This window comes from Ovis canadensis, chromosome 11, assembly GCF_042477335.2.
Source record: "Ovis canadensis isolate MfBH-ARS-UI-01 breed Bighorn chromosome 11, ARS-UI_OviCan_v2, whole genome shotgun sequence".
Taxonomy (NCBI): domain Eukaryota; kingdom Metazoa; phylum Chordata; class Mammalia; order Artiodactyla; family Bovidae; genus Ovis; species Ovis canadensis.
Window position 1 is genome coordinate 40,273,132 of NC_091255.1, and position 72,089 is coordinate 40,345,220.

The window sequence follows — 72,089 nt, forward strand, 5'->3', positions numbered from 1 at the left end:
AGGAGAAGGGGATGACAGAGGACAAGACGGTTGGATGGCATCACCAACTCAATGGACATGAGTTTGTGTAAACTCCAGGAGTCGGTGATGGAAAGGGAGGCCTGGCAGTCAATGGGGTCACAAAAAGTCGAACACGATTGAGTGACTGAACTGAACTGAACTGAACTGTATAAGTTTTTGCATATTAAGGGAATGGCTATTCAGGGTGTTGTTCCAAATTGATGGTAAATAAACCTTAAAGATTTTGTAAGTCATACTTTGTTCAGAACAAAGCACAAGATAGTCATTCATGTAATAAATGCTTCTGCTGGTCCCTAGAGAAATGTAATAAAACTGAACCTTTTTTAAACAGAGTGTACATCCAGTTGTGTCCAACTCTTTGCAACCCCATGGACTATAAGCTACTCTGTCCATAGGATGTCCCAGGCAAGAATACTAGAGTCGGTTGCCATTTCTTTCTCCAGCGGATCTTCCCAACTCAAGGATCGAAGGTGCATCTCCTGCGTTGGCAGGCAGATTCTTTACCATCGCGCCACCTGAGAGGACTAGCTTGCAATAGTGTAGCCAAAACTGATCTTAGATATGGAAAAGCCCATCACGGTGTTCGAAGCAGAACGTTAGACTGTGTGGTCTCCTTTTGTACAAAGCAAATATGCTCAGGGTTTCTTCACTCTATGACCAAACCTAGTCTCCATTGCTCTTCATTGATTTCTCTGCTCAGAACTGTCTCATCACTAGCTCATTCCCACCTCATATCTCACTTGATTCCCAAGGCCATCCCAGATAAGTCTTTCAGGAAGCTTCCCTGAGCCTGCGCAGTTCCCACCGGGCAGCCCTCTGAACCTGGCCTTCACATGCAAGGCCTCTTTCCTGTCTGGGTCCACTATAAGGTTCTTCTTATGTCCTAAGATGGCTTCCTTTGATCCAGATACTCACCAAACATTCATTCGATGGGCTTCATAAGACTTTCCAAGAGGGCGAGAGTCATGTTATTTACAACTAAAATTTTGATTATTCAGTAAATATGTCAGCCTGCCTAATGGCTGAGTGAGTTGCATTCGAAACTCCACATGGTCTTTGATGAGGAATCACTTCATTTTTTCTAAGGCTCTGTGGCCTGCCTCAAATGCTCTCGTGAGTGTCATTGTGGGGGGGATTCCAGACTATCTGACCTCGTGTTGTATGGCCTCGTACACATGCTCTAAGCTCAGTATGTATTTTTTGAATAAACAACGGAAATGGGATGAGAAGACACGCATCACTTACACTCCCCTCCACACTCAGCAGCCTCAAACTCCTTGGCAACTTAAAGCAGCATCAGAATCTGCCAAGTTGGGAATTTCTGGCTAGCACCAGATCTCATACCAAACTTAGATGTCCATCAGGGGATGTCACGAATAGCTGTCATAGTTGTAAAAATGCCCGAGGATGCCACACACATCCCTCCCAAGGTCGTATAATCTGTTTAGCACCTATTGTAGGAGGAAGTTTTCCTTAAAAAACAAAATAAGACCAACAACAGCAACAATAAAAAACTTTAGCATCAATTAGTAGTTTCCAGGCAGCACTTGAAGTAAGGATCCCTGTTAAGGGGCCCTGACCTGGAAAGATATTTACTAGAAAGAAAACCTAAGGACTTCACTGGCAGTCTAGTGGTTAAGACTCCACACTTCCAATGCAAAAGGCCCAGGTTTGATCCCTGGTCAGGGAACTAACATCTGTTTGGTACAACAGGAAAAAAAAAAAAGTTAGGAGACAAGGGAAGACAAGGCTTGCATAGTTAGAAGCTCAGGTAGGCTGTATGAGCTCTGACCTACATGATATCCAAGGGAACTTGTAGGTTAGGATAATAAACTTTAGGAGATAGGCTAGTTTGGGTCATTAAGATGTTGACCAGGATTTAGAGTAATGAAAGAACATGTTAAACTACTCAGTTCCACTACTTGAGAGAGAGTTGATTTCATGAACCAGACCTAAAGGGCAAATAAACCAATGGACCACAGACGTAACAATGACCTTTGTGTGATGGGATTGGGATTGACAGTGATGCTATAATATCTTGATCTTCAATTTGGTCCCTTGAATTAGGATTGACAACAACAATCCCTTCATCTGGGATTGACAATGATACTATAACATCATGACTTTCCAGGAAGACCTAGAAATTAAAAAATTATGTTCTCGTCTTGGTTCTGAAACTTGAGGTCAAAGACTTCCCAAAAGTGAGGGTGTTTCTCTATTTGTAAGGTTGCTTCCCAGGATGAATGTTTATTGACAAAAAATGATCCTAGCTGAAAGGTTCCAAGTGGAGATAGAGGATTTTGATGGACACACAAGACTAGCCTCTCTCCCCGGAGCTGATCTCAGGACCTGCTGGCCTGGGGCTCCCTCCTTATCCCATGGACCACGAGCCTGATGACACTGGGCTTCTGTCCATTTTCCTTGCACATGCTCCCACCTCTGTAGGGTGGAGAAGGTCTACAGACCCTTGTTAGCATCTCAGCAAGATTTCCTGACTGTATGAACATGGAAAACAGAAAATGAAGTTTTCAAGACACCCACAAAATGGGCATCTTTACAGCATTTTCTGGGGAAGAATTTTCATTCCTTTAAGAATTCATGTCTATCACTGAAACCCTAATGTACTTTCTTTCCCACTGAATGGTTCCACTTTTCTGGGATGATATCTGCCAATAACTTCCCCATTAAGCTAAATCTAGGAGAGCCATTATCCAGAATTTTCTTGAATTTACTTATGGACCTTAGATTTGTAGGATTTTTTTGAAAAATAATTTTTAAAAAGTCCCAGTCAATTGGAAGTCAGTGTGTTCAGCTCAGTTGCTACAGTTGTTGAATGGTTTCAAGCCAGTCACTTGACTTCTTGGGGACTCAGTTTATACATTTGTAAAATGAGAGTGTTGACCCAAAATGCTTCTTCAGGTTTCCCAGCTCTGGCATTCAATGTTTCTATGTTTCCAGTATTTGTTGATGTTTTAAATAATGTTACTCCATTCCCAGAGGCCCCCAGATCTGCCATACCTCTCTCCAGATTCCTGCGCAGATAAATAGTCCCAGGTGGAATTCGTTTAGATTTATTATTATTATTTTAATAGCTACCATATATCCAGTGCTTACTATATGCAGAATATATATTATCTGACATAATCCATGTGTAACCCAAGTACTGGGCTTACCTTCCTCCATATTTTGGGAGAGGGGGATTTGTCTTAAAATGGTTTCTTGCTCCAACGGGCAGCTGCTTCTCTGGGTTGCATATTCCTCTTGGCTCCTCTCTGCTGCCTCTTGGACAACTCTCACTGCACTGCCAGCTGGTACCGGAAACTCTGAAACTGTTATCCTTCTTCAGGTGGTTCTGCTGCTGCTATGCTGGCATCAGGGGATTGGAAAACGTGGAGTGGTACTTCCCTTTCCTCTTGTATTTCTTAATTCCTCCAGCCAAACCATACAAATCTTATAGCAGATATAATGACAGCATTGGGAATAACTATTCTTATCCAACAGAGGAAACAATAACTTAGAGCGGGATATGAAATAGGATTGTGCCCAGAGCCCCAGATAAGACAACGAATGAAGAGAAGACAGATGGATGGGTGGATGGATGGATGGATGGGTGTATGGATAAGTGAATGGGTGTATGGGTGGATGGAAGGGTGGGGGGTGAATGGATGGGCAGGTGGATGGGAGGATGGGTAGAGGGATGGGTGGGTGGATGGGTGATGAAGGGGAGGTCTTTGCCGTATCCTTTGGGAAGTATCTTTCAGTTCATAATCTTGTTCTCTATCTTGAGAGCCTCCTTTCTTTCTCTCTGAGAGAAGTATATTCTTTTATTCTTATTTCAAATAGTCTCTACTTGCCTTTCAGAAAACCACATCTGCAGTCCACAAGCATTGATCTTAGCTTAGATTTCATCACCTTCCTCCTCCAGGCAAACAACATGTCACACTAACCCACAGCAATGTCTTTCCCAAATGTCTGAGTTACTAAGCAGAGAATCACATCACAGATGGTTTCATCCAAGCAATTCAGTTACAAGTCTCCGAAACATATCAGACAAATTCAGGGTGAGCTTTGACCTTTCAAGTTCCTTTCTGTTCAAAGCCTCTCCTCTCTTGTGAGGTCTAGGTAAGCCTTCTTCACTCTTCATATGGTTTTCTTAACTATAATAAGGCTGAAGATTTACACACAACTTCCAACACAAACAATTTTTTTAATAGGACATATGGTCTATAGGAAGTACTTTTTTTCCTAAATGCAGCATAATCTAAACAGATTTCTTGGGCCACCATAAAGATGTGGTACCTTTGTTACAATTAGTGAACCAATATCAATCTTCGATGTTTCGAAACATATATAAAACACATATTCTATGCAAATTTCTTTGGTTTTTAGTTAACATTCTTTTTCTGTTCCATGATTTCATCTAGGCACCCAAAATATCACATCGCATTTAGTTGTGTGTTGTCTTAGGTCCTCTTGGCTGTGACAGCTTCTCAAGATATTAATTGTTTTCGACAACCCTGACCGTTCAGTGAGTTTGGGTTAGGTATTCTGCAGAATGTTTGATCTTTTCCTCAGGATTAGGCAGAGATTTTAGCTATTTGGAAGGAAGACCACAGAGATAAAGTGCAATTCCATCACACTGTCAAAAGCCTACATAGTATCAATATATCGTCAATATTGATGCCAACTCTTATCACCTGGCTGAAGTAATATGTGTCAGGTAGAGTGGTTAATTCCAGTGAGATCTTACAAGTTGGCATGAACTGCCTGATAAATACTCTCCCATCCATGATGTGGGTCTCTTCTTGGTTGATTCAGAAACCTGATTATGCCAGGAGGATCTATTTATAGTAACCGATCACAAGACTAACATATAAAATCAGAACGCCATTTTATTAATCTCCCAAGATAAATAAGACTTGGACCAGAGTCCTTGCAGCTGCTTGGTTAGCAACTTTCTCTTCCTGTAGGCAAACCCACGTGGAAGTCAAATTACAACCAGCGGTTTGTTTGTTGAGCATGAAATCAGAAAAAGAGAAGCTGGTTGGGTGTTTGATGGAATCGAGTTAATATAGCCTCAGGTGTACATTTCCACAAAACGGAGAACCTGGCAACGGACCAAAATTCCTCCAGGTTCACTGGTCGAGTTTCTTTTTTTCCCCTGACAGCTCTTGTTTATCTCTAGGTCCCTCTTTTGTCTGAACTTCTGTGGCTGACCTGTACCTTTATCCAAGGACACTGTTCTTTAGTAAGAACATCAATTAACATGAACATGATTGCATATTATGCTGAGCTAAACACCATTCTTGCCTTCTCTGGTGGCTCAGATGGTAAAGCGTCTGCCTACAATGCAGGAGACCTGGGTTCAATCTCTGGGGAGGGAAGATCTCCTGGAGACGGAAATGGCAACCCACTCCAGTATTCTTGCCTGCAAAATCCCATGGATGGTGGAACCTGGTAGGCTACAGTCCATGGGGTCACAAAGAGTCGGACACGACTGAGCAACTTCACTTTCACTTTCAAACACTATTCTATCTTTTTCTTGTGACTTTTCATTTCTACTTGAGTCCTGTAAAATTCATTAAAAGTTAAATTCTAAAAGATAAAGCTTATTTCATTAAAATCTTAGAGAGGATGTCCCAAACAAGGACCACAGTATCTACACCTCTCTGAGTTGAAAGATAAAGCGGGATAACATATGTAAGCTTCTGGCACTTACTTGATAAGCATTAAAAAGTTCTTTCATTTCCTTCCCCTTGCTTAATGAAAACAGGTGTTGAAGAAAACACATCCATTTTTTCCTTGTGTATTCCCCACATGAGAATCGTTTTCGTAAGTTTTTTTGCTGGCCAGGAAAGCAAGGGTCCTGAAAGCATTTTTCAATCACAAGCCTGGATGGAGATTAAAAGACAAAACAAAACAAAAACATTAAGACTTTCAATGACCGATTCTCGTTCACAAGACCCTGGTAAATCAGAACCTGACTCCCCCAAATTAACATCAGCGTTAGGACATCATGCGTTCTGCCTTCCATCCGTTACAAGGGGATCCAAGCCAAGGATCTCGGGCTTTATCTTGGTGGTGAATTCAGAAACTGGGCTGCCAATTTTCTGTGTAAAACAAAAAAATTTTTTTTAACATTTTTTAACAAAATGATACAGGAATAGGGGGTGAAGGATGGAGAAAGTATGTGGGGAAGATTTATAAGTTTCAGAAAACTGATCGCTTATTTTGAGCAACTCAACAGAAGCATTGTTCTCAAAAGAACTTACAACATACAGTGAAAATGGTTTTAATAGGATGTGAGGTCAATTAACAAGCATATTCAGTAACTACGTTTAAAGATTCATTGGGAAGCTGTCAACCCATCTTTAATTAAGAATATACTCCAGATAGTGTAGTGGTAACATCTTGTGTTATAATTTCCCTAATACTGGCTGAGAACCAATTATGTACCAGTCTCCATGCTCCGGAGTGTCACGAATTAGGACTATATTGTAATTTTTGAATTTATTTTTTGATCTCTCAAAACCTGTTCATTGAGGCCTACTTATATGTTTGTTGAATTTAGTCTGAAAAAAAAGGGGCTGTCATTCCCACCAGCAACACATTTAAATTAAATGTACAATAATGATATACATGATAACACATCTCTTTTTACACCTCTTGATATTTACCATAAGAATTAACTGCCTGCTATGTGGAAAACAATCAGGTGATATCTCTAAATGTAATTTCATGTGATTCTCATGACCCTAATAGCTAGTGTTCGCTCTCATTTCCAGATGAGGAGACTGCTACAAAGTGGACTGTACATAAACATTTGAATGAATGTGGGTAAGTGGGCTTTAGGAACTTGTTCAAATTTGTATGTCCACCTGCATCCTTTGTAACACCTCACAATTCCTCTTAGTAACATATCTCCTCTCAGTCAAGACTTGTGGAGATCACAATTAAAGAAAAGATTAAGATTTGGGGACCTGGAGCAGATTCAGAAAGATGTTTTCAGAAAGACAAATGTTTTGGGAGGCTGCCAATCAAAAACAAAAGCCAAATCTCATTCATCGTATTCTTGGACCAACAGAGATGAATTTCAAACTGAACTTGTGTCATTTCCAAGCTGATGCAATTATTATTTACACCAAGAAAAGTGTTTTATTTCTTTTTCTAGGAAAGCATTTTGTTAAATGGAAAGAGCGCGGGACTTCCCTGGTGGTCCAGTGATTCAGAATCCATATGCCAATGGATGGATTATCAGGGGCCAATCCATCTGACACAGTTTGATCCCTGGTCCAGGAAGATCCCATATGCCTTGGGGCAGCTGAGCCCATGCATTGCAACTGCTGAAGCCCATACACCCTAGAGTCCGTGTTTGCAACAAGAGAAGCCACTGCAATGAGAAGCCTGTGCCCCACAACTGGAGAGCAGCCCCCACTCGCTGCAGCTAGAGAAAAGCCACGCGGCCGTGAGGACTCAGCACCGCCCCCCAAAGGGGTAAATGAATATTAAAAGAAAGAGAAAGAAAGCGAAAGACAGTCAGGAATCCTTGACTCAGTCAGAGAGCCCACTTGGCCTCGGTTTCCTCATCAATCAAAGATGGGCATCGGCCCAGATGACTTTTAGGGTCTAAGAGTTCAAGGTGCCTTGCCTCAATCACAGCCATTCTTTTCCCGTGACCCACTTTCCCAGCTGCGTGCTTGGGGAACAGATCGACAGCAGCAATCACAGAGTCAAATTCCCATTGAAAACACAAGTCTTGTTATTTTGGTACCAATTACAAGGTTATGGATCATGCTTAAAGGTGTTTAATATGCTGTAATGTTTAGACACACTTGGCTCCAACATTTATGGGAGCTGTTTGTAGCAACAAAGCGGCATGCTGTCACTCTGTAAGTATGCAAGGCTGCTATAAAAACAGTACAGATGGGCCGGAAAGAAAGAGTCTCCGACCAGCTACAGAGAAAGGCAGCAAGTGTTTTTGGCTGTGCTGAGGGTTTACCTATGATGAATCTCTCATCACCCGGGGCCTGCTTTCATAGGTGTACATTTTGTTGTTGCTTCTTGCTTTGTTTCAGTCACTGATGTAGACTGTTTGTAAAAATGGATATATATATATTTTATGAGACCACAGTTCCATGACTACTGTGCTCCTGTTTATCTCTTCTCACATGTCAAGGTGACAGGTGGCTACTTCTCAGGTGTTGGGAACATGTCCAGAGATGTCAGGTGATGCAGTGATAATAGGAGAGAGGGGTGATTGCCTTTAACCCCCCAGATCATAGTCCTGTTTGGGTCCTAGAGGGATTGTATTCCTGAGGCAAACTCAGCATATCTCCATTTTTAAAAATCTACTGAAATATGCTTTTAAAACAGAGAAGGAAGTGAAATGCGTAATCCGTTTAAGAACTAGATTCTTGGCTGAAACTGGGTTTTATAACTTGGGGTTGGGAGAGCTCCCACAAAGAAAACTTTCTTGGCACTCATTAGTTTTCAGGGACTGGCCATGCCAAAATAACCTTTTCCATGTTGAAAACAGGCAGCCATGTGCATGCTTCTATAATCTCTTTCGAAAAAAAGAAAAAAGAAAACAAAAAACCTCACAGACTTCATGGCAGAGCCTTGCACTGAAGGCATCATGTTGACAGAGGAGCAGCTGAACTTGAAGGAATTAGTTTAATAAACTGAAACATACAAAGTGGCAAAAAGTTGTAGGGTGGTTGGAGATGAGAAAGACTCAAGGAAGCAGAATAGTTTAAGAAAAGTCAGCCTTAACATACAGCTCTCAGCTGAACTCAGGTCTACATTCTGAGCACTCTGCAGGGGTGGTGCCTACCCTGGAGATGCAAAGCAAAAGAAGATATGATCCCCTATCCTTAAGAAGTTTACCTCCAGAGCAGACACCAGCAAACTATGGCCAGTGGGAGCAAACGGCCTCTTCAGAAGGTAAAGAATCTTCCCTCAATGCAGGAGATCTGGGTTCCATCCCTGGGTGGGAAGAGTTCCTGGAGGAGGAAATGGCAACCCACTCCTGTATTCTTGCCTGAAGAACTCCATGGACGGAGGAGCCTTGTGGGTTACAGTCCATGGGATCACAAAGAGTGGGACATAACTGAGTATCTAACACACACACACTGAACTAGAACTGGGCTTTACTATTTTAAAAGGTTGAAAAAAAAACTAAGGAAAATAAAATACAAGAGTTAAAATGAAAAAGAGCATGCCAAACCATCTGCGGCCCACAGACTAAGATATTTACTCTATGGCCTTTTACAGAGAAAGTCTCCACGGGGAAACTTTGAATTACAATCAAAACGACAAGGGCTAGGGTGGGAGTCAACATGCCGTTTGCCGAATCCAGCAGAGAGGTGTGTCACCCAGATTGGAGAAGTCAGTGGAGACTTCTTGAAGGAAGTGGCAGCTTCCTTGGTATTTATGTGTGTGTTGTGTTCAGTAGCTCAGTTGCGTCCAACTCTTTATGACCCCATGGACTGTAGCCCACTCAGGCTTCTCTGTCCATGGAATTTTTCAGGCAAGACTACTAGACTGGGTTTCCATGCCCTCCTCCAGGGGATCTTCCTGACTCTGGGATCGAACCTGTGTCTCCTGCATTGGCAGGTTGGTTCTTTACCACTAGTACCCTATAGAATGGCTAGAAACGGGATAAACAAAGACAGTGGAGTAGCGATTGAACATTCAAAGCAGAAGGAGCAGGGTGGTGTAGGAATGGAGAGCAGCTATGTTGTAGAAACTTGGGTGGACAGTGAGTTGTGAGAGATAATGCTGGTTACTCAGGTGTAGATGGGGGTCGCCCCCCTTCCCAGGCCCAGGTTGTTTCCCCTGTAAGTCCAGACTATTCTTTGGGGGCTTAAGCCAACTCTCTCACAGACTGGTAGCAATCAAGGGAGAACAAAAAAGGCAGAATAAAAGCTGATCTAGAGGAGGATCTGAGCAGGGTGCAGAGGCACTGGTCTCACCCCCCTGCGGCAGGTGTGTCCTCCAGGTGCTCAGCCATCACTCCGGCTGCAGTCCTGCCAAAGCCCTGCGTTCCCGTGGGCTTCATTTCCCACCACCTCTCAGTCTCAAAACCTCAGCTCTCCTCCTGGGAACGCAGGACCCTCTCCTTTTTAACCTCCCTGCCCTCACCACACACAGAGTTCTGATAAAACCTACTTCTGTGGACAAAGGCGTTCCCCACTGCATTGTTTGTCATTGGCCAGATGAGTCTTGTGGTCATGAGATGCTGTTGGAAAGACTGAGAAGGGAAACACACTTGGAAGATTTATTGCAAGTTCATGTTGCACTGTGGCTGACTTCAGTGTTCAAGAAAATGAGACTTTTTCCTATAATTCAACTGGGTATGTGACGCCGGCCCAGTCTGCCAGTTTGCGGTAGCCATTTCCAAGTAAGCTGAGGCCCTTCTGGACCTACGTGAGGTCACTGTATGAATTAACCGTGGTCAGCTTGGTATTTAACATGCTTGATTGAGATTCCTCCGCCTCCACGCTTCCTGGGGGAGATGATCTAAGTTCTGAAGGTTTCCAGAGTGTGAGAAAGGAGGCAAGCTGGTGGTCATCAGCATTCATGGGCCAGCCTCTGCCGACACATACAACCCTCGCTAAACTTTGGTTATTTCTTTCTATTCCTGTACATCCTCCACTACATTCTGAAACCCAGTCCAGGAAGCTTACCCTTTTCCTAACCGCACAGGCCTACCCTCAGCCAGTTTTGAGACATATTAAGGACACAAAACTGTCTAACGTCCTCCTGGGTCTCTCACAGGAGTGTCTCAGGTCCACTCTGCCTGGAGACATCTGATCATCATTATCTTTTTTGTTTTTATTTTTAAATTGAGGTACAATTTACATAACATAAATTTAGCCATTAACCATTTCAATCAGTGCAATTCGGTGGCATTTATGCCATGTACGAGTTTGTGCAGCCATCACCTTTGTCTAGGTTTAAGACATTTTCCTCGCTCCCAAAAGGAATCCCAGTACCTATGAGACAGTCACTCCCCATTCCCCCTCCCAATTCCCTTGTAACCCCTGCTCTTCAATCTGTCTCTGTGAATTAACCTTCCCTGGATGTTTCCTATAAATGGAATCATACATGTGATGCTTTGTGTCTGGGTTGTTCACTCAGCGTAGCGTATTAGAAGTTCATCTGCATTGTAGCAGGTTACCAGTAATTTACTCCTTTTTAATGGATGAACACCATGCAATTGTACAGATACATATTTCTGGACCTAAGAGAGGTCACTGTATGAATGAACCGAGGTCAATTCAGTATTTTGTTTGATTGCCATTTGGGTTGTTTCTGCCTTTTAGCCCCATATGTGTGCATTTGTTTGAGCACCAGTTTTCAAATCTTTGGGGTGTATACCCATGAGAGCGGGAATTGCTGGGTCATATGGTAACTCTGGGGCTTCTAGGATGGCACAGTGGTAAAGAATCCATCTGCTAATGCAGAAGATACAGGGAATGAGGGTTCGATCCCTGGGCTGGGAAGATCCCCTGGAGAAGGAAATGGCAATCTACCCAGTGTTCTTGCCTGGGAAATCCCATAGACAGAGGAGCCTGGTGGGTTGCAAGTACCACAGGATCACAAAGAATAGGACGCAACTGAGCACAGCACAGCATGGTAACTCCATGTTTGACTTTCTGAAGAGCTGCTCAACTGTTTTCCAGGACAGTTGTATCATATTTTATTCTACTATTGATTTTTCAGCCCTGGAGATACCCTGATGTAGAAGATTTCTCTTCTAACTTGCTGCCTTGTTGAACTGCACCCCAAACTGAAACATAATAGCCTTCTGTTTTGTGAATCCCACATATTCCTTTGCCCCACTGGCCTCACCAACCAGGAGCTCCGAGAGGCACAAGAAGGAGCAGAGTGTACAGTACAAGGACCCACGGGAATTTGAACTCCAGTCATGTTCTCAGCGCTTCTGTTCACATCAGCTGGTCAAACTTGATGTCTTTGGGTTGAAAACTCTAGGCTTAGATCATCGCTACTAAGGATGACTTAGCTCATACTTCTGTGTTCTCACTCACTTCTGCTGTGGGCACTCAGTCAGGGCCTTATTCTTCTAGCACTCAAAGCTTGTCTCCAAAAAAGCCCAACTCAAGACGTCTGCAAATAAGAAATACTAGTGAAGGTGTGGAGAAATCGGAGCCCTCCTACACTACCAGCGGAAATGTAAATTGGTGCAGCCACTGTGGAAAACAGTATGGAGCCTCCTTAAGAACTAAAAAGAGAGTTTCCATATGACCCAGAAATTCTACTCCTGGAAAAAAGCGAAAACTCTAATTTGAAAAGATGCCTGCACCCCAATGTTCATTTCAGCACTATTTACAATAATCAGGACATGGAAGCAACCTAAATGTCCATCAAAGACTGAATGAAAAGAGAAGATGTGGTATAAACAGGTATGGAATACTATTCAGCCATAAAAAGAACAAAATAATGCCATTTGCAACAACATGGAAGGACCAGGAGATTATCATACTAAGTGAGGTAAGTCAGAAAGAGACAAATACCATATATTACTTATATGTGGATCTAAAAAAGGATACAAATGAACTTTTTACAAAACAGAAATAGACTCACAGACATTAAAAAAAAAAGTATCATTTCCAAAGGGGGAAAGGGATGGGGGAGGGATGAATTAGGAGTTTGGGCTTAGCAGATACATATAACTATTTATAAAATAGATAAATAAGGACCTACTGTGTAGCAAAATATCTTGTAATAACCTATACTGGAAAAGAATCTGAAAAGGTATGTACGTATACATGTATACATGTAATATATATGTATATATTACATGTATACATATAAAAGTACATGTATAAAAGTACATACATACAGGCATAAAAGTACATGTATACATGTAATTAGGACTTTTTGTTTTCTCTTCCATATGAAATAATTTTTTCCTATACATTTGCCCTCATTTTATAATTTAGAAGCAAATTTCCAATGAACACTTCTGGGCAAAGCCATGGGAAATACAATAGTGTTGACCACTAGAAATTAAGACCATGAGCTCCCAGTCACTTATCAAGGCACATACTTTCTTGTTCGTTTGTTTTTGTTTTTTGCCCATGGAGCTGCGGAGATCTTATTTCCCCGACCCAGAATTGAACCCAGGTCCCAGCAGTGAAAGTGCTCAGTCCTAACCACTGGACTACCAGGGAGAACATCTTTTTCTACCACAGAGTTGAAGGGAGATAAGCAAGTCCAAGCCTTGTCTTCATGAGTCATATCTTTTGTAACTGATGATAAAAATTGTTATCTCATTTATCCGATATCATTGGGCAGGAAAGCATTGTGCATTAGTCAGCTTTCCAGACAATTAAGGCATGCTGCCTTGTACAAAAGGTTTTCTTTTTTAATTACAATTTTATAAAATATTTTAATGCACTACATAATTTTCAAATGCCCTTGACAGACTATATTAAACTTCATTTGACCTTTTATTGATGATTCATGTCACTCTTATGAATTACAATAATTGTTCTCTGCTGTAAATCAGGTTTGCTCTCAGGGGAAACTGGAAAGTATAAACCTGTTTATTCTTCAGTTAAATTAATACAGGCTGCTGTTGTTTTTAATTCCAGTTTCTGGATTGTTTTTAAAAATTATAATTTCTTTTTTGCTTTGAACTGGTCAAAACTGCATCTTCTTATTTTCATCCCATATCCATCCCAGTACCTTCAAAAATAGTCCATGAATCAAGAAAGAGCAGGAAGGTGGAACATTAATTGCGGAGATAGTCCAGAGATCTAGGAATGGTGCTTTTCTAATTTCTAGCTTCCATTTCAGGTCTGGAAAATGAGGTGATTAAAGTAGAAAGGCAATTCAGTGATATGCAAAGGGGCATAAGAGAGGTCTAAGATCAGGCTTCCTAAGTGCTCTGAAAAAAGACTGAGAGCTTTCCCTCCAGACGCTCTGACAGCTATTTTGGATACACTGAAGCTTTGCTAACCCATCACACGCCAGCCAGTTGAGGCTGCTGGACGTTTGTCATCTCAATAGTGAGTTGTCATTCTACTTCCAAGATGAATGGACACATTACGGAATAATGACTATAGCTAAAATGCAATGTGTTAATTGGCTCATGTGGGATTAGACGAGTTGAACTGAATTTCCGTAGCACAGGATCTACAAGCAGAATCTATCACTACCATTTCAGTGCCACCAGTTACTCTGGACACATCCTTTCCCCTCCGTCATACAGCCGGCTTGTGCTTTAAAATGTTGGTAACATTTTGAAAGGTTGGCAGATGTTTGCCCTGGTATTTCCATCTTTTACTCTCTCCTATTTCGAGTGAATCTGCCATTATATGCTTTTTCGCAGAGAAGGAATGTAAGAGAAGCAAGTGGACAAAGAGGAATTTCCTACACTAATAGTGTTTCAGAACACACATGTTCTGGGAATTCCCTGGCGGTCCAGTGGTTAGAACTCCACCCTTTTGCTGCCAAGTGCATGGGTTCTATCCTCTGGTCAGGGAACTAAGATCTCGCAAGCCTTACTTCAGTTCAATTCAGTTAGTTCAGTCGCTTAGTCGTGTCTGACTCTTTGCGACCCCATGAACTGCAGCACACCAGGCCTCCCCGTCCATCACCAACTCCCGGACTTCACTCAAACTCACCTCCACCGAGTCAGTGACTCCATCAGCCATCTCATCCTCTGTCGTCCCCTTCTCCTCCTGTGCCCAATCCCTCCCAGCATCAGAGTATTTTCCAATGAGTAAACTCTTTGTATCAGGTGGCCAAAGTACTGAAGTTTCAGCTTTAGCATCATTCCTTCCAAAGAAATCCCAGGGCTGATCTCCTTTAGAATGGACTGGTTGGATCTCCTTGCAGTCCAAGGGACTTTCAAGAGCCTTCTCCAGCACCACAGGTCAAAAGCACCAATTGTTCATCGCTCGGCTTTCTTCACAGTCTCTCACATCCATACATGACCACTGGAAAAACCATAGCCTTGACTAGACAGACCTTTGTTGGCAAAGTAATGTCTCTGCTTTTGAATATGCTATCTAGGTTAGTCATAACTTTCCTTCCAAGGAGTGTCTTTTAATTTCATGGCTGCAGTCACCATCTGCAGTGATTTTGGAGCCCCCAAAAATAAAGTCTGACACTGCTTCTGCTGTTTTCCTACCTACTTCCCGTGAAGTGATGGGACCAGATGCCATGATCTTCGTTTTCTGAATGTTGAGCTTTAAGCCGACTTTTTCACTCTCCTCTTTCACTTTCATCAAGAGGCATTTTAGTTCCTCTTCACTTTCTGCCGTAAGGGTTGTGTCATCTGCATATTTGAGGTTATTGATATTTCTCCCGGCAATCTTGATTCCAGCTTGTGCTTCTTCCAGCCCAGCATTTCTCATGATGTACTCTGCATAGAAGTTAAATAAGCAGGCTGACAGTATACAGCCTTGACGTACTCCTTTTCCTATTTGGAACCAGTCTGTTGTTCCATGTCCAGTTCTAACTGCTGCTTCCTGACCTGCATACAGATTTCTCAAGAGGCAGGTCAGGTGGTCTGGTATTTCCATCTCTTTCAGAATTTTCCACAGTTTGTGGTGATCCATACAGTCAAAGGATTTGGCATAGTCAATAAAGCAGAAATAGATGTTTTTCTGGAACTCTCTTGCTTTTTCCACGATCCAGCGGATGTTGGCAGTTTGATCGCTGGTTCCTCTGCCTTTTCTAAAACCAGCTTGAACATCTGGACGTTCATAGTTCACATATTGCTGAAGCCTGGCTTGGAGAATTTTGAGCATTACTTTACTAGTGTGTGAGATGAGTGCAATTGCGTGGTAGTTTGAACATTCTTTGGTATTGCCTTTCTTTGGGATTGGAATGAAAACTGACCTTTTCCAGTCCTGTGGCCACTGCTGAGCTTTCCAAATTTGCTGGCATATTGAGTGCAGCACTTTCACAGCATCATCTTCCAGGATTTGAAATAGCTCCACTGGAATTCCATCACCTCCACTAGCTTTGTTTGTAGTGATGCATTCTAAGGCCCACTTGACTTCACATTCCAGGATGTCTGGCTCTAGGTGAGTGATCACACCATCGTGATTATCTTGGTCATGAAGATCTTTTTTTGTACAGTTCTTCTGTATATTTTTGCCACCTCTTCTTAATATCTTCTGGTTTTGTTAGGTCCATACCATTTTTGTCCTTTATTGAGCCCATCTTTGCATGAAATGTTGCCTTGGTATCTCTAATTTTCTTGAAGAGATCTCTATTCTTTCCCATTCTGTTTTTTCCTCTATTTCTTTGCACTGATCGCTGAAGAAGGCTTTCTTTTCTCTTCTTGCTATTCTTTGGAACTCTGCATTCAGATGCTTATATCTTTCCTTTTCTGCTTTGCTTTTCACTTCTCTTCTTTTCACAGCTATTTGTAAGGCCTCCCCAGACAGCCATTTTGCTTTTTCGCATTTCTTTTCCATGGGGATGGTCTTGATCCCTGTCTCCTGAACAATGTCACAAACCTCTGTCCATAGTTCCTCAGGCACTCTGTCTATCAGATCTAGTCCCTTAAATCTATTTCTCACTTCCACAGTATAATCATAAGGGATCTGATTTAGGTCATACCTGAATGGTCTAGTGGTTTTCCCTACTTTCTTTAATTCAAGTCTGAATTTGGTAATAAGGAGTTCATGATCTGAGCCACAGTCAGCTCCTGGTCTTGTTTTTGTTGCCTGTATAGAGCTTCTCCATCTTTGGCTACAAAGAGTATAAACAATCTGACTTTGGTGTTGACCATCTGGTGATGTCCATGTGTAGAGTCTTCTCTTGTGTTGTTGGAAGAGGGTGTTTGCTATGACCAGTGCAGTGTGTTCTCTTGGCAAAACTCTATTAGCCTTTGCCCTGCTTCATTCCACATTCCAAGGCCAAATTTGCCTGTTACTCCAGGTGTTTCTTGACTTCCTACTTTTACATTCCAGTCCCCTATAATGAAAAGGACATCTTTTGGGGGTGTTAGTTCTAAAAGGTCTTGTAGGTCTTCATAAAACCGTTCAACTTCAGCTTCTTCAGCATTATTGGTTGGGGCATAGACTTGGATTACTGCGATATTGAATGGTTTGCCTTGGAAACAGAGATCATTCTGTCGTTTTGGGGATTGCATCCAAGTACTGCATTTTGGACTCTTTAGTTGACCATGATGGCTACTCCATTTCTTCTAAGGGATTCCTGCCCGCAGTAGTAGATATAATGGTCATCTGAGTTAAACTCACCCATTCCAGTGCAGCTAAACATTAAAGCAAAGAAATAAAAAAACCCACACATGTTCCTAAAGGAATATGAAGGATTTGTGATGGACAAAATCTTTAGGAGAGATTATACCCTTTCCTACTTTGTTTGTTTGTTGCTTTCAAATTAGAAAATGATGCCTTGGATTGTGAGGCGAGGCATGAAGAAAGGACACTGGGAGCGTCTACCCACAAGGTCATAGGGAAGTCCAAGTTAAAACTGGCCAATCTCAAGGGAGGAAGCAGAACATCAAATAGGTGTGTGGGATGCAGGGCCTGAGCAGGGTAGTCACAGGGTGGCACTGGGGTCTCAGGGGAGCATGAAGGCAGCTATGCTTAAAGAGGTCCCTGGTGACCTTAGACCTCAGGGTACACCTGGGATCAGAGTGTGTCTGCTCACCCCCAACCTGCACGGAGATGCCAGAGGAGGTGAAGGACCAGGGACAGGTGTGCTCCAGGCATCTGTTGATGGGGTCCAGCCCAGGAGCTGCTAATCTGTCAGGGAGCCATGGTGCCAAGACTGCAAACTTTAACTCATTTCCGTTCAGTTCAGTTCAGTTCAGTTCAGTTGCTCAGTCATGTCCAAGTTTTTGCAACCCCAGTGACTGCAGCACGCCAGGCTTCCCTGTCCATCACCAACTCCTGGAGCTTGCTCAAACTCATGTCCATCGAGTTGGTGGTACCATTCAACCATCTCATCCTCTGTCGTCCCCTTTTCCTCCTTCCTTCAATATCAATTAATCATTTAACTCATTTAATCCTCATTTTAGAAAGTGGAAAAGAGGTGCTGTATTGTGATCTCTATTTTATAGAAAAGGAAACTGCAACTTAGAGAAATTAAATGATTTATTGAAATATATGCAGCGATGGAGACAGGATTTGAGTCCAAACCTGCATTCGGAGACAATCCTCTTGAAGTAATTAGCAGCGCCTTAGATATTTTACTTTTGATCTTTAACTATACGGGATGTATTATTGCACACTTTAAATAAGTAGGGTGACAATATACAGCCTTGACATACTCCTTTTCCTATTTGGAATCAGTCTGTTGTTCCATATCCAATTCTAACTTTTGCTTCCTGATGCGCATATAGGTTTCTCAAGAGGCAGGTCAGGTGGTCTGGTATTCCCATCTCTTTCAGAATTTTCCACAGTTTATTGTGATCCACACAGTCAAAGGCTTTGGCATAGTCAATAAAGCAGAAATAGATGTTTTTTTTTCTGGACCTCTCTTGCTTTTTTCATGATCCAGCGGATGTTGGCATTTTGATCTCTGGTTCCTCTGCCTTTTCTCAAACGCGCTTAAACATCTGGAAGTTCATGGTTCATGTACTGCTGAGGCCTGGCTTGGAGAATTTTGAGCATTACTTTACTAGTGTGTGAGATGAGTGCAATTGTGTGGTAGTTTGAGCATTCTTTGGCATTGCCTTTCTTTGGGATTGGAATGAAAACTGACCTTTTCCAGTCCTGTGGCCACTGCTGAGTTTTCCAAATTTGCTGGCATATTGAGTGCAGCACTTTCACAGCATCATCTTCCAAGATTTGAAATAGCTCAACTGGAATTCCATCACCTCCACTAGCATTGTTCATAGTGATGCTTTCTAAGGCCCACTTAACTTCACATTCCCAGGCTGTCTGGCTCTAGGTGAGTGATCACACCATCATGATTATCTGGGTCGTGAAGCTCTTTCTTGTACAGTTCTTCTGCATATTCTTGCCACCTCTTCTGAGTATCTTCTGCTTCTGTTAAATCTTATTCTTATTTAACTTATATGCAGAGTACATAATCAGAAACACTGAGCTGGAAGAAGCACAAGCTGGAATCAAGATTGCCAGGAGAAATATCAATCACCTCAGATATGCAGATGACACCACCCTTATGGCAGAAAGTGAAGAGGAACTAAAAAGCCTCTTGATGAAAGTGAAAGAGGAGAGTGAAAAAGTTGGCCTAAAGCTCAACATTCCGAAAACGAAGGTCATGACATCTGGTCCCATCACTTCATGGGAAATAGATGGGGAAACAGTGGAAACAGTGTCAGACTTTATTTTTTGGGGCTCCAAAATCACTGCAGATGGTGATTACAGCTATGAAATTAAAAGACGCTTACTCCTTGGAAGGAAAGTTATGACCAACATAGATAGCATATTTAAAAGAAGAGATATTACTTTGCCGACTAAGGTCCATCTAGTCAAGGCTATGGTTTTTCCAGTAGTCATGTATGGATGTGAGAGTTGGACTGGGAAGAAAGCTAAGCACTGAAGAATTGGTGCTTTTGAACTGTGGTGTTGGAGAAGACTTTTGAGAGTCCCTTCGACTGCAAGGAGGTCCAACCTGTCCATTCTAAAAGAGATCAGTCCTGGGTGTTCTTTGGAAGGAATGATGCTGAGGCTGAAACTCCAATACTTTGGCCACCTCATGTGAAGAGTTGACTCATTGGAAAAGACCCTGATGCTGGGAGGGATTGGGGGCAGGAGGAGAAGGGGATGACAGAGGATGAGATGGCTGGATGGCATCACCGACTCGATGGACATGAGTTTGAGTGAACTCCGGGAGTTGGTGATGGACAAGGAGGCCTGGTGTGCTGTGATTCATGGGGTCAGAAAGAGTCAGACACGACTGAGGGACTGAACTGACTGACTGATTGCACACTTTAGCTTCTTTATTATTAATATATATGGCACAAATACAAATTGTCTACATAATCTAAGAAACATATTAAGTATCTTTCCTGAAAGAAAATAAAATTCATCTAATGCCACATTTCTCATTATTATATGAAACTACATGATAGTTTGGTTTTATGGTTTCTTAATTATTACTGTCTCCGCTAATAAATGTCTGCTTTATAATATCGTAAGTGGAGTCTTCCACCCTTTACAGCTGTAAACATCCAGTAAAGCTTTTCACATACATCACACACCAGACCACTTCTTACCCAACAGCAGAAGCACACGTGAGTTAATTAGGATTAGAGATGACTGTAATGTATAAACTTAATACAAAAGCAGCTTAAACAAGACAGCAATGTTGTTCTTTTTCACATAAAATTCCAGAGGTTTGTAATCCAGGGAAGGCAGCTCTGTTTCACAAAACCTTCTGGGGCCCAGATTCCTTTTCAGGTGACAGATAGATGGAGGAAAAAATTAAAAGACAAAGGTGCCAACTTGTTGTTTCCTAAAAAAGAATGAGATGGTTGGATGGCATCATCGACTCAATGGGCATGAGTTTGAGCAAACTCATGGAGATGGTGAAGGACAGGGAACTTGACATGCTGCAGGGGTTCATGGGGTCACAAAGAGTTGGACACAACTGAGCAACTGAACAACCACAAGACTCTTCAAGTATCGTCCTGTTGCCTAGAATTTGGCCACATGAACACGCTTTGCTGCAAGCTAACAGAGAAATATACTCTGTTCTGGGCAGTCATTGGCTTGGCTAGAAATTGTATCATTATGGAAAAAAAAAGAGAAAAACAGATGTTGGAGGTGAGCACACTGCCTCTGGTACATTCCGCCTCAAAACCTGGTCCCACCCCTGTGAGTCTGCTTCCCTAAGGAACTAGGGATCTGTGGCTTGAATCCTCAAAACTGATCCCAGAGGAGCTGCTCAGCTCTCAGCTGGTCTCAACATCTGTCTCTGACTTAGATATTGCTTAATTAACTGTGTATTGGGGAACAAGATATAAGGACTAGACTGTGTGGCCAAAGTGTGAACATTGTTGTTCAGTCATTCAGTCATGTCCAACTCTTTGAGATCCCATGGACTGCAGCACACCAGGCTCCTCCAGCATCTCCTGGAGTTTGCTCAAACTCATGTCCATTGGAGAAGGCAATGGCACCCCACTCCAGTACTCTTGCCTGGAAAATCCCATGGACGGAGGAGCCTGGTGGGCTGCAGTCCATGGGGTCGCTAAGACTTGGACACTACTGAGCGACTTCACTTTCACTTTTCACTTTCATGCATTGGAGAAGGAAATGGCAACCCACTCCAGTGTTCTTGCCTAGAGAATCCCAGGGACGGGGGAGCCTGGTGGGCTGCCGTCTCTGGGGTCGCACACAGTTGGACACTACTGAAGCGACTTAGCAGCAGCAGCAGCAGCATGTCCATTGAGTCGGTGATGCCATCCAATCATTTCATCCTCTGTCATCCCCTTCTTCCTTTTGCCTTCAATCTTTCCCAGCTTCAGGGTCTTTTTCCAGTGAGTCAGCTCTTCACATCGGGTGGCCAAAGTTTTGGAGCTTCAGCTTCAGCTTCAGCATCAGTGAATATTGTGTATATATACACAATATATATATATCTTGTATATATATATTATATATATCATTGTGTGTATGTCTATATACACATAATTTTTATTTCTATCTATATCATACGTTCATGAAATAGCTATATATAGCTTTGCATATAATATAGATAAATGCCTATATATTATACATCTATGTGATGTGTATATATTTATTTAACTTTCTGAGATTGTTAAATATATATTAATAACATAATACAAAAGTATATGAAACATAAGTGTCTACTTTAACGAATTATCATAAAACGAATACCCATATACCCATTATCCAGATAGGGAAATAGAACAGAGCCAGCCCCTAGGAGCTCCCACACATCCTCTTCCTCATAAGATCCCTTTCCTTCTTGAAGGTAATCATAAAGGTAACCAGGAATGTGACTCTTATGATAATAATTAGTGTTACATTTTGCAATAGAAAACTTGGACTCTAATCTCATTTCTGCCTCTAAATTGTTCTGCACCCTTCCAGGTATGTATGTATGTACTTGGAAATTTTCATTTTACATAATATATATTGAATATGTGTGTGTAATAAAAGTCTCCAACTTGTTTAAGATTATTTCTAGCTTTTAAATCTGCCTCTTGTATGTGGATAAATAATTGCTTGTTATTTGTTTTGTTTTTAATCCTCAAGTACTCTTCCTGGTAACCTTTAGAATCTTAAAAAAAAAAAAACACCTTTAAATAGTTAAAATGATAACTAAAATAGCTGCATTCCCATCAGAAATAATGTTTGGTCCACTGATAGAGTATAAACCTCATTTAATAATGTTGCTCGTAAGTGATGAATTTTTTTATGCTCAATGCTCCAGAAAGAGATTGTCTGACTTCTAAAGGTTTTTGGGGGGATCTTCTAACTTAATTAAATTCCTGGTGTCAAAGCTCCATTAAAATGGCCAGGCAGAAAAGGTGTCTGGTTTGTTGCACTAGATAATTAAATTGTGTCAAGAGAATAATTGTGTCAAGAGAATAATTGGCTCAGTGAAGTAGTGTCCACGCTTTTTATCTTCTTCCCCTGAAGAAACTAACTTTAATTGTCATCTTTTTAAAACAGCTTGGAATTTTCAACAGAGAACTTTCTGCATAGAAGGCTTTTTGGTTTTAAAAACCAGAGTCAGAATGCTACCAATAATAATGAATATGAGCTGATGTTTCTTTTAAAAGAATTAAAGAGGAAGTAATGTGAGTGCTGCTCAGTTGGGTCCAACTCTTTGCGACCCCCTGCACTGTAGCCCATCAGGCTCCTCTGTCCATGGGATTCTCCAGGCAAGAATGCTGGAGTGGGTTGCCATTTCCTTCTCCAGGAGGTCTTCCCGATCCAGAGATGGAACTCAGGAGCATCAGTAGAAATGGAGACAAAGAAAAGGAGATGGAGGTTGAAAGAAGAAACTTGACTGAAATTGAGAGAGGAGAAAATGGTTTCCTGCACTTAGAAACAAATTTATTCATGGTATATTGGGATCTCGTGCTTCAGAAACTCTGTTACACTATTGTTGTTAAGTTGAATCTAGGATCTCTCCCCTTTGATAGGTGTTCTTTCCCTTAGAATAATAAATATAGCAATAATAAGAACAACAAAACAACAATGAATATAATTCTTAAGGTGCTTGTCATATATCAGACCTCATGCCAAATGCCTTACCTCACTTGCTTAATACAATAATCCCTTAAAGCAAGTCTTTTCTCCACATTTTACAGAAAGTGAGAATTTAAGAAAAGGAGAAACTAACATTGCCAAAGCCATAGACCTGTATAGTGGCAGAATTAGAACCCATGCCTACATTTTCCGGATAGAATCCACAGCTGGTCAGCCAGAAGCACAGGTGGTAAGCTGGGCTTGAGGCTGGTATCTGAACTGGGGGCACAGAGCAGTCTTGTCCAGCTGAACCCTTAGCTTGTGAGATCTGGTTCTACCTCTGGTTAGATAGTGTCAGAATGGAGTTGAATTTTAGGAAGCACAGTTGGTGGCTAGAGAATCACTTACTGGTATGAGAGACCCACCACACACACACACACACACACACACACACTGAAACTGGGTCCAGAATCCCAAAAGAGAAGACTTCCCTGACTCACAGTAAGAGTTAGTTGCTGCCTCCTGTGAATTCTCGTGGCATCGTTCTGTAATAACTGCACGTTGTTGGAATTGTAGATCACAAACTCCATAAATTAGAGGCCAAGAGTTTTCATCATTATGACCTCATGACTTATTGCAGTCTCTGGCATACTCAGTACATAAGTACTCCATAAATACATGTTCAGTGTTTACATGAGTGATTCAAGGAGCACTTTAGTGTGTGTGTGTGTGTGTGTGTGTGTTAGGTCCTCAGTGGTGTCCGACTCTTTGTTACTCCATGGACTGTAGCTCGCCAGGCTCCTCTGTCCATGGAATTTTCCAGGCAAGAACACTAGAGTGGGTTACCATGATCTTCTCCAGGCGATCTTCCCAACCCAGGAGTCAAACCCAGGTTTCCTGCATTGCAGACAGATTCTTTACCATCCGAGTCACCAGGGAAGCCCCTTTATTAAAAGTCTGGTATTGACTTTGTGGGCTTCCCAAGTGGTACTGGTGGTAATCTGCCAATGCAGGAGACATAAGAGAAACTTTCAATTCCTGGGTCGGGAAGATCCCCTGGAGGAGGGCATGGTAACCCACTCCAGTATTCTTGCCTGGAGAATCCCATGGACAGAGGAGCCCAGTGGGCTAAAGTTCATGGGGTCTCAAGGAGTCAGACACGACCGAGCGACTGAGCATGCATACACATTGACCTTGTAGAAAGCTGCTTTTTACTGGCATTATGTTTTTATTTTATTTTCTCCAGTTTGCTCATCTCTGTTAGGACAGCTGATACATGCCCAGACTCATCCTTTCTAGAAACAGTCTACTTGGCATGGTCGTTAATACTCTGCGGTGTTTGGCAACAGCAGGCACAGAGCTGAAGGTGGTCTCAGCAAGGACTCGATGAGGCTGAGACGAGTCCACCTGACGCCTTTCTCCTCTCCACCCTGTGTCAGGAGCAGCAGCCACACTACCTCTACTTCAGAGTCTTTGAGACAAGACACCGTGAGACAGCTGGAGTCTGTGGCTTCCTCACAGAAACCCTGGACTGGCGATGACCCAAAACAACCCGAATCCCATAGGCTCCAGCTGCAATGATCTGCGACGGGACTGTAATTCACCGAATAGCTTTCCGTTAGTTCTGGCTCCCATTTATCTTTCTTTCTTGGCAGGTGGGGCAAGGGTGAGAGGAAAATGGGACAGGTGGAGAGTGGAATTTGATTGAATTACCTGCCAGGAGTTCAGAAGCCCACACAAAAGAAACTCTCAACTCAAGTTGGCATCTCTTTAGGAGCCGTTCCTGGAAGGCTGCTGACAGAGAAGCTAGTTCTCCGGAAAGCATTAGGCTGCTCTCAGATATTCAAAGAGTTTCTTTCTTACCGAATGTGTAAAGAGCCTGCTGAGCTCAACGGGCAGATAGACTTTCCCCAGCTCACCCTCTGCCTGTTGGCATTGTTTACACCCTTGCTTCCCATGTCACTGAACCACTGTCCCACCGTTCTCAGTCCTCAGACGGTTTGGATTCACAGTCCCCATGCAATATTTATTCCCCTCCTTTCTTTAACATTGAACTTCTTATCTCAGCCACTGGGGATTTGTTACCATTCCCTCTGTTCCATTTGATATTTACGAGCACACTTTCTACATCATTTAGTGGCTGAGCCCATTCTCTACTGAGTGAAACATACAGATAGCACTCACAAAAGAGTATTTCACAATTATTTCGGTAAGATTAGAGCTTCCAGACGGGTCAGTCTATTTCTTCCACCTTCTGGATTCTTGAAGCATTTATTAGTTCTAACATACACCTGACATTTATTCATTCAACTGTCCTTCCACCGTCCGTTCATTTCGCAGATCTTTCCTGAGCAAGTGCACCAGGCTTGGCACAGTAATTACACTCCATGTTTCAATCATAATATCGCCCTTTGACACATCTCAGACTTCCTGCTGTAGTGTTTTTTTAATTAATATTTTAATAAACGTTTAATTAATTTGTTTATTTTTGGTTGCACTGGGTCTTTGTTGCTGCCTGTGGGCTTTCTCTAGTTCTGGTGAGTGGCGGCTACTCTTCCTTGAGGTGTGGAGGCTTCTGCAGTGGCGTCTCTTGTTGCAGAGTACGGGTTCTAGAGCATGGACTCAGCAGCTTCAGTGCATGGGCTCAGTTGCCCCTTGGTATCTTTGGGATCTTTAAGATCTTGGGATCTTTCCCAGCCAGGGATGGAACCTGTGTCCCCTGCACTGTCTTAACCTCTGGACTTCCAGGGAAATCCCATACAATGGAGTTTTTTGAGTTAATGACTGACAATCTTTGTATCACTATGTATATCTTAGTACTAGAAACAGAGCAGACACACAACAAATTTTTCTAAAAATAAATCAGCTCTGATTTCCCCTAATCTTTTCACACCCAGGATAAAGACGGAATCAGAGTAGCAGTGACTAGCGCAAATGACTGCCCTGTTTCTTGGCCCTGCCTTCAGAATCAGACCTTCAGGTTTCTAGAAAATAGTGCCCTCCATGTTTGTCTGATGTCTCACGGGATCTCAGAGAGAAGCTCTGTTCCCATTGCTCTGATGGGCCATGGAGCTCCCACCAGAGTACTGCTCATAGGATACCGTCATCACCTGACATCTCTTGGCCCTCTTCCTACATTCTCACCAGGCTCCAGAGACCCTCCTTGCATCCCCATGCTCACCAAGTGACAGTGCTACCCAACAATCAAGTTTTTAAAGAAATCAAGCAAGAGGGAACTTCTCTGGTAGTCCAGTGGCTAAGACTCCATGCCCCCAATGCAGAATGCCCAAGTTCGACCCCTGGTCAGGGAATTAGATCCCACATACTGTAACTAAGAGTTCACATGCTGCAACTGAAGATTTTGTATGCTGCAGCTAAGACCTGGTGCAGTCAAATAAATAAATGCTTTTTAAAAGAGTCAAGCTAGAAAAAATTACTTGAATCGTCCCATCAAGTGATAAAGCGAACTAGGTTTGTGAAGGATGATGGACAGGAGGGAGGTGGTAAGGGCAGACGACACTCTGAAATCAAAAAGAGAATTAGGTAACAGTGTATCTTGTGAGGTGAACCTGATAACCCCTGCATCTACGAGAATATCTACTAGATAACCGTGTATGTTGAACCCAAGGACATGGGTTGTGAGATTTCCCTGACACTCAGGGAATGAACTCTCAAAAAGGCTAAATAATGATGAGTGTTCGGGGAACCACCAAATTTCATATCTTGGTTTAAACTCTCTGATTTGTATACAAACTCAGCCCATTGCTATGATAACCCCAACTATGGCCATATTTTTTCCTTAGTGGGTGTGTCTTAATAGTCCGGAAAGTTAGAAGGAAGGGATAAATCAGTTCCACGATATGCATTTGATTTATTTAGGAATAATCTGTGCATATGTGATACTTAAAGTATGTCTAAGAGAGATTGGCATATTTATTAATCTGACAAAGATTCTTGTGATACCAATTTAAATCCCACAGCTGAGTAATTTATTTTAGACATGTAATATTTGGTTGAAAGATTATAAAAAAATGTTTACTATATTTGCATACAAAACTAGAAGTTTTCAGAAAAGATTTTCTGTAGTTATGTTTAATTTATTGGATTTACTGTATTGGGGAAGTTTTGCTTATTAGAGGCATATATTAAATTAGAAAGTCGAATATATTTAATTTATAAGTACAGTTTAAAATACTTAATGAAATTTAACAAACTACATTCATCACATGCTAATCAAAGGCATATTTCAAGATGCTTGTTAAAATGAACTAGATTTTATGAAAGGGATAATAATATTTATAAGTTGCACTGAAATGCTCAAGGGAAAAAATTGATATTTAAATCTGTTATAATCTGTTATCTACTATAATTTGTTTTTTTATTCAAAAATTTTTATTGGGTGTCCTCAGTAAATAAGTGCTGGGGACAGGGCAGTGCTTGAACTCAAGGAACATATATTCTATAAGGGTGATAAACAAAACAAACGGTGAAATATATACCTTGGCAGAAGTGGAAAGTTCAATGGAGAAAAATGAACCAGGGCAACGGAACAGAACCTGCTGAGTGGCTAATTTGGAATGAGGGAGGGGCTTGCTCTTTTTCTATAAATGGGTTTGAGATGACCTCATTGATTGGGTGGCATTTGAGGAGCGAACTCTAGGAAGAGAGGAAAAGAATCTTGCCCATCCCCAAGAGAAAAGCTGTTTGGGGCAAAACATCCCACAGTGTGGTTCTGCGGGTGCTCCAGGCTGGGAGTCCCTCAGAAGGGGGCTGTTGGAAGAGATAGTCACACTGATTACAGCTGATCTTCCCATATCCTCAAATGCCACATCTGCTGATTCAACCAACTGCAGCTGGATACTATGTTTACCATCTGCAGTTGGTTGAATCAGTGAAATCAGAACTTGATTTCTGAAGGACTCGAGCATCAGTGGACTTTGGTTTCTGTGGCAGTCCTATAACCAGTACCCCACAGATACCAAGGGATGACTATACTTACATCCTTAGGTCATACGCTCATTCAGCACCACCAGAAGGGGACAGAACCAGAATACAATCCCATCCACCACCTTCTAGTTACTGGTCTTGTCTGGCTTTCCCAGATACTTAAGACCTTGGTGCATTCCAACCCCTTTCAATAACTTTTCCTGACTACCTGACTCCTATTTCTATCCTCTGCTTTTCTAAAGCAGGTTCTAATTTATCTTTATTATTCCAACATGTGTAAACTCAGCCTCCCAAATGAGTCATAAGCAACTTGCAAAAGGATTAGCTCTTAAGATACTAAAACATAGAGGACTGGGTAGCATTAGCCACTCGGTAACGTTTGCAGGAGGATGTTGGTTGATGTTACTGAAGGGTGAAATTGGGCCAGAGATTGGTATTTGCTTTATTCTAAGACAATCAGGAAAATCTATTTATCGTTTATCCAGTAAATACTAATACTTGCTATGCATTACTTGGGGCTTTGAAAATTGGTTTATCAATAGCTGCGTTAAAGGCCAGGTCACTTTTTATGTAAATTAACTCCAAACAGAGCCTTCTTTCAAGAATGTTTCTTTCAGTGCTCAGTTGTTCTCAGTCATGTCCGACTCTGTGCAAGCCCACGGACTGTAGCCCGCCAGGCTCCTCTGTCCATGGGATTTCCCAGGCAAGAATACTGGGGTGAGTTGCCATTTCCTCCACCAGGGGATCTTCCTAACCCAAGGATTGAAACTGTGTCTCCTGTGTCTCCTGTATCACAGGCAGATTCTTTACAGCTGAGCCACCTGGGAAGCCCTCCTGTTGCTTACAAGTGAAGTGAAGTTGCTCAGTTGTGTCCGACTCTTTGCGACCCCATGAACTGTAGCCTACCAGGCTTCTCAGTCCTTGGGATTTTCCAGGCAAGAGTACTGGAGTGGGTTACCATTCCCTTCTCCAAGGGATCTTCCTGACCCAGGGATTGAACCCAGGTCTCCTGCATTGTAGGCAGAAGCTTTACCCTCTGGGCCACCAGGGAAGCCCAAAGCATTCACCGAAATCTTTAAGACCTCAACACATTCAGGGCTCTCTTTATCATTGGCAACAACCACTGGCACTGCTGGGAGCGTTCCTGAAGTGTATCTCTCTCTTTTGTCGTCAGCCACGTGAGGACACATCTAAAAGCTATTTAGATGTTTCCTGGACCAGAGAGCAGCAGCAACAATTTTTAGTGTACTGCCCAGGGTTAATTTAACGGCCTGAGCAATACCTTGGGACTTGTGATTTTGGCAGACTGCGTCCCCACCTTTGGGTCTCAAACACCCCAAACCCTTATCACTTACGGAGTTTGCTCAAACTGCTCTGACTCTACTTTTTTTTTTTTTTCCGTTTAATAAGAGCTTCCAGAGAATGAAACAAATTGTTTTCTAAAGAGCAGACTAGGAGAGACAGGAAGATGAAGAGATGTGCAGCCACGTTAGAAAGCGAAATGAACATCAGAGCTCTAGCTGCCGTCTCAGTTTGCTGCCAGGACCCAGAATCCCTTAACAGCAGTGGGAGTGTGTTCAGAAGGACTCACCTCTGGTGTGTGTCGCTAACAAGGACGATTACAGCTGATTCCACCCCCATTGAGTTATATCCCGGCAGCATTCCACGATTATTAACTCAAAGTGCTGAAGGTCGTTTCTCAAGTCTGAGTCTGAAGTTACAGGAGAAAAGGTGGCTTCTCTGGGGGTGACAAAGTGGAATCTAATGATATCAAGTTGACTGTTACTTGCCTAGTGGACGTTTGCTGAGTAAACTGAAATCAGGAAATGTCTTTTAGATGAGAAGGAGGGCAAAGAGGAGCCACTCTCTAATCCCCCTGGTTTTGACTTTGTACAGTTTTATCTGTGTGTAAACTTGAATTACAAGAGCAAGTATTGCTCATTGTTACTATATATATATTTTTTCAATTCTATTCCCTTATAGGTTTTTAAAGACTATTAAGTAGAGTTATCTGTGCTATTCAGTAGATCCTTGTTATTTATCTATTTAATATATAGCTAAGAGTCGGACACGACTGAGCGACTTCACTTTCACTTTTCACTTTCATGCATTGGAGCAGAAAATGGCAACCCACTCCAGTGTTCTTGCCTGGAGAATCCCAGGGACAGGGGAGCCTGGTGGGCTTCCATCTAAGGGGTCGCACAGAGTTGGACATGACTGAAGTGACTTAGCAGCAGTGGCAGTATGTATATGTTGATCTCAAACTCTTAGCCTCATAATCTATTACTTTTTCTCCTCAGGGGGTTTGGATGTAACCATCTAGAGCTGGATTCAGTTCAAGATTAAGACATTGAGGAAGATACTCAAAGGGAAATAGAAATCACAAAGTTTACAAAGTGTCATCATACTTTCCACCAGGGAAGCCCTCTTCTGGGGAAAAGAATGGCTCAAATAAGACACCGTGACTGGAGATCTAGAGAGTGGACTTCTGGCTACAGGGTTGGGAAGAGACAGTTAGAGAGTTTGGGATGAATATGTACACAAGGTTATATTCAAAATGGATAACCTACAACAGACCTGTTGTGTAGCACAAGAATTCTGCTCAGTATTATGTAACATCCTAAATGGGAAAAGAATTTGAAAAAGAAGAGATATGTGTATATATATAATTGAATTACTTTGCTGCACATCTGAAAGTAACACAACATTTTAAATCAACTCTACTCCAACATAAAATAAAAAGTTAAAAAAAAAAAGATACTGTGACTTGAACACTGACACCATTGCAAATTTTGGAAGAAAGAAATATCTCTAACATTTCTCCCTTCAAAATATAGTATCAATGTTGCCAGAGTTACCTGATGGGAGATTTCTCAGAAACTATTCTATGTTCCGAGGTTTTGGATGGTAAACATCGGCAAGAATCCGCCTGGCGTCCTGAGTCCTGAGGTGTTGACAATTTTTTTTATCCTTTCACATGTTCTTCCTCTATACTCTTTTTCCAATATATCGTTAAAACTCTGCAGGAACCATGTACTGAGTTTTGGAAACATTTTTATTATGAATAGTTGCTAGAGGGCAAGGAGAATTCTTGTTTATTTCCCAGTATATCGTGGGTGGGCCAGATTCTGGGATACCTCACAAACTCTACCAGGCCTCGAATACTGCAAAGGTGTAGAAGATATCAAAGGGTTTGGGTGATTTTGCTTTAGATTACTTACTTTTTTTTACTCAAGTAGGTAGAAGATGGGAAGTTCTGCAACTTGAAAAGGAATGTTGATGTCACCCAGACATTTCTAAAAGACAGTGTCCTGAGAATGAGCAGAATATGAAATATCAGAGGATGATCACCTTCATTTATTTCTATGATATTTAACTTGAAAATCTTAATTTCTCCTTGCTGCTGCTGCTGCTGCTAAGTCACTTCAGTCGTGTCTGACTCTGTGCGACCCCACAGACGGCAGCCCACCAGGCTCCCCCATCCCTGGAAGGTGGTCATACTCAAAGTGGGTTTTCCCCTCCTCCCATTAAACTGTTTGTATACATTTGATGGGTTTTGGTATCCATTTCATAACTTTCTCAGAGGATGCAGGTAAGCTGTAATTGGACAACATACCTAAAATTAATAGGTTCATTGAGCATGAAATAATTACCTGTTACCTGCTACTTGTTCTCATTTGGTATGATCCGGTTCCACCTTCAGGGTTCACTCACTTATTTAAAAACTATTTTGTTTTGGAGTATAGCTGATTAACAATGTTGTGATAATTTCAGGTGAGCAGTGAAAGGACTCAGTCATACATATACATGTATCCATTCTCCCGCAAACTCCCCTCCCATCCAGGCTGCCACGTAACATTCTGTGCTACACAGTAGGTCCTTGTTGGTTATCCATTTTAAATATAGCAGAGTGGACATGTCCATCCCAAACCCCTTAACTATCCCTTCCCCTTTAACAATCATTGAGTTTGTTCTCCAATGGTTCACTCACCTTTTATCCATACTGTGCTCTTTAAGGAAGGAGCATTTTTTTTTTTTTTTAGCCCTAACAATGAACACAGTGCTGCCCACTAAACAGTGAGTCGAACTGACCCAGCAGGTGAGAGGGGGCAGCTGGAGCGCTCAGTGCCAGGCGTGGCTCATGGGGGCCCGTCCCCTCGGCGGGTCAGACGTGCGTGCTGTTGATGACCGTCAGGGACAGCAGTGACAGACACAGCTGGGAAAATAGGATTCAGCTGCACAAACAGCCGAGGGACCAGGCAGCGAGAGACACAGACACACTGTTTGCTTGTGGTGGAACGGTATTCCCGGCCCCTGACAGGGAACGTTACCTCACTCTACACGCCTTCTCTTTTCCATCATTTATTATACTGGAGTCATGGATTTTGCACTTCCCTGATCTTCCCTGCCATGCCACTCAAACGCCTGGGTGAGGTCCTAGCGTCCAGCTCTGTCCCTGGACAAACACAGGCCTGGGGTGAGGGTGGGAGGGATTCTGGCAGAATTTTACTTAAATATGTGCAGAAAACTTTATAATATTTTTCTTGGCCCTGATGCTCAGTAGTTACCTTTAAATTTACTTCGTGTGAAACCAGAGAAACCTCACCCTGAATAACCGTTTCAGGTGGAGTTCAGGCTCACAAACTGTGGATTACCTGGCCAGCTTGCCCGCTGCGCTGCCCCTCGCCAAAACTATTAGTCACGTTCTACCTGTACTTCTGAGTCCTTGAATTGTCTCCCCCACCCCCTGTTAAGCATGTTATTTGTTGCTTTTCAGTAGTTAAGTCGTGTCCAACTCTTTGCAGTCCCATGGACAGCAGCACGCCAGGCTTCACTGACCTTCACTGTCTCCCAGACTTGGCTCAAATTCACATCCATTGAGTCAGTGGTGCCATCCAAACATCTCATCCTCTGTTGCCCCCTTCTCCTCCTGCCCTCAGTCTTTCCCAGTATTAGGGTCTTTCCCAATGAGTTGGCTCTTGGAATCAGGTGGCCAAAGTACTGGAGCTTCAGCTTCAGCATCAATCCCTCCAATGAACATTCAGGGTTTATTTTCTTTAGGATTGACTGGTTTGATCTCCTTGCTCCCCAAGGGACTCTAAGAGTCTTCTCCAGCATGTTAAGCATATACATAATAAATCTGCAAGGAGATCCAACCAGTGCATCCTAAAGGAGATCAGTACTGGGTGTTCATTGGAAGGACTGATGTTGAAGCTGAAACTCCATTACTTTGGCTCCCTAATGTGAAGAGTTGACTCATTTGAAAAGACTCTGATGCTGGGAAAGATTGAGCACAGGAGGAGAAGGGGATGACAGAGGATGAGATGATTGGGTGGCATCACCGACTCCATGAACATGAGTTTGGGTAGGCTCCAGGAGTTGGTGATGAACAGGGAGGCCTGGTGTGCTGCAGTTCATGGGATCACATAGAGTCAAACACAACTGAGTGACTGACCTGAACCGAACTGAATAAATATGCCACACACACACATTGTGTATGTAAGGCGATGCTCCATTTTCCCAGTCAAATCATAGAAGAAAAGAAAATATCAGTCAATTAAAATTTTAGTGGTATAGAAGACTTCCCTTGCAGTCTAGTGGTTAAGACTCTGCCTTCCAATACAGGGAGTGTGGGTTCCATCCCTGGTTGGGGAACTATGATCCCCTATGCCTCCCAGACAAACAACCAAAACATAAATAGAAGCAATATTGTAGCAAATCCAATGAAGACTTCTAAAATTGTCCACCTGAACAAACAACTGTTAGTGATGTAGATGGAGAAATAAAGCCTCTATGCTCAATAATTCATTAACAAGGGACATATGGGTATTTAAAGATATGTACTCTATAAGATAATCCTTTAACTTAGAAATATTACTTTCACATGCACATATGATGAAGGATACTGCTCAGATTTTTCCCATGCAGCTTTAAAATTAGTATCTTCCTCTTCATTAAACCACTTTCCTTGAGTCATCAAACATAGTTTCCCAAACCAGCAACTCTGCTTCCTTTCTCAGATCAAGTACTCTTGGAAGCTCATTGTCATGATGACCCTGAAATTTATGTTCCAGGCCACAAGTTCCACTTTCATAACCTAAGCACAGTTTTGGGGATTTTTTTTTTCCATTCATTCCCTGAGGGGGTTATGTGTGATTTCTGCCACATATACACTTATTCTTTGACTTCCTAAAAATAATATTTAAATAGTTTTATTTTTTAAAAAAAAATCTGATACCCTTACAATTCTGGATGTCTTTAAATTTCTTTGCCTTCATTTTTAAAAATAGATTATGTCAGGTACCCACTACATGAGGTTGTTTTTTACTAATTGATAAATGACGATACACATTTCTTGCTGTGAGTTTGCATTATCATTGTGTTGACTAAATGTCCAAACTATTGTCGAGAACCAATTTAGAAATATGATTAATCACATTGTATGTCTGTGTCTGAGCCTGCATAGTAGGAAAGATCAGGATGAGTTCATCTGCTCTGCTCCTGTTTAACCATTTTGCTCTCATCATGTGGGAATTTTGTTTACCTTTTCTACTGCCTATTATTCTTTGGACTTCCCTGGTAGTTCAGATGGTAAAGAATCTGCCTGCAATGCGAGAGACTGGGGTTCAATCCCTGGGTCAGGAGGACCCCCTGGAGAAGGGAATGGCAATCCACTCCAGTATTCTCGCCTGGAGAATTCCGTGGACAGGAGCTGGAGGGCTATAGTCCATAGAGTCACAAAGAGTCAGACACAGCTGAGTGACTAGCATTTATTATTCTTTAGGGCCTGTAAGAGAAGTAAAACCTACACCATCTTCGAATTCAGAGGAGGAACTGAGTCCTCATCAATATTTTACCAAACCTGTAATCAAATCTTTGGGTCTTCCTTAAGCTTTGAACAGCTATGTTGCACAGCGAAATACAATTCTGTCCCCCTGCCCTTTGAGAAAGCCTTCTAATGGTCTCCACTATCCACCTAAACTGCTTTTCCCAGCTGCAGGGGATTAAATAAGTTATGAGATTTTCCTAGCAGTAAACTTTCTGAACAAATAGAATAGCTTTTCATTGTGGTGTTTGAGAATTTTTCAACGCTTTCATTTTTTTTTTTTTTAGTTCTTTTCCATTAGGTTTTAATTTGCAAAGTTTTATAGGCTGAATTAACCAGGAGAATCAAGTTTTGATTTACAAAAAGTTTCCAATTAGGAAGACTTAATTAAACAACTTGGCTCTGGTTTCCCAACTTCCCTTTCCATTTTGTACACATGGGGACTGCGAGGGTTCAAAAAATTCGGAGATTTCACACTTTGACATATGTGATGGTGTGAATGGGGTGGCATGCGTGTAACATAAACTTCTATGAGTTCCATATTCCTTTACGATCTGGTCCAATGGGACTTAGGTGAGCAACATCACTGTATCTGAAAGTTACAAAAGAAAACAGCCTTTGCTATAAGTGAAAGGTCTGAAGGAAAACATTGTCTACAGAAGCCTTCAGAGAAAAGAACTTTAGGAGTTTGGAGCTACTTTGAAAATTTTAGAGTTGGGGGTGGGGTAAAGTAGTTCGGGATTAACATATACACTCTGGATGTGTATTCAGTCCCTCAGTTGTATTCGACTCTTGTGACTCCATGGACTGTAGCCCACCAGGCTTCTCTGTCCCTGGGATTTCCCAGGCAAGAATACTGGAATGGGTTGCCATTTCTTTCTCCAGGGGATCTTCCTGACCCAGGGGTCAAAACTCATCTCCTGTGTCTCTTGCATTGGAGGGTGAATTTTTTACCACTGTGCCACCTGGGAAGCCCAGCACATACACACTACTGTATATAAAAGAAATAAATGATAAGGTTCAACTGTAGAGCAGGATATATTCAGTAACTTGTAATAACATATAATGGAAAAGAATCTAAAACAGGAATCTCTTTGCTGTACACCTGAAATTAATCCAACGTTGTAAATCAGCTATACTCCAAATAAGAAAATTAATAAATATAAACAAAAAATGTATAAACAGCTCCTGGAGGAAAAAAATTGCCTGACTGCTGACTATCTCAGGAAGAGTCATGTCCATGTCACACAATGAGTCTAAGACCCCTTGGATCTGCTCCCACACTGAATTGCCAAATAGCTGTACAGCACACCCTGTTAAAGGTAGAATTTGGGATAAAGAGCAGATAACATGTCACTGTAATAAACTGCACAAGCATGTTTTTTTCTGGCTGCCCTCCTCTCATTCTTCTCATCCTCTCCTTTGCTCACTCCAGCTCAGGTGTGTTTCTGTTTGCCCCCAACACACCAGGCACTACTGTTCCTCATTCTGCCTAGAATTCTTCTCCTCTCCAGGTATTTGCATAGGCAAGGGCTGCCAGATTTAGCAAAAGAAAATACAGGATGCCCAGGCATATCTGAATTTCAGATGAACAAATACGTGCATAATAAAAACTTCTTGTCGTGTATCTGATACTCAACTGTAATAGACATCTGTATTTGCTAGCACCACCGAATAGAATATAACTGACTGCATGTCTCAAACAATAAAAATTAACTTTCTCACTTTTCTGGAGGCCGGAAGTCCAAGATCAGGGAGCTGACCGGTCTGGTGTCTCCCGAGGCCTCTCTCCCTGGCTTGCAGATGGCACTTTCTCACTGTGTCACGTCACGTTCTGGGAACACATATCCCTGGTCTCTTCCCCTCTTTATAAAGACACCCACTCCTACTGGATTGGAGCCCTCTCTTGGGAGCTCATTTAACCTCAATTGCCTCTTTAAGGGACCTTAGTGTACCTGGTGGCTCAGGGGTAAAGAATCCACCTGCCAGTGCAGGAGATGCAGCTTTGATCCCTGGGTGGGGAAGATCCCCTGGAGAAGGAAATGGCAACTCATTCCAAAGTGGCACTCTGTCGTGTCTGACTTTTTGCGACTCCATGGACTGTAGCCCATCAGGCTCCTCTATCCTTGGAATTCTTCAGGCAAGAATACTGGAGTGGGTAGCCATGTCTTTCTCCCAGGGATCTTTCGAACCCAGGTTTCCTTCATTGCTGGCTATTCTTTACTGTCTGAGCCACCAGAGAAGCCTAACTTAGTGACTAAACAACTGCAAAAATAGGGATCCCCTAAATTCATGTACTTCTCACGTGCAATATACACTCACCCCCATCCCGATAACCCCAAAGTCTTAACCCATTCCAGCAGCAACCCTAACCCCAAAGTCACATTTTAATATCAGCTAAGTCTTGTATGAGTGAGACTTAAGGTACCATTCACTCTGAGGTAAGGTTCTTCTCCAGGACTTCAACACAGGAGCTTGCTCCTCCTACCAATATTCAGTCCATAAGAGCATCCTTACTTTTTCCCTCATTAGGTCATGACTCAGCCGTAACCTTCTCAGAGATGACTTCAGGAAGCCCTTCTGAAAACCACAACCCGAGCGCTCAGCTCCAGCCTTCCCACTCCCCCTACGCCCGGGTCTGTCTCCCACCCCCCACCCCACCCTTCATTTTCTCCACAGTTACCACTTTCTAACTATTATCCATTTTACTTGTTTATTACTTGTCTCCTCCCACAGGACTTCCCTGGCAGCTTGCCTAGAGAATCCCATGGATAGAAGAGCCTGGTGAGCTATAGTGGGGTTGCAAAGAGCTGGACATGACTGAGTGACTAACACACACTTGAAGACTAGCTCCACAGGAGCAAGGATTTTTACTTGGACTTTTTCCTACTTTATCTGCAGACCCAGAATGCTCCTGTTGCACAAAAGGTGCTTGGCAAGTATTGGTCTAATGTTCACAGCTAAGAGGTAGGTAGGGGAACCTGACTCTCTAGGGTGGTGCTGCCAACAGACTTCATAAGAAGAGTAAACCTCAGGTACCTGTAGACAAATCCAGAGCTCCTCCAACTCCAGGTCACCATGCTGTGAAATAGTTGAAGGTTCTCATCCATCCAGTTCCTTGCTAATAGTTGGGGTTCCTGGGTCCTACCCTCAGATCTCTGATGCAATTAGACAAAGATCAACCAACCGGGTGTAGAAATCTGAATATTTAACCAGCACCTCTGCTGATCCTGATGCAGAAACAAGACATAGGACTTCCCTGGTAGCCCAGTGGCTAAGACTCCATGCTCCCAATGCAGGGGGCCCAGGTTCTGTCCTGGTCAGGGAACTAAGATTCCACATCAGCAACTAAGCATTCAAGTGTTGCAGTTAAAATCCAGTAAAGCCAAATATATGTATATATATATATAAGCAAAAACAAGATATGGAGAAATCTAATGTTAGAATCAGGTCCAAGGCCAGTTGGCCAAGATAAGAGTCTTATGGATTTGGTGTGCGTTTGTGTGTGATGGGGAAACTGGATGATTCTTGAGTTACAAAACCTTTGACTCATTCAAGCCTTGTAATTGTTGTTTTTGCCCAGAGCTTGTTACTCAAACTACTCATTGGTCAAAAACGCCACCCTGGACTTCCCTGGGCTTCTGCTGTCACTCTTCTGAACTTCCCCACCCTGAACTCCAGCTTGGGTCTTAAGTGGGAAGAGCCACAGAAGGACCTGGAAGGGGTGGGTGGGCCCTGTCCTGTGGGGTGAGCTACAGGGGCCAGTGCCCACTGTAGGGGCCACAACAGGTCAGGTGATGGGCAAAGTCTCTGACAGCAGACCCCGAGCACAGCTCCTGGAGACCTCAGCCTGGGCATGCTAGAAGCTTGAGGGGGCAGCAGGGAGCCAGGGAGCCAGGGGCTGTGGGTGGACAAGAGAGAGCTGAAAGGGACAGAGACATTTCCAGACTCCAATGCTCTGGCCTGCCTCACTCCACACCAGGAGGTCTGTATCATCCACTTCCGTTCATTATCCTGAATCAGCATCTTGCCTGCTGAGTGGCAGGATTCCGTGTCATCTCATTTGAGAAAGACCTGAGCCCTCTCTCTCCCACACACCAACACGGCTTTGCCGATTTCCCTGGATTTCATGTAACGTCTGTGCTTTACACCTTCTGTCAGCTTCCCTCCTGTCTCAGGTCTGTTTGCCCCCACACATCTGGCATCTTGACACAGACCACCTTCTAGACAGTTCTTTTGTTTCCAACCAGACTCCTGAGTTCAAGAGGGACAAAGAGAGACTCAGTTCTGTTTAGGCTCACCCGGTGGGAATACTATTCCTAAAACTGCAGGCGAGCATGGTAGTTCCCCAGTAAATGCAAATTTGGTCCATTGACTCCTGTCAACACATAAACTTGGACCATTTATTTCTTTTAAAGTTTCAAATCATGCTTTTATTAATAAGTGCTTTGCTGCTCATCAGGAAGGATTCATACCAGCTCTATAGTCATTTTTGCAGCAGCTGTCATTTTTCCTTAAAAGATATTTAAATTCAGAAAATACCAATGTCCCTTTAATCTCATCCTAGATTTCTCTGTTAGCAGCTGGCTCCACTGTCAACAGTGAAGGATGCGTTTCTGAATCCCATTCCAAGTATTTGAAAGTAGAAGACATGATTGCACGTATAATAATAAAAGCACAATCTAAGGGATGTTATCTCACCCTGAACACACAAATGTTTTCTCTAAGCCAGGACAAATATTAGGAGAAAGTCAACATGTTTACAAACAAGATTTAACAATGCTCTTGAGAATAGAATTTTCCCCCCAAGTAGGAAAACTACACATTGTTTCAAAAGGTTACAATTTCAGTATCTGAAGAATCCAGCAGGTTTTATATGAGCTGCCTTTTGGAACCCTATATTTACCTTTTGTGATATATTCTATATAGCTAAAATCAACAGTCACATTTTATGCTTAATATTTAAAATTGTTTCTTGTGATAGGTATTGTCACTTTGTTATGCTGGTACTAGATTAAGCGAGTAACTTCCTAAAACAAGTTTTCCTTTTCAATCAGCGATTCAGATTTCATATGTGTTATACAGTGAACAATTAAAGAAAATTGCAGGGAAAAATTCCAAATTATCTGAAGAGACAGTCCTCACTTTATACATGTGCATCGTCCCTCAGTTGTGTCTGACTTTTTGCAACCCGGTGGACTGTAGTCCACCAGAATTCTCTGTCCCCTGGGATTCTCCAGGCAAGAATACTAGAGTGGGTATCCATTCCTTTTTCCAGGGGATCTTCCTAACTCAGGGATCGACCAGGTCTTCAGCATTGCAGGCGGATTCTTTACTGTCTGAGCCAGGGTCTGAGCAACCACCCTTTATACATGGTACTTTATACAAGGCCCTTGGTAAACGAGCAAGAAATATTTGTTAAACTAATAAAATGAAGGAAATTAAAGCATAGGGTAGTTAGCCACCCAGCTTCTGGAATGCTTCATGATTTGGAGTCAGTCATTTAATTTCTTGGAACATCACTTGTTTCTCTCACAATGTAAAGATCAAGAGTTGTAAATAATCGGAAAATGCATTGAGAGGACTTCCCTGGCCATCCAGTGGTTAAGACTCCACACTTCCAATATAGGGGTATGGGTTTGATCACTGTCAGGGAAAAAAGATCCCATATGCTCTGTGGTGTGGCCAAAAGATTAAAAAACAAAAAAAGGAAAGAAAATATGTTGAAAACATTGTATTGCAAATATAATTAGTGGGGGTTTTTTGTTTTGTGTTGTTTTGTTTTTATGCAGAAATGGATTAATTCTTTCACCTGGGCTAAAGCTGGCCTTGACAATGGCACCTCGTGCTGGGTCCCACAGCTCAGTGAGAAATGGCAGTCTGAGGGAGAGATGCAATTCTGTAGACTAAAGCAGCCTTCCTTCTGATGGCAACACTCCCATTTCTGTGACCTCCTCATGAGCTTATTCATCTGGATGGAGGCAGGAGACACGACTACCTGCAATCTGTGTGCGCTAGGAAAGGCGGGCGGCTTCCCGCCTCCTTTCTGCCTCTGAGCAGCTCACTGGAAAGCCCCCGGCCCGAGGTTGCTCTGTTCCCAGTGGGCTGCACACACCATTCCTGAATTTCCTATTTATGAGCATGCTGTGATGGAAGGTGGAGACACTTCTCCAGGGCATGTTCAGCCATCCGACCGTGCACACACAATTAGCCCCTGCATGATATGCTTCTCACTGAAAAAAAAAAAAAAAAGCCTTTTCATATGTGTTCAGATTCCATTTTCAATTCTCAGTGGTGATCTGCAAGTTCACATGCAACATGACTGCAGGCTTTAAAGGATGAATAACAGAAAGAGAAAGGTTGTCGGAAAAATGGCTGGGGAGAGAAGCTCCAAGCGGAACAACGGGGGAGAATCTTTGGGGAGAAAAAGTGATGGATGATGAGGAAAAGCAGAGATGAGGAGCCACTTTTCCTTGCTGTATCTGTTAGCTGCTGCTGAATAACAAGCCACCTCATGACCCAGTGACTTTGTTGTTGTTCAGTTGCTCAGTCTTGTCCGACTCTTTGAGACCCCATAGACTGCATCACGCCAGGCTTCCCTGTCCTTCACTGTCTCTCTGAGTTTGCTCAAACTCATGTCCATTGATGCCATCCAACCATCTCCCTCCTCGTTACTGATCAGGGAATTTTTGCAGCAACTAATACCTGTGGCTGGTGATCTTTATTTTGCCTGGCCAAAATTAATTCTGTTATTTTACTACACTCTGAGGGTTACTACATTCAATAGTTATACCTGACACACCCGTAAAGTCTTCTCATTTCCATGAAATGTTGTCTCCAATCCACTCTTCTGTAGAAGCATTCCCCAGCACCGTGGTTTCATTTTCACTTTATGTATCAGAATCAGTCACTAAGGTTTTTATTGTCTTTTGGTTGGTCTAATATTCACATCGTCTGAATCAGAACTATATTCTGAAGAACTATCTTCCTTTGAGACAGTAGTATATATGTCACAAGGACAATCAAGACACTATTTGCATAAAATTCACTGAAAAATTCTTATTCAATCCACATTTTGCCGGGCATCATTTTAGAAAAATTTACCTTTAGAATATACACAAGATTGGAACAAAAGCCTCACAGAGCAAAATGAACAATCCTGAGTTGTGTAATGAATGCTTGATCAATTGTAAACTGTAACAACTTGATGAAAAAGTGTTAGTTGCTCAGTAGTGTCTGACTCTTTGGACTTACAAACCCCATGGTAGCCCACCATGCTCCTCTGTTCATGGAATTCTCCAGGCAATACTGGAGTGGGTAGCCATTCCCTCCTCCAGAGGATTTTCCTGACCTAGGGATTGAACCTGGGTCTCCTGCATCACAGGCCAATTCTTTACTCTCTGAGCTACCAAGTACAGGGATGTCAATTGTGTTTCTCTCTAAAAATGTATTAATACATCTCTGGTTAATAACACTCCGATAACAGAAGATGTATTAATACATCTCTGGTCAATAATGTGTTAAAATAATAAGCGTTGAATACTGCTCACTACTCAGTCATTCAGGTGGATCTGCTCATTTGCGATTCACAGCAGGCTGGTTCGGCAGGTCATCAAAGGGCAGGTTTTGATGGCCCTACTCACGTGCCTATGGTTGGTTTTTGGTTGCTCGGAATAGCGGGTTGACCAAGCCATGTTATCTTCAATTATCCAGCAGGGAACAGGGCTTTATACATGCGGTGCTGCAGGTTCCTAAGTGGGTAGAAGCCCACAAGGCCTCCAGAGGCTTGGGCTGGGACCTGGCACACCGTAACTTCTGCTGTAAGCTCCTGGCCAAAGCCACAAGGCCAAGTCAAAGTCAAGGGTGAAGAACAAACCCTTCCTCTGTACTGGAGGGGCTGTAAAATCAAGTTGTATCGGCTGTGGATTCAGGGAGGGGTGAAGGATTGTCTTCGTGTCTGCACTCAAAGAGCTACTCACCCCTTTCATAAAACTGGCAAAGGACCCACATAAACACAGACATGATTTCTGCAGAATGCATGAAACTGGAGGCCTTCTTCCCCTTGTCACCCTTGGATTCCCGAAACACACATGAAGCAGATTGTGGAAGCTGACTGGGTGATTTCAAGATCCTTGCTGTTATAATGTATTTGCTTGTTCATGTTTGGTTGTGCTGGGTCTTTGTGGCTGTGCGGAGTCTGATCTGGTTTCAGTGAGCAGGGCCTATTCTTTGTTGCAGTGCTTGGTGCTCTCACTGTGACGGCTTGTCTTGTTGTGGAGACGGGCTCTAGGTGCCACGGGCTTCAGTGGGCTCAGTAGTCATGGCACACGACCTTAGTCGCTCTGAAGCATGTGGAATCTTCCTGGTCCAGGGATTGAACCTGTGTCCCCTCCACTGGCAAGTGGATTCTTATCCACGATATCACTGGGGAAGTTCCTCAAAATATATATTTTTAATCTATCTGGTAAAACCTTCTCCTTCACTTTTAGGCCTAGTTTCCAAATGTCAGGCGGCATTTGAGCATCCACCTATGTGCCTGGCCCTGGGGAAACTGCAGTGAACGGCACAGACCGAGTTCCTGACTGCAGGTCAACAGAGAGGACAGAGCAGAAACGATTACACAGGTGCTAAAGCCTGCTTTTTCTTCAGTAATGAACCTCGGCATTGCCCTCTCTCATGTTGTGCATCTTTTTTAGTCAACGTATGAAATATCTTTAAGAAAAAAAAAAAAACACTGGTTTGAGTTTTTTAAGAAGAATCATAATGTTGGGCCAAAAGATCATAACTGTGGCTACACTGGGATCACAAGCACCATTTAAGACCTTGGTTGCTGAAGCTTCATCAGAAAGGATACTATCATATGCAAAGCAGTGTATTTAGAATATTATTTACAATGATTTCAATGATTTCAATAATACAAACTTTTCTAGCAAAAATTCTGACCGCTTGGACTTGACAGTCTCTGGTGTGTACGCCCAGGCGAAAGGAATGATACGCTTTGAAGTAACTTGAATGGTTGATGCTGTAGAGACTCAAAAGGTTGTCCTTTAAGTCGTCTCTGCAAAATCTTCTCTTGGCTGGGCCTTCACCTTGACAGGAGCCTGGCCTGAATCTTCTGTGTGGTCCCAGCTGGATGTCTACTAATCATGTCCAAAGACATTAGCTGATAATGGCTTCATGCCTTGCATTTCCAAGAGATATTTAAATTTTAAATGAGGATACAAAGATGGAAATTTTGCATTCTATCTTTACCATCTTCAGCATTGCTAAGTGACAAAGCATGCAAGGGAAAGAAGGTCCTCAATAGATCATGGGTGACACCATACAGTCTTGGATTTCAAGCAGATCAGTTAATTAAATTAATAATATCTAGCTTTGTTCTAGTCCTGGAGGTTATCAGAATCCTTCTTGATCCTCTTTACGACATCTTAGCATTCTTAAGGAAATAAAGCTAGTTAATGGGGTAAAATGCAAAATTTCAAAAGAACGAGGATTTCTTTTTCCTTCCTTCTTTCTTTTTTTTTAAGTAGGAGCCCTGAATCCATTTACTGGAAAGATTCTATTTTAATGTTGGCCACTCACACAGATGAAGTTGATTATGAAGAGAAGAAATTGTTTGCTTCATTAGGCTTTAATTATAGAGATGAATTATTATGGATGAAAAGAGGGAGCCACAAAATTATGGAGATTGAATTCCAGTTCAATAAACAACTTCAAATATCTTTACTGGAGACATAAGCTAGTCATGTTCTTTTTTCCCCCATTTAATTTGATGTCCGTTGACGAATGATGTTAGAATATATCTACAGTGTGTTGCTGGCTATCATTTAAATGATGCTTTTTCCCTCTAATTATATTTTCTGATGCTGGTATAGAGATAGATGGGGCTTACTTCCGCTTCAATTTATTTTGTGTAATAATGACAAAATGTTACATTCCTGCTTTCCTACTATCCATGAAGCCAAATTGCTTTTATAATAGCTCAGACGCCTTTGAGGGCTCCCCAATGCATGCAGAACTCCAAACGCTGAGTTTGATGTTTGAGCATTTGCCGAATCAGATCCAACCTAAACATTTATTATTATTTTACAGCATTTTGCTGTAAAGATACAAAACTTCTACCGTGGCAAATCTTCTGTTGGCCATCGCATCAATAAGCCTGATGTATTTTGCCTCTGAGAATTTAGGCACACCCCATCTGTGTATCTGCCCTTTAAAATTTTACTTCTTTGAATCCTAATTTCCAGGGCCCTGTGCAAATTACCCCCGCCATCTTTCTTCTCAGGCACAGTGTTCTGTGTGGACTCTGCTGTCTGATGAGTTTCATACATGTAAACCTCTATATGCCTCTTGGGTTTCCCTGGTGGCTAAGTGGTAAAGAATCCAATGCAGGAGATGCGGGTTCCATCCCTGGGCCGGGAAGATACCCTGGAAAAGGAGATGGTAACCCAGCCCAAAATATTCTTGCCTGGGAAATCCCATGGGCAGAGGAGCCTGACGGGCTAAAATCCCTGGGATCACAAAGAGTCGGACACAACTGAGCAACTAAACAACGACTCTGGGGCAGCACCAGAAGTGGATACTGTTCTCAGGGTGGAACAGCCTGTCCATCTTTGGTAAGTCCTGTAGCCTGACTGACACGTCTACCCAGCCTCTCAAGACAGAGCAAAAAGTATATACTGTGGCCTCAGCCTCTTCCAGCTCTGAATGTGGTGAGTGTAGGTACTTCAGAATCCAAGGTGGGTTTCTGAAAAGTGGAAGAATATATAAACTCTCTGGAGTGATCACTTTAACATCAGGGAAGCAGAACCCCGCCCCCACCCTTGGGCGTGAAATGAAATACAACACACAGACTCAACGGGGCAGAAGCGGGAGAAGGTTCATCCCCCAGGAGGGCATCACAGCCAAGGGAGGAGGGAGGATCACACGGGAAGGGCTTCCCGTTCAGAGTTTGTTCTGAGAGCGGTGAGCTGGCAAGAAAATGTTCTCTGCCACAACCAGGGAGTGTTAAAGACCTAGAGGGCCTTAGAGTTTCAGCCTATGCCCTGCCCAGGTGAGGTAATACAAAGTCACTCTGGACACAGGGTCCTTTGGAATCAGGGAGTTCAGAGAAATATTGAATCAGGCTGGGAAAAGACCAAGTGAAGTGAGTCAGGCAGGTGATGGCCACTCCAAACTTGGAGAATGTCCAACACACTAAACGCTGAAAGCTTTCCTTTCCACATCAGGCCATGTCTTTGTGTAGTCCTCTGTGGAGGGTTCCATTTTTTCATCCAAGGAATGAAAAATATTTCAGCTTCATAACTGTCAAAAGCCCTTCAAATTATGGAAAGCAGAGAACACATTGTCTTTTTTATAACTTTTTATTTCATATTGGAGTATAGCAATTAACAATGTGGTGATGGTTTCAGGTGGAAACAGCAAAGAGACCTAGGCACACATATACATGTATCCGTTCTCCCAGTAACTCTCCTCCCATCCAGGTTGCCGTATAACACTGAGAAGAGTTCCCTGTGATATACAGGTCCATGTTGGCTATCCATTTTAAATATGGTGGATGTACATGTCCATCCCAAACTCCCTAATTACCCCTTCCCCTCTTCCTTCCCTCCAGCAACCATAAGTTCTGAGAACACATTATCTTGAGTCTTCCCATGGTTAGCTAGCCTCTTCAAAAAAGGCCAGTTCACATAGATAAACTGTATGAAAATGATGAAAACCAACCAAACAAACAAAAAACACAAGCTTCTCTGATGGTCAGGATGGAGGTATTTGGGTTTTACTGAGCACAGGTGTAAGACATCTGGAGGACAATGAGGTTCACTATCCTTGTCAATGTGGCTGAATTTTCTAGATCACAAGACTAGATCACTACTACGCCTGTTGAGCCACTAAGCTGTATCCGACTCTTTGTGACCCCATGGACTGCAGCATGACCGGCTTCCCTGTCCTTCACTACCTCCTAGAGTTTGCTCAAATTCTTGTCCACTGAATCAGTGATGCCATCCAACCACCTCATCCTCTGTTGTCCCCTTCTCCTCCTGCCTTCAATCTTTCCCAGCATCAGAGCCTTTTCCAATGAGTCAGTTCTTCACATCAGGTGGCCAAAGTATTAGTGCTTCAGCTTCAGCATCAGTCCTCCCAGGGAATATTCAGAGTTGATTTCCTTTCCAGGATTGACTGGTTTGATCACTACAGCCTCTCCCTTTAATACGTTAGCTTTACTCCAAAGTGCTACTGAAGCTTCGAATGCTGGCTATCATAGACTATGGTTATTGGAAAACAAAGGAAAACAAAATCCATTATTCTAACTATGGAAACGTCAACAGCTAATAGCAGGAAGAATAACTACAGTTTGCAAAATACCTGCAAGGTGGCAGAAGCCTTCAAAAGATTTTCTGCACTATAATCACCTGAATAAAAAGATATCTCCCCATAGAACAGGCAAGGAGGTGCCAGTGAGAGAGCTGGGATTTCAAAGCAGATGACAGACTTCACCCGAGGCCCCTTCCACTCTCAGGAGATGCTCAATTCTGTCTGCACCTTAGAATCGTCTGGAGAGCTTCAAAGCATGCACAGCCCCTATTCCTTTGAGATCTGTGTTTAATTTGTCCTGGGTGGGGCACCAGTCTTTTTATTTTATTTTATGGGTTGCCCAGTACAAGTTGAGAGAATTATCAGTCAGCAGGAAGCCTCTTCCTCTCTCTCCTCTTTGATCTGTAAGACATGGGGGTTGGCCTGGAATCTTGCGAAGGTGAAGACATGTTTCTGTGGAAAAGCGCCCAGGCTCTGGAAGCTCCTGCCAGGATTCAAATCCCCTCCGACGCCCGCCCCCTCAAACCCTCCCCCACCGCCCGGCATCAGCCCTCAGGGTCTTCGTTACTGGTCTACACAATAGAATACATGGGTGCCTGGTGGACAGTTGCACCAAGGTTAGAAGCGAGGGAAGAGTTCAGAAGGGTGGTCAGTGCTCATTTATGTCCATGCAATTATCAGGGCTTGACCCCACCTGAACAGAACTCAGGCCAAGGCCAGCTGCAGAGCCCAGCCCAGTGCTTTCTCCAAATCTTCGGCAAGAAGGGCAGTTAGGTCCTGACACCCACTGTCCTCGAAGCTTTGGGTTTTACTCTCCTCTCCTGATTCTCCAACTCTCACCGTTTGCACGTTTCCTGAGGACAATTTTTGTCCTAAAGTTGCTTCATGCCTGCTTAGTCGCTCAGTCCTATATGACTCTTTGTGACCCTATGTACCATAGCCCTCTAGGCTCCTCTGTCCATGGGATTCTGCAGACAAGAAGACTGGAGTGGGTTGCCATTTTCCTCCTCCAGGGGATCTTCCCAAGCCAGGGATCAAGCCTGCATCTCCTGGGTCTGTTGCACTGGTAGGTGAGTTCTTCACCGCTGAGCCACCGGTTCAGTATTCTATCATATTTACTTTTCATCTGTTTAAAATTTTCCATAAAAAGCACTAAAATTTTTAAGATAAAGTAATATAAGGAGCCTGAAGCCATCTGTCCTATCAAATACATATATTTCCAGTGGTTTGGGTCTCATGTTTATTCCTATTGAACAAACTTATTACACACCCTCATTATAATACTAATTCTCCTGGGTTTACGTTTAGTCATTCAATAGTGACTAGCAAATAATCCATGCAGGGAACTTGTCACCTTTGGCAGCGTGAGTATGCTGTCTTGAGTTTGTGCCCCAAGAATGTAGACGGATAAGCTTGGATGTGTACTTTTTGTGATCTATCACTATCCCTGATACTCAGATATGGACATCACTGGCAGTTTGGGCTAAGGGTCTTGTTATCTACGAGGCTTCAATGGTTCATTGTGCTGCTATCTGGAGTATTTTCAGACCCCCTTATCCTTCTGAAGGCCCGTAACATGCTGCCTGAGAGCAGTGGTCCATATTTAGGGTTTAGAGCAGCAGCACTGACAGCTCACAGAGTTGCATAGCATTAGCCCTAAGGGGCACTGGAGGTCCTCTAGGTCAGCATCTCCTTGCACAGATGTGGAAACAGAAGAGCGGGAAGTGGCTGTTTGCCCGAAGTCCCACAGCTGTTCGGCAGTGAGAACCTTCTCTTTCCTACTTGCAGGGGCCTCTAGTAGTCTTGAGGGCTTCCCTGATGGCTCCAGGGTAAAGAATCTACCTGTAATGCAGGAGACTTAGCGACATGGGTTCGATCCTTGGCTTGGGGAGATTCCCTGGGGAAGGAAATGGTAACCCACCCCAGAGTTCTTGCCCGGAGGATCCCACGGACAGAGGAGCCTGGTGGGCTACAGTCTGCAGAATCACAAAGAGTCAGAAACGACTGAGCAACTGGGCACACACATACCTAGTAGTCTTGAACCATGATCAATGAGGGTGTAACCAGGGCGGGAGAGACAAAGGCATGGGGATCACCGGACTCTCAGAGAATTGCTTTCATGAAGTGTGAGTACTGACTGGCTGAGTTTCAAAAGATGTCCTAGACCAGTGGTTCTCAAATGTCAGTGTGTGGCAGAGTTACCTGGAGGGCTTGTTAAAGCTCGGACCCCCCGGCCCTTTCCCCAGTGTTTCTGACTCTGAAACTGATGGAACCTGTATCAGAATTTGCATTTTTAACAATAGGGACACACTTTGATAACCAGAGATTTGGGTGAGCACTTTGAACTCATTTCCCTGACTCCAACTATTACTGATGTCAATACTTTAAATTTTTAATTTATTTTTTATTGAAGTGGAGTTGATTTACAAAGTTGTGTTAGTTCTAGGTGTACAGAAAAGAGATTCAGAGATTATATATAATCATATATAATAGGCTTCCCAGGTGGCTCAGTGGGTAAATAATCCGCTTGCAATGCAGAAGACACAGGAGATGTAGGTTCAGTCCCTGGGTGGTGGGAATCTCAATGGGTCCACTTTGGCTCTGCGGTGGAGGGAGAGCTTAGCCATTGTCTGTATTTACAATCACCCGGCAAGAGGGGCCATAAGAACAGTTTCATGCTCTTTTGATAAGTTTTTTATTCTGTTTAACCCACCAGTCCTCCAGTTGTGGTTCAAGATTAAAAGCTATCCAAGGTGAAAGCTATGGCTTTTCCAATAGTCATGTATGGATGCGAGAGTTGGACTATAAAGAAAGCTGAGTGCCGAAGAATTATGCTTTTGAACTGTGGTGTTGGAGAAGACTCTTGAGAGTCCCTCGGGCTGCGAGGAGATCAAACCAGTCCATTCTAAAGGAAATCAGTCCTGAGTATTCATTGGAAGGACTGATGCTGAAGCTGAAACTCCAATACTTTGGCCACCTGATGCGAAGAGCTGACTCAGTGGAAAAGACCTTGATGCTGGGTAAAAATGAAGGCAGGAGGAGAAGGGGATGACACAGGATGAGATGGCTGGATGGCATCACCGGCTCGATGGATATGAGTTTGAGCATGCTCTGGGAGTTGGTGATGGAGAGGGAAGCCTGGCATGCTGCAGTCCATGGGGTTGCAAAGAGTCAGACGCGACTGAGTGACTGGACTGAACTCAACTGAAGGTGAAAGGTTACCTAGAAGCCTGGCTTGCCCACAGTTGCTGGTACACTGCAAGACTATCCTCCCTTGATGACAGCACCCAACTCCTCTATTTCACACTCCAATGACCTAGGTGGAGAGGCCACCCTAACTGATATGCCTTGCCCATTTTATGTAGCATCAGAAATTCCAGGTTGGAAAGCAGAAGCACCTTTCCTTCAACACTGTATAAGGTACTGCATGTGGGACTGTGTTTCCACTAACAGTGAGTCATGTATTTCAATTTGAGCAAGTATTTTATGACATGTGTCCGAGGCAATACGATGGACACAGTCCAGAAGTTGTGAAAAGACCTTTTCTTTCCCTTTTCTTTCCCGGTGCTACAAATATCATTGCAAAACACATTCAGAGTAGATGAGAAAGGGACAGAATCAACCTGAGAAGAAACTATGCTGCATTCAAACCCACTGATAAGAAGAACGTTAGTCACTAAGCCATAAATACTTAAGGGTAACACTAGCCAGATAATCTGATTTTTCTGCATCACCTGGACTTCCAAACTTTTCTTTTGTTCTTGCTGCTGTTCTGTCACTAAGTTCTGTCTGACTCTTTGTGACCCCATGTACTGCCACACACCAGGCCTCCCTGTCCTTCACCATCCTTGGGTTTGTGCAAATTCGTATCCATTGAGTCAGTGATGCCATCCAACCATCTCCTCCTCTGTCTCCCACTTCTCCTGCCCTCAATCTTTCCCAGCATCAGGGTCTTTTCCAATGAGTTGCCTCTTCGCATCAGGTGGCCAAACTGTTGGAGCTTCAGCTGCAGCATCAGTCCTTCCAATGAATATTCAGGGTCGATTTCCTTTAGGATGGACTGGTTGGATCTCCTTGGTTTGATCTCTTTCCTTTAACAATATGTTTTTTTCCCCCATTGGTTCTTTCTTTCTTCAACAAAATTCATTTTACCAAGACTTTGTGTTTGCGACATCAGAGCTGAAGAAACACAGGAGAGAGCACAGGTAAGATGTACTTGGCTGTGGGGTCTGAAATGAAGGGCTCCCCATGACAGCAAGTGGGGTGACTCTCAGAGCAGAGGAGCCTCTCAAGCCAGGGCTTTCTCTATATATCACATCTGTGGTGTCTGTCTCATTTTTTCCAGCTGTGAGCCAATCAGATTGCTGACACCCCACCCACATGTACTGGAGTGTTATCTAGAGATTCATTACTTAAGAAGCCATTTTACCCCTGTGTGTGTGGGTTTGCGTGCGTGTGTGCGTGTGTGTGTGCACACCCAGAGAATAAGGTTCCTCTTGTGCTGTGGGCATGATGTCAGGGTCAGTTTCTCATTCTCGTCTACAAAGCTTTCCTTCTTCTGATGCAGCAATTAGCCGACTATTAATAAAAAGACATTAGGTTATGCTTATTTATTTTTAAGGAATGACATCATCCCCTGCCTTAATGTCTAGCAATGGAGCAATTCATAGGTCTTTCCATTTATGACATCATGGAAGCTGATTGAACTTGGCAATTACCTCGCTGTTTTCACAACAGTGTTGAAAGGGGTGCTGAAAGGGGGGTTGGTTGCAAGGGTCTGAATAAACATCTATGGGACTGTGAGTCCTCTTATTTCATGGAGTCAATTTGTACCCAGTGAGAAGTACCCGCAGAGCCCAGTTTAGAGTGCAAACATCCCCTCCTTATTCCAGAGCAAAGCGGGAACTCTCAGTCCGACAGGTTAGAGTACACTTGGTGATATCTGCACTTAGTTGGCCGTCCATCAGGGACCATCCAATAACGAAGCTCTACTCACCAAAAGCTGCAAGCCTCCGGTTTCTGATCCAACCCATTATTGGAGCACACGGACACACACAGCTTTGTGGAATTTTGAAAACAGAAAGGACTTTGAGGTTCAATTTTAGACATGGGGGAACTGACCCCTAAATTACTGAGGAAGTCTGATTAATGCCGAACCGTTAGCAAGTGCAAAGATTGGTTTTATTTCCACTCTGTGAAAATACCTCTGTCAAACATGCCACCTCTCTAGACTAACTGAGATTCTCTTACCACTAGTGGAACTTGTGACATCTTACTTGACTTTATCTGGTTCTCTGTAATGACTAAAAAAACAAACAAACAAACAAACAAAATGTCCAGTCATGACAATGCTTCTCACATTGAATACTTTTTTTTTTTTGAGTATAGTTTATTTATATTGAATCATTTTGCACCTATTATTCAAGCTCCAGGAACAGGACTGTTCAGGGCTCTGGAGTCAGTGGACTATTGAAATGGAATCATGTCACCTCCCCACTTCCCCAGAGAGTTCGTATTTTAAGGGCACAGATTAGTCTTCACCAAAGAAATCAATCTTTTTTCCCCTTCTCCTCTCATTATGGTCAAACGGAAAGCAGGGACTTTATCAATAAAGGGTCTGATTATGTAGGTCATTAAGAAGATAATCAGATCTATTGCTCCGTGATGAAACTGCCAAAGGTCTAACTAATTGACTATAAAGTCATGGCCTTTGACCAGAGTCAGTCAAGGGAAACTTCCTTTTCACAATCACAGCTTCTGCTTATAACCAACCTTGCAATGACAGATTTGTAAGACCTAGACACTGACCATCACCTTTACCAATATGTACGTGTCTCTAGAATCAAGACTTGGACTTAAAACTTAGAATGATTTATGCACGATTGCAAGTGGAATGGGAGGAAAATAATTTTCTCTATCCTCTTAGGGTCCTTGGATGGATCTGAAAATTAAACTGAGAAAGACAGAGGAACAGAGAAAAGCATAAATGTTGTCTGGAATTTTCACATGTCCATGGCGGCCTTCACAAGAAAATGAAGACCCAGAAAAGTATCCAGAGCAGGAAGCTTTTTATAGCTTTTGGACTTAAAAAAAATTCTGTGAAGAATGAGTGGACCAGGGATGGTGAAGAATTAACAAGGAGGATAAGGGTGAGTTTAACAAGGTGTGTTTGTCATTCTTCTCAGCCCCAGGTTCCTCATCTCTGCTCATGAGAACGTCTTCTTTCCTCCTAATACGGGGAGGGCACCTTCCACATAGGAGCTTCCTGATCTGATTCAGGGACAAGGGTATGGGAAGAAGGTCAGCGTGACCTTCCTGCTTTTCTTAACTTCCTTCAGCTTAAGCTTTACAATGTATCAAAGTGCAGTGTGTCCTGAACTCCTTCACAAACAATGATGTAGAAAGACTGCCTAAAAGATTTTCTCCCATCTCAGAAACTTACCCATTTAAAAGGTTGAACAGTTTTGAGTAGTTTGGTTTGTTTTAGGAGATAGAGGAGTTGATATCCTACACTGAAACATTACTTTTTCACACAATGTTTCTATTCTGGCTTTAGAGTGATTTTCACATATGCATTTGGAGAAGGAAATGGCAACCCACTCCAACCTATTCTTGCCTAGAGAATCCCAAGGACAGAGGAGCCTGGTGGGCTACAGTCCACGGGGTCGCAAAGAGTCAGACACGACTGAGCGGCTAACACTTTCTCTCCTATCCAGAGAAGAGTAAGAAGCACCTCCTATGAAGTGGACCTTTCTGTATTTGTGAATGAAAATATCAAGGAAATTCAAGTGCATTGTATTTCTCAGCCCCAAACCCCAGGAGGAAAATGTGTCTGTAACAAAAATCATTAATTGTAACAAGAGAGAGGGGACAGTTGCCACACCCACCAGCACCATCACCTACCTCACCATGAACTCCTAAAGGTCTCTACTCTGTATACACGGATACACTGTTATGAACAGAATGCTTGTGTCCCCCCAAAGTTCATAGGTTGAAACATAACCCCCAAAGTGATGGTGTGAGGAGATGGGGCTTTGGGGATGTGATTAGATCTTGAGGGTGGAGCCCCTTTGAATGGGTTTCATGCTCTAATAAAAGAAACCCCACAGAGTTCACTAGCTTCTTCTGCCAAGTGAAGATACAATAAGTCTGTGACACGCAAAAGTCCTCTCCTCTGACCATACTGGCAGCCTGATCTTGGCCTTCCAGTTACCAGAGCTGCTAGACACAAGTTCCTGATGGTCCTAAGCTGCTAGGTTGCATTGTTTCATTGTAGTTGTAACGGACTAAGACACCAGGCTTGGTACCTTAGTGGATCCACTAGAACTTTGTTGCTCTAAGAGAGGTCTGAGGATATCCAGCATCAACACTGTTGGGAGCTTACAAAAAAAAAAAAAAAAAAAAAAGCAGAATCTTGAACTTCAACCAAGATCAACAGAATTAGCACTTACATTTTAACAAGCTCTGCAGATGATTCACAGGCAAGTTGAAGTCTGAGAATCGGGAGTTTAGAAGAGTTCTGCTCAGCTTGAACAATTGTTGGAATCACGGAGAGTTTTAGAAAAGACAGACGCCGGATTCCCATTCCCAAGAATTTCAATTTAATTGTGATGAGGCTGCAGCCTGGACTCTGGGGTTCTAAACTGTAGCCCTGTCTTTAATCTCTGCTCTAAGGCAGTGTCTCTCAAGCCTCCTTGATTTAAAAAAAAAAAAAATGAACCTAATACTTGTTAAGAATTTAGACCCTCAAGCTTCACCTTGGATTCACCATTTCTATACCTCTGATGACCAAGTCTTGAAGGCTGTATGTTTACAGGTGGCTCACATGATTCTGATCCTCAGAAAACTTTGGCAAACACTTTAGAATAGTTTGAGTGCATACAGCACAAGAAAGAAGTAATATCCTTCAAAACGATATGCTTCTGGGCTCTTCTCAGCCAAAGCATTACTTTTATGGTCCTCATTAGACAGCCATTGATAACGTACAATTATGAATTTATTGTGTTTGGTTCACTAATGGGTAGTTTTGACTATGTGCTTCTATACTTTAGAGCAAGACTTTAAATCCATTATCTATTCATTCAAATAATATTTATGAAAGGCTATATTTATTAGACAAAGTTTGAAACACTGAGGATGTAACTGCGGAACAAAACAAAGCCCTTACTCCCATGACATTTTTGCTCCAATGAGGAAACAAATAATGAAAAATAGGAAACAGAAAATCTTCAGTGAGAAGAGTCATGACAAAATAAAATGCATGAACGTAATATTAATAGTGACTGAGGATGAAAAGCATCGGTTTTAGGTAGGTTAGTGGGAAGGGATTCCATGAGGTTCAAGTTGAGATTTAAAAGATGAGAACCTCAAAAAAAAAAACCAGCCAGGAAAAGCATGCTCTAGACAGAGGAAATAGGCCTGAGCTGGACCAAGAACAGGTCAATGTGTCTGCATCATAGTCAATAAAACGATAGTTCAAGGTGAGAGTGCAGACACACTCATGGAGCCAGATCAAAGAGAAGTGAGGTTTTGCTCTAAGAGCAAGGGAAGGTCATTGCAAGGTTTTCGCAGGGAGGTGATGTGATTTGAAGAAAAGATTGTCATGGCAAAAGTGGGAGCTGGAAGTCTAATTAGGCAGTCTTTGTAGCTGACAAGGTGAGAGATGATGCTGCCCTGGACTGCAGAGGTTGTGTGTTATTGTTCAGTCACTAAGTCGAGTCGTGGGACTCTTTGTGACCCCATGGACTGCAGCATGCAAGGCCTCCCTGTCCTTCACTATCTCCCAGAGTTTGCTCAGACTCACGTCCATCGAGTTGGTGACGCCATCCAACAATCTCATCCTCTGTCATTCCGCTTCTCCTACTGCCTTCAGTCTTTCCCAGAATCAGGGTGTTTTCCAATGAGTCAGCTCTTCACATCAGGTGGCCAAAGTATTGGTGCTTCAACTTCAGTATCAGTCCTTTCAAAGAATATTAAGGGTTGATTTCCTTTAGAATGGACTGGTTTGATCTCTTCACAGTCCAAGGGATTCTCCAGAGTCTTCTCCAGCAGCACACTCGAAAGGATCAGTTCTTCGGCACTCAGCCTTGAGCAGAGAAAAAAGTGCATTCCTCCCTGCACTCCCCCAGGTATGCTCCACTGTAACATTTTTATGATTTGATGTACTTCCCATTAAAAAAAAAAAACCTGATTTGTTCCTGTGGTGTTTATGTTTTATTCGTTTTGTAGAAGCCTGTTTTTGTCTTTGCATATACAGCTGGAAGAAATGAATTCTCGCCCATTTGAGTGTGAGACCAAAGAACTGTCCACTCATTCCTGATAAGCCTTTTCCTCTGGTTTTGTTCAAGATTTTCATTCATAAATCTCTGCAGCATTTATTTGCCTTTCCTGATTTTTTTTTTCCTACCTTTGGTTTTGAAGCCCTTCTAATGCTCTTTGTCAATTGTGCAATGCTTTCCATGTGAGTGGAAGGAACGTTCATACCATTTCGAATGGTTAAGTGCCTTTAAATGATTTAAAATGCTGGGAAGATATTTAACTCTTTGGCAAGGGGATTTGGAGTGCATGTTATTTCCAGCTGTGGGTTAGATCCATATTTGGAAGGAGAAATTCTTAGCATCAAGAATATCATAGAATACATCCAGGTTTTTTTAAAACCTGCAAAAATACTGCTGTGAAGTAGAATCTTTCATTGTTCCTTCAAGATGCCACACTCCTTCCTTAGTGAAAACAGATACCACGCACCGTGCTTCTGAAAGGGATCTTGGAATCATTCCAATCAGTTAGGATGGAAAGCCGGCTTTCGAGAACATTAAAAGCAGGAAACTGGAGGGAGAGAATGTGGGCATTTGCAAAGGTGCTAAAGATGAACAGGATTTAACTCTGTAAAGAAAGAAGTCTGGGGTAGGTGGTAGAAAATTCCATCCTGGAAGATGGAGAGTGATAAAGAACGGGATTGGAAGGAGGACTCAAGAAGTAACAAACCATTACACTGATGGCTCTGGGCTGCAAAGAGGAGGGAAAAAGGCAGCACTATGTCATTATGACTCAAGCGAAATAGTCGATCCGGGAACCTGCACCAGTTATCCACTCACAAGTGGTTATGCTCAGCATTCCTCTAGCTTGGTTGTTAGAGAACATGCCTGAATTTTAAGGTTGGCCTCCAGGAGGACAATTCAACAACACATGCCCTTGTGTTGCTTTCAGAGAAAGGACATGGGGGTGATGGGATCATGGACTATTTCAGTTGAAGACCGAATTAAGTCTGCCGGGCTGTGATCCAATTAACAGCAAAGCAATTCATTGTAATTGACCCCAGAAGAGTTGATTCGGTGACACATGGATGGAGCTTTGACAGCTTAGCAGTGAGATCAGGGAAGGAAATGAATATGTGATTTAAGCAAATTCAGGCACCTGGAAGTTTAATAGGTTTAGACACTTTCATCTTTTGTTATTGGATTGACTCTGGCCCAGTTGGGAGTTACTGAAAAATTGATTGCAATAAACTGGCCTCCGTGACAGGCCACTCCGGGGCTCAAAGCTCCTTCTTGGATCACCTAGGGGAAATGATGCCACAGAAGCACTGGCACGTGCTCGTGTGTTTAACTCACACAGACCAACCTTGTGTTTCTTCCCAGTGGGGTGGCTGTAAAGCATGACAAATGGTAAGAAGTTTGGGAACCAGGGGTAAGACCTAAAAATGCCAGAAAGACCTGACTTGAACACTGTTCAAGCAACACACTTATAATTAAACCAAGAAGGTGGTCACAAGCTGGTTCCTTCTAGATTCTGGCCTTCCATTAGATCCAGTATTTTCATGGCCACAGTAAGGAGTTGAGTTCAGTTCTACTTTAAAATATCTCTTCTTGCTTTGGTTTTAGACCCTCTGCTGTCTCTGCTGTGTCTCCTTCCATCGCTCTGCAGGCATGTAGTTGGTATATGTGTCTCGATGGGATACACGCGCAAAGAGTGGGTCTAAAGTTTTCATGGCTTTTTTAAAATGTAGAAGTAATCCATGAGTGTAAAATTTCAAGCCCTGTGGAAGTTGTTGTTGTTTAGTCGCTAAGTCCTGTCTGACTCTTTGTGACGCCATGGACTGTAGTCCTCCAGGCTCCTTTGTCCGTGGGATTTCCTAGGTAAGAATACTGAAGTGGGGTGCCATTTCCTTCTCCATCCAGGGATTGAATCCACATCTCCTGTGTTGGTGGGTAAACTCTTTGCCTATGAGCCACCAAGGAAAAGTAAAAGTGTTAGTTGCTAATTCATGACCAACTCTTTGTGACCCCATGGACTGTAGCCCACCAGGCTCCTCTGTCCTTGGAATTCTCTAGGCAAAAACACTGGAGTGAGTTGCCATTCCCTTCTCCAGGGGATCTTCTCAACCCTTTGGAAATAAATGAAGTAAAAAAGGAAAAGAATATTTCAAATTTAGATGAGCATTACCCAATTGCCTTCCACAAATTCTGTACCAATATGTACTCACACCAACAGTACAGGAGAGGGTCCTTTCTTTCTCTTATCTTTTCCAAGAGTTGGTATAACCATTTATTTTGTCTGATGCTAAACTTCAGGGTATTGAGTATGGGTTTGGGGTTGGTTTTTTGTTTGTTTTATGAAGTGGGCTCACTTGCCATTCTCCAGACCCACTCCAGTCTCCTTTCTGGTCCTTTCAAACAGCAAGTTCTCAGCCAGCGCTCAGACGTAACCTTCTTGAGTCTTAGATTGAATGGCACTTCTCCTGGCAGAATTTCCCTCTCCACTGATTTAGAAGAAAAACCAAATTCACTCTGACCTGAGTGTTCACCCTATTCCTCCACTTATTGCCCTCAAAGGACATGTCCTGATAAAATACCCGTGTTCAGGTAGTTGCTTGTTTTCCATTGCTTTCTCCACCAGCACCTTGACAGCAGAGACCTATATGCCTTTTGAGGCCTTCTTTTTCCAGCCTGGCCCAGGGATTGGCAAAGAATAGTGATGCCTTTGTGGAAGGCATGGATGAACAGCTTCTCCATTTTTTCCTTGGAGCCACGGATGGAGGGGTGGGAGGGAGACAGATGTGGAATCTATGATGACTCCTGCTTCATACCCGCTGGTCCCCTTGAAACGAACATAACCTTCCCCCGTCAAATCAGCACACTTGGAGGAAATAAGAGAGAGCTTCTCTCTTCATGGTCTCCTTTCATGATCAAACTTGGAAAATGCTACCACATTTTGAGACTTTCGCTTATTTTTCCATTTGTTTTAATGCATCTTCCAAATTATCATTTGCACCATAGACACCAAGATGATTTCCTTATTTCTAGTGGGAAAGAAGTATATTAATTTATCTAACTTGTGCATTTTTTCTAACTCCTAAGAAAAAGCATGGGAAGTTCATGGAAATTTGATATGATAGGGATTTCTCGTGTTGGTGGTGGTGACTTGGTTTTATTTTTTCTTAATCTCATGTTCATTGTACATTTAGACAATTCTGAAGAGTATAAAGAAGGATGTGATGCACACATTACCTTTTCTTCCTAAAATGTACATTTTGTCTTAAGCTGAATTCCTCTAAAGGCAGTGCTGAAGTAGGATTAGGATGTAAGTCCTTTACTTTGATCTGGACCATTTTTAAGTCTTTATTGACTTGTTACAACACCATTTCTGATTTTTTTTAAATGTTTTTTTAATTGTCTTGGCCATGAGGCATGTGAAATCTTAGCTTCCTGACCAGGGATCGAGTCTCATACCTACCACTGGACCGCTAGGGAAGTCCTTGTAAGTCCTTTATTTTGGAAGTAATCTAAGAAGCAGCTCTAAGAGAGAGGGGAAGTAACAGTGTAGGGAAAAAAGTTGATATACTCTGCAAAAAAGAGCAAGATCACCACCGTGAGCAGCTGGGGCTCAGTCCTGCTGGAGGTGTCAGTCAGACCAAGTAAAACACCCCTCTCAGTGGTCCCACCTGAGCGACAAGCGTATTAGTGCATTTGGATTCCATTTCCAAGGCTTCCCTGGTGGCTCAGTGGTAAAGACTCTGCCTGCCAATGAAGGAGACACGGGTTCGATCCCTGAGTTGGAAAGATCCCCTGGAGGAGGAAATGGCACCCCACTCCAGTGTTCTTGCCTGGGAAATCCCATGGGCAGAGGAACCGGGTGGGCCATAGTCCATGGGGTTTCAAAGAGTCAGAGATGACTTCGCAGTTCAGCAGCAACAACAATTCATTTCCAGTCCATGACTGGGTGAGGACTGCTTCTACAGGCGCTGGTTCCCGGGGACCCCCATCCCCATCCTCTGGAGGTGAAGTGGAGTGAAGCAAAAGATCTTCCTGTTTTATTCATTCAACAAAGAGCACCTACCATCCACCAGACCATTCTGTGCTCTCAGCATACACGTCACTCAACCAAACACACAGTCCACTGCCCTCGTGTATTCCTAGTATTTCTTCTTTCGTGAGTCACTCATTAATCTGACAAGTACTTCATCCCGTTCCCGATGCTTTTAAAACTACCTGTGCATTCAGAGTGGTGTTTTTTTTTTTTTTTTTTTTTTCTGGCTGTGCTGGGTGTTCGTGGCTTTGCTCTAATTGCAGAGAACCGGGTCTACTTTTCACGCAGTGCGTGGTCTTCTCGTTGCGGTGGCTTCTCTTATTGAAGAACATGGGCTCTAGGGTGCACCGGCCTCAGTAGCTGTGGTCTGGGCCCTGGAATACAGGCTTAATAATCGCGGCACACAGGCTTAGTTGCACTGTGGCATGTGGGATCTTCCTGGATCAGGGATGGAACCTGCGCCTCCTGCATTGGCAGGCGAATTCTTTACCACTGAGCCACCAGGGAAGCCCTGGGTTTTTTATTATACAGTTATGTTATTATTTATTTCCATAATCACAAAACCTTTTCATTTCTGTTTATATTTTAGCATTTGTAGTTCTTTTCTTGCGGCTAAGAAAAGTTTTAATTTTGTGTAGGCACCTCTTTCAACGTGACCCTATATTTTTCTACATACTTACCCTAGGATTATAGAAATAGTCATCCACATTTTCCCCTCATACTTTTATAATGATGAAGCTTTTAACTTGAAAACATACCAAATCAAATACAAAGCAGATCTATTCACGGGCTGGGCCTGACCTGAGAATCACGTGCACCTAATGTTGGATACACTGCTTGGTTATGAAAGAGTGCTTTTCCCTACTAAGAGGTGTGTGTTACTCCTGCGTCAGACTCGCCATGTGTTGAAATGTGGTGATGTCAACACCAGAACCACATCAAATCACCTAAGTCAAAATGATCTTGGAAACAGAGTTACTGACTTTAAGTCTTAGTCGCTCAGTCGTGGCTGACTCTTTTACGACCCCATGGACTGTAGCCTGCCAGGCTCCTCTGTCCATGGAATTCTCCAGGCAAAAATACTGGGGTGAGTTGCCATGTCCTTCTTCCGGGGATCTTCCTGACCCAGGGACTGAACCCAGGTCTCCTGCATTGCAGGCAGATTCTTTACCATCTGAGCCACCAGGGAAGCCTCATTTCTTACTGCCTTTAAAATAAGGTCCAAAATTCCTACCAGGCTTGCTGGCCCTGTCCCACCTGAGCCGCCGCTCCCTGGAAATGACACGTCCTCTCCCGTTGCCCATGGCATCATTCACCCCCACGGGAAAGGAGTTTCTTCCCCACATTCAGTTGGCTGACTTCTATTCCTCTCCCGGATCTCAGCTGCACTGCCACTTCTTCCAGGGGTGGTGGCATTTTATTCGCAAATTCGTGTCCGACTCTTGCGACCCGGTCAGCTGGAGCTCACCAGGCTCCTCTGCCCATGGGATTCCCCAGGTAAGAATACTGCAGTGGGTTGCCATTTCCTCCTCCAGGAGATCTTCCCGACTCAGGGACTAAACCCACGTCGCTTGCGTTTCCTGCATTGGCAGGCAGATTCTTTAGCACTGAGTCTCCTGGGAAGCCCTGAGGATATTGGAGGGTCCTCAAGATAGTAAGAGTGCTGGGGGCTGTGCACTCAGTTTAAAACACAGAGAGGCTATGTAAGTGACCTACGTTCACACAGGACGAACAGCAGAGCAGCGATTCCTGACCCAGGACTGTCACTTGCTCATTGAGGACACCACCTAATCAGTGTTCCAAGGCTTATTCAAGTTGGGACAAGGGACGAGTAAGTGGATGGGCTTTGTAAGCTGTCAAGCAGGGACAAACCCTAGAGGTGGGGGTAGGGTAACCATCTGCAGGACAAAGAAAGCCACCTATCTGAATGCTCGCATTTGGGAAGGAATGTGAGCCTGGGACTCCAGATCCCACCCAGGTTCAGTGTGTCTGGCCCAGGGTTATTTTCGATTCAAGGCCTCTGTGCCCTGGTTTCTATCAACACTGAAATAAACACTGCTTTGCAATCTGCACCTTTTATTAATGGTGTGACTCACTGAATGAGGGCTTTGCTGACTCATATCGAGCTCCTTTCGAGAGCGGAGGCCCATCAGGGAATCGCAGACAACTGTCAGCCTGGGCCCACTCTGCATCTGCAGCTGGCAGAGCCAGCTGCCCCTCGAGTTCCTCGACCTTCCAGAAGAGTGGAAAAAGCGTGTAAAAGTCACTCAGTCGTGTCCGACTCTTTGCCACCCTATGGATAGTCCACAGAATTCTCCAGGCCAGAATACTGGAGTGGGTAGCCTTTCCCTTCTCCAGGGGATCTTCCAACCCAGCAATTGAACCCAGGTCTCCTGCATTGCAGGCAGATTCTTTATCAGCTGAGCCACCAGGGAAGCCCACACAAGAGCCCAGCACAGCCCCAAATAGACATGAATTTTAAGCAAAAATAAACAAATGGGACGTAATTAAAATTAAAAGCTTCTGCACGACAAAGGAAACTATAAGCAAGGTGAAAAGACAGCCTTCAGAATGGGAGAAAATAATAGCAAATTAAGCAACTGACAAACAATTAACCTCAAAAATATACAAGCAACTCCTGCAGCTCAATTCCAGAAAAATAAACGACCCAATCAAAAAATGGGCCAAAGAAATAAACAGACATTTCTCCAAAGAAGACATAAAGATGGCTAACAAACACATGAAAAGATGCTCAACATCACTCATTATCAGAGAAATGGAAATCAAAACCACAATGAGGACCATTTCACACCAGTCAGAATGGCTTCTATCCAAAAGTCTACAAACAATAAATGCTGGAAAGGGTGTGGAGAAAAGGGAACCCTCTTACACTGTTGGTGGGAATGCAAACTAGTACAGCTACTATGGAGAACAGTGTGGAGACTCCTTAAAAAACTGGAAATAGAAGTGCCTTATGACCCAGCTATCCCACTGCTGGGCATACACACCGAGGAAACCAGAATTGAAAGAGACAAGTGTACCCCAATGTCATTGCAGCACTGTTTATAATAGCCAGGACATGGAAGCAACCTAGATGTCCATCAGCAGATGAATGGATAAGAAAGCTGTTGTACATATACACAATGGAGTATTACTCAGCCATTAAAAAGAATACATTTGAATCAGTTCTAATGAGGTGGATGAAACTGGAGCCTATTATACAGAGTGAAGTAAGTCAGAAAGAAAAACACCAATACAGTATACTAACACATATATATGGAATTTAGAAAGATGGTAACAATAACCCTGTATGTGAGATAGCAAAAGAGACACAGATGTATAGAACAGTCTTTTGGACTCTGTGGGAGAGAGCGAGGGTGGGAAGATTTGGGAGAATGGCATTGAAACATGTATAATATCATATGTGAAACAAATCGCCAGTCCAGGTTCGATGCATGATACAGGATGCTCGGGGCTGGTGCACTGGGATGATCCAGAGGGATGGGATGGGGAGGGAGGTGGGAGGGGGATTCAGGATGGGGAACACGTGTACACCCGTGGCAGATTCATGTTGATGTATGGCAAAACCAATACAGTAAAGTAGTTAGCCTCCAATTAAATAAATTTATATTAAAAAAAGAATCATATGAACCAAAAAATAAATAAATAAATGAAAGCTACTTTAATGGCCTTCTCTAAACATTGTTCTTCATGTCTTTATTTTACTTCAGTTTAGTTTCAGGCAGTCGGTCATGGATGGATTCTTCTTAAAACCTAATCATAAAATATTCTCCAAATGGGCAAAGACACTAATCGAAACTGTGAAAGGAGAGGTTGGAGTAAGGTAAGAGTTGAATGAGACGTGGGGGATTTTTCCATCGCAATGTTTGTGTAATTTTGCATCCCAAGCTGACTCATAAAGGAGAAAACATCCTGCCTTGATGGCAACACACGATTCAGTGTCGTCTGTTGCAGAAAGGTGGCAGGCTGTGTGACATGGATGGCTTGGTGTCCCCAGAGTTTGGAAGGGAATCTGCAGCCCAGTCTGCATACAAGTCACACGCTGCCCATTTTAAATCCCTTCCCCACCCATCCACTAGCTCCTAGGTCTAGTTCTTGCCCTGTCCACAATGAGTTCTTGGAAAGCAAGTGAGGCCAAACCCAGGTTAGTTGTGGGTTCCTTTCAGTATAGCCCAAATTTCTTGCTTCACTTGGAAAATGAAACTCCCCCGCCCCAGCCCCCATGAGGTTCCCTGCTTGTCTTCCCCGGAGTGGGGAAGGTTTAGAATGGGAGCACCCAATAAAGATGTGTCTGGAGGGCTGGCTTCCTCTCCCTTCCCCCACTGTGGTCCTGACTGTTTTAAGGAAACCTAAAAACAGGAGACATCTTTCCAAGCATCACCATCACGGGAGGCTGATGCTTATTCCTTGGCAAGCAGTTTGGTCCTCCCGAGACACGTGGAGGGGAACGCTTTGTCGCCCCCTTATCACTTCTGTTGTTTCTGGGTTGGGGGATGCTGGAAGTGGAGGCAAGCTGAGAGGCTCAAAGGGGGGTGCCTCCTTTAGCCCAGGGGTCCCCGACCTCTGGGACCTAATGCCTGATGATCACAGGTGGGGCTGATGTAATCATAGTAGAAACAGTGAAATGTGCTTGAATAAAATGGAATGTGCTTGAATCATCCTGAAACCATTCCCACTCCCCATCCATGGAAAAACTGCCTTCCACACAGTTGTCCCTGGTGGCTTTAGGGGATTCTTCTCGGCTGCTCTAAATGGGTGAAATGGCAGGGCTTCTGTGCAGTTCATCTCGTCCTCTCCACGCCCCGCACAGGAAGAGTGATGGGATCTGGGAAGAAGTTCTGTGGGATTTGTAGCTGGCCTGGAACACGTGGGCAGGAATCTGGAGCCAGCAGAGGCAATGGAGACAGGATAGGGTGCTTCCTTGCTGTGTCAGGGAGTGGCCACCACTCACGGGCGGCAGATGCCCAGATGCAGAGAAGAGCCGCCGAGAAGTCACCACCTTGCCATGTTGCAGTGTCGTAAAGCATCACCAACCCCCGTCTGGCTATTCAGAAGAGCTATTCTGGCTATTCTGAACTGATATCAAACACCCAGGTTAAGATAGGCGAGGAAGATGCTACGACAAAAAGCAAGGGGGAAACTATGAGACCTGAGCGTTATTCAAACAAGATGAAAATGAGATACAGGGATTATTGTACTGCAAAGATAAAGGAATAATTAGAGGAAATGGTAGGAGACAGTCGGAATGTTAGCATACGTTGGCCACCTCCTACTTTTCTCAGCAACATCCCACAAAAGAGGAAGGATCTTCATTCCACGGTAGCCAGGCTGCAAGCCAGATAGAAGGAATCACAGCTTCTCTAGGAGAAACATTTTCTGCCTGTGATCGTCACTCTAAGTTGACTGAGAGTTTGATAAAATGCAGCCTTGTAGAGCTAGGGGAGGAAAAAAAAACACAATTTCTCCTGAACTTTAAAACAAAATCCTTTTAAGCAGTGACTCAAAGCCCTGGACTTAGCAAGTGTTAAAACTCTGGCCTCAGATCCCTTTTGAAATATTTTCCACTAACGTTCTCTACCAATAACATGTCCCAGGCTGGTAGGATGGTCAAGTTACCCCAAATTATCACTGAAGTTTGGTGTTTAAAATTTTGAGGTCATCATTATTAATTTGTCAATTAACCAGTCAATCCTAAAGGAAATCAATCCTGAATTTTCATAGGAAGGACTGATGTTGAAGCTGAAACTCCAATACTTTGGCCACCTGATGTGAAGAGCTGATTCATTAGAAAAGACCCTGATGCTGGGAAAGAGCGAAGGCTAAAGAGGAAGGGGGTGGCAGAGAATGAGACGGTTAGATAGCATCACCAACTCATGGACATGAAGCTGAGCAAATTCCAGGAGATAGTGAAGGACAGGACAGCCTGGTGTGCTGCAGTTCATGGGGTTGCAAAGAGTCAGACATGACTTAGCAACTGAAGAACAACAAGAACATGCTTAAAGAGATATTTTAAGACAATAGATATATGATGTAATTCACCAGGTGATGGCTCATCCCTGACAGAGTTGTTATCCTTTGTCAAACTGAAGTTGAAATGAATTATAGGTGAAAATATTTAAAAGCAACTTAAAAATCAGAAAATATCTTTATATAATTTATAAAAAGATAGCCTTTATATATATTTAGTTAACAGTAAAAGCAAAAGCATACATGAAAAGATACACATTCAAAGTGTACACAAATATACTCTTTGTATTAAATACCAAATTATTAAAATAACACTATTAAAATATACATACATAAGTCACAAAACACCTTAAACAAATGAGATAAATCTGAGTAAAAAAATCATAATGTTCATGCAGGAAAAAAAGATTAAATCCATAATATACAAAAACTTCTAAAAATCAATAACAGATAACCAACCACCTAAAATAAAAAGAGGGAAAAAAGCTTGGAAAGATAGTTTACCAAAAAAGAAATAGTCATGATGGATAAATATATTTTAAAGTATGATATCATTCAAAATATAAGAGCAACTTTGATTGATAATCATTAAAAAGAAATACATTTCCCTAAGTCCACGAGGATATGAGTAACATGTTTCAATATAACATTTCTAGGGCCGTAAACTGGTCCAACTTTTGAAAGGCATTTTGACAGTATGGATCAGACCTTTAAAAATGTTTACATATTTTTATCCAGAACTTTGCTTCTAATAATTTATATTTTTGAAATAATTGGACTAAGAATTTAGGTATAAGGATATCCATACAGTACTTAATATAGAAAAAATGGAAACAACTCAAAACTTTGAAATGAATAATGTGTACAATTAAAAGCTATAGCGTCATTGGAAAATGTTTTAAAATATTGAGAAAAATATATGTGTGTGTGTGTGTCCATATACTTTGTATATATTAGCTTGCCACAAATCACCATTCTTGGCTCTTGACCATATTTCTCTAAGAGGGAAAAGAATTATATTTTTTCCCACTAAAGTATAGTGATTATTTCTGTGTGTACAGTGAAGTTATGGGCAGTAGGCTTTTCTGTATATTTTGATTTTTCTGTGCTTCTAATTTTTGTAACAGGAATATATGCTGCTTTAAGTATTAAATTAATAAGGACTTTAAAGATTCTTGAAGATTTTATCTGCTTTTCAAATCAAGATAAAGGTTTCTACATATTCCAAAATGAATTAATGATTATAGTCACCTAAACATGTCCCTTCTTTCATATTTCTTATCTTGGCATCAATAAGCTGAAAAGCTTGGAATTGCCCTGAGCAACACCCTTACCCTTGCAGCTGTGAATCTCCTGCAGCACACATTCAGTCTGCTTTACCTTCTCCCAAATCTGACACCCTTCTCTCCATCCCTTATTGCAAAATGAACTGATTTGGGGTTGGAAATAACTCTTCTGTGATGTGTTCTTTTGCTGCAACTTCTTAGAAGATGCCCTCTGATTTACAGACTGAAGTTGCCACTGCAACTTCATCTGGCCCTTTACATCTGGCCTCTCACTCTGATTACATCATTGCAGTCTATGAAATCACAGAGCCACGGGATTTTAAAGCTAAAAGGAACATGAAAATTATTTTGCCTGTTCTTATTTCACCAAAAGAAGAAACTGAGGGTTAGAGCTATAAAGTGACTGCCCAGTGTCACAGAGCTATGTCACGGAGAGGTGGTGACCGGAGCCTGGTCCTGAGCCCTTTCGCCTCTCTGCACTTCTCACCACCTCCAACCTCAAAACATCCATTCAAAATGATTCTGCTTAGATGATGCCAGGCCTCCTCTTCTGCTCTTCTGCAGCCCTGATGCTAAAGGGGTTTGCAAAATGAAAACACTGGCAGGGGGTAAGGGGTTTGGGGTGCAAACACTGGCTTTTAGCTGAACTTGTAATGGGGCTGCAGCTGAGTCATAAAACAATTTGGTCTTGGCTGCCCCTCCTTTTAATTCAAATTCACAAAGTTAAAGTAATAAAGTATAACAGAAGCTTCCTTTGATTTAAGGCTGCCAGGGGAAAGCCTTGAGTTAGATGCAAGTTGTTTATTTAAACCAATGAATGGAACTTTAGCAGAACAGCTAATAAACAACCCTCCACAAGGTCAGGCCAGGCTCCCTGGGACCCGAGGTGTTGGGTCTGAAATCCAGCCAAAGAGACGAAGGCTCACATTGGCCTCACAGAGATCTCCAGTGGTCTAAGGTCCCCCTGGGGCCTCGGGTTTGGAATACCTTCCGAGAAGCCGTGCCAGGGGGCAGCGGCAGTAAAGGGAGCTTTATTTCATCCACCCTAGAAGGAGGGACGGCCAAGGGACACTGGCCCCGAGGAAGCCAGCACCGCGCCCCCCACCTCCAGCACCGAGGCACCAAGCTGCTTTGCTGAAACCGCAGATCTGTCCAAGGCCGCTGTATCCTCTGTGGAATCCAGCTGAAAAATAATAAGACTTCAGACACAGCCCAGCCTCACTCACATTTGAATTTTTGAAATCTTTCTACTTAATTTATGTTCAGATATCAATGTGCTTGTCTGGAGAATCCCAAGGACAAAGGAGCCTGGCCGGCTATAGTCCATGGGGTTGCAAAGAGTCAGACACAACTGAACATGCATGCGCGCGCACACACACACACACACACACACACACACACACAGTGGCAACCTGCCCTTAAAATGACTCCCAGCCCCATCAGAGAATTTTCTCCCCAAAGCCTCTTTTTCTGCTGCCCCTTCTGTGCAGATTCACCTTCTGTCTCCACTTTTCCCCTCACCCCATATTTCATGCCTAGGTTCACAAGACGCGTCCTTTGTGTTTTCTCCTCTGAACAACTCAGGGAAGAGTGAGCTTTATCTCTCCTGCCTCCCCACCGGGGACTTGGGTGGACTCATGGCTTGCCACTGCAATGTGCTTTCTCACCTTGGGCTTCCCTGGTGGCTCAGGTAATAAAGAATCTGCCTGCAAGGCAGGAGACTCAGGTTCGATCCCTGGGTCAGGAAAATCCCCTGGAGAAGGAAATGGCAACTCCCTCCAGTATCCTTGCCTGGAAAAATCCCATGGACAGAGGAGCCTGGTGGGCTGCAGTCCACGGAATCGGAGAGACAGGCACAGCTGAATGACTAACACTTTCTCATCTTGTGCATCTCTGGGTACCATTTTCCTTTCCTTGCACGCTTGGCCCATAATAAATGTCCCATGGGAGGGTGTGAGGGCCCAGGGGTGGAGAGCAGTCTCCTCTCCGAGAACAAAGGGGGGAACAGAGGTGGGCTCATCATGGCGTCGTGAGCTTCCATCCTCACTCACAAAGCATCTGTGGACGTTATTTTGTTTTGTGTTTGGCAGCATGGATGTACCTCAGAGCTTCATTCCACCGTTCTTGCCTTTCAGAACAACGTGGGAAGCCCTGGCTGACGTAACAATTGCTCACGACTTTTCCTTGCGGTCTTTTGACTGAAGCAGTTTTACTAATAGGCTGTTTACAGTCGTTTCCTGTTCACAGCTGGCCCCAGAGTGAAGTGAAAACAAAAAATGATACCCGGGGGTTTATCAATTTTTCTCCCTTTTAAACGGTTAGTGCCTCTCAGCAGGAGAGGTTCACAATCCCCAATTTATAACTCCTTTCAGCAGGATTTGTCTGCCCAGATTGACTCACTACATGGAAGCACTCAGATCCTCCCGGCAGAGCCCAGTGCCCAGAGCTGAGCCTGGCAACATCACAGTCAGGTCTGCGACATGGGTGGGACAACATGGGTGGGAGCACCAGAGCCAGCCATGCAGGGAGGAATGAGGATGCCGCCCCAGAGTGGCTTTATGGGGAGTCCAAAGAGCACAGGGATTGTGTTCTCCTTGCATATATTTCCTTGTTTCCTTTTTTTATTTTTCCAAGCAAAGACCTCTATCGAGCATGTTATTTAGTACATAGGAGAAAGGGAATAGCTTTCCAGCAGCACCTAAAATTGTAAGCTGGAGCAAAGAAGTTGAAGGGACAGAGGCACAAATCAGAAAGGAAAAAGCAAGACAGCAAGTTAGATCTGATCTCTGATTAGAAGGGGAAGGTCATAGTCAAACCTCATCAGGGTGGCACATGGATGACATACCCAGATAAGCCACAACCTCAGTTACAGTGAGTAACTGAGCTCATGTGCAAGGGAAGGAATCTGTGCAAGGGAGTGTCTTAGCCTTCCCAGTTGTGCAAGACCACACTTGTGATTTGCTTTAATGATGCATTTTTTAAATGTACTATTTCATTCATTCAAAATGATCATCAACTACAAGCTAGGCAAGCAATAAAACAGTCACAGAGTTTTGGACAAACTCTAAAGGAGATTGTGAAGGACAGGGAGGCCTGGCATGCTGCAGTGTATGGTGTCGCAAAGAGCTGGACATGACCGAGTGACTTAACAACAACAGTACATGGTAGTGTACACATAGTCAATCCCAGCAATCCCATTTCTGGGCATATACCTGGAGAAAATCATCATTCCAAAAGACACACGCACCTCAGTGTTCATTGCAGCACTATTTACAATAGCTGGGACATGGAACCTAAATGTCTACACACAGAGGAATGGATAAAGAAGCTGCGGTATATAAAGTGAAAGTGAAGTCGCTCAGTCGTGTCCGACTCTTTGCGACCCCATGGACTGTAGACTACCAGACTCCTCCGTCCATGGGATTCTCCAGGCAAGAGTACTGGAGTGGGTTGCCATTTCCTTCTCCAGGAGATCTTCCCAACCCAGGGATCAAACCCGGGTCTTCCGCATTGCAGGCAGATGCTTTACCATCTGAGCCACCAGGGAAGACTCTGCGGTACATGTATACAATGAAATATTACTCAGCCATGAAGCAGAGCAAGCTTGTGCAATCTGAAGAGACGTGGATGGACCCAGAGGCTGTCATGAGAGTGAAATAAGTCAGAAAGAGAAAAACAGATATCGTATATTAATGTATATATATATGGAATCTAGAAAAAATGGTCCAGGGGAACTTATTTGCAAAGCAGGAATAGAGACACAGACGTAGAGAACAAACGTATGGATATCAAGAGGGGAAAGGGGGTGGGGTGCACTGGGAGAATTGGATTGACATACATCCTCTTTTTCTAATCCTTGTATCTCCACCTGCCAGCTGTGGGTCTTTGTCAAGATATTTAGTTCCTGTAAGCTTCAGAGCCCTTAGCTGCAAAATGGGAGGGTTGAGAAAATTAAATGAGATCCCATCCAAAGAGCCTCCGGTCCACAGAAGGAAGTCAGCAAATGGACATTTATCTCCTCCCTCCTTTTCTTTCTAGCTCTGCCCTTGGAGGTCTTGAATTTGGTGCTTCCCTTTTCCAAACGGACCCTCAGGCCTACTTCGTCTCTCATCCCCCTTCCCGCACAAACGTGCTCTTCCGCTCCACCCGGATAAATGTTCGCTTCTTGCCTCCACCACTCCATCACTCACGCTGCCCAGCTCACTGCCCATCTGTGACCCCGTGGTTATTTACGACCCGCATTTACAACGAGAC

The 72,089-nt window shown here is 43.1% G+C and overlaps 1 long non-coding RNA gene across 1 annotated transcript; it reads right to left on the reverse strand.

The window, feature by feature from the left end:
* Positions 1-3,076: 3,076 nt before the first annotated feature.
* On the reverse strand, positions 3,077-29,966 carry LOC138447532 (uncharacterized). Its single transcript, XR_011259877.1, has 3 exons — positions 29,707-29,966; positions 5,741-5,912; positions 3,077-4,615 (listed from the first exon to the last, which is right to left on the reverse strand). It is a non-coding gene; the product is annotated as an uncharacterized lncRNA (long non-coding RNA).
* Positions 29,967-72,089: the final 42,123 nt, after the last annotated feature.